This window comes from Limanda limanda, chromosome 14, assembly GCF_963576545.1.
Source record: "Limanda limanda chromosome 14, fLimLim1.1, whole genome shotgun sequence".
Lineage (NCBI taxonomy): Eukaryota > Metazoa > Chordata > Actinopteri > Pleuronectiformes > Pleuronectidae > Limanda > Limanda limanda.
In genome coordinates, this window is record NC_083649.1 from 23,767,938 (window position 1) to 23,831,748 (window position 63,811).

The window sequence follows — 63,811 nt, forward strand, 5'->3', positions numbered from 1 at the left end:
ATCACTCACAAGGACAATAAAATAACAGATACATGTGAGAGCAGCCATGTGTAACACAAACTGAAGACAAACCTTTTAATGTCAAACTTGAACTTAAAACTATATTACCACTATATATGCATACATATGGCAGTGAGCCAGGTGTAGATTCATGTTACATTGCAAAGATCAACAGTCACATCACATGTGCAACGATCATTACATACTGTTCTGTACTCCTGCCTCTGCCCTTAATTCATTCATTCATTCAGATGCACTGATACATATTTGATACGCTTACATGAATATTTTCCAACTGGAGCACATAGTGTTCATGTATTGAGAGGGCCATACCTATTTGCTTAGTAACAGCACCTGGATGACAAACTTTTTAATACTGTGGTGAAGGGCGGAAGTGAAGGACAAATGCCACGTTTTTTGTCTGATTGCTTTGCAATGCATGCATGAAGTGCATATCATGATCATTAGTGATCATTCGTTTAATTCAACCACTGATTGATCACCTCAAATTTGAAGCTACTCGATATTTGAAGGTGTCTAGCTTAATGTTGACTGGCACAGCACCACAGCAGCTACATTTGTTTAATACAGTAATTATGCAAGGTTAAGTTAATCAGATCCAATTTTGAAGCAGGTTTCGCTAAAGCTATGAGATATCTAGTCAAGTCTGAGATTGATAGAGAACTGACTCGATGAAATTGAATCAGGGTTCAGGGTGGGCGGAGGCTCCTGTTTGACAGGGTGCAGATGGACCAGCAAGCCTGCGATAATTATAGCCTCCCCGTGACAACACTATGTACAGTACATGTGACACTTGTGGCTTATCTTTCAATGGAGAAAGACCAGCACCAGTACTGCAACAAGCACTGCAACAAGAACACCAACCCAGGCCTGCATTGTTACATTATATTATAGAATAAAAAACTAATTTAGCCAATTTAACATAATCATCATTCAAAACTTTGGAGCGGTCATTCACGGTTTGAAAGGTTTGTGTCAGTAGATAAAACAAACTTTAAGGAAATAATATGGTTCCTTCAACTTTATATCTTGTGCATTTTCTGCATCTCCCAGCAACTTCTCTATGGACAGGTGTTGAATTTAATGTGGGGGAGAATATTTAAATAGTCTGCCATAAAGGTGTTATTTATAGAGGCTTACTACATCATTGTATGTGGTTGCCAAGCACATAGTGTTACTTTTCCAATCACTGAAATGGCTCCAAATGGATGGAACAGCTGATATGTCTCACTACTCCAGGAAGAGGTAGTGCAATTGCATATTTCCACTTAACTGACCCATAATTTGCTCTGACCCAATACTCAGGGTATTTTGGCACACAGCTGCAGCTTGACACTGTGCTATTCTAACACAGGTCAGTGCAGTTGGCATGAATTCCTTTCCAAGGGTCAGGTTTTACATGTTTCAAGAGAGTGTTCCGAGACGGGAAAACTCCACCAGCACTTGTAGTCCTCATAGTAAACATATTTTTTGACACATGTGCATAGATGGGTTGGGGAAGAAATTATGCTGCTCCATCTTATGACAAAAATACATTAGAACTACCGTCATTCAGTAAATGTCCAAGCTGTGCCAGGTGAATGTTTCTGTGGCCTGAATGTTTCAGCGTTGTGCGACGCTAGAGGAACTATGTGGGTGACATTGGCGAAAAGCGCATGCATCATATTACTGCCCTGTTGCATAAATGTTCCAGACTGGCCTTATTTAATTGCCCTGGGTGAAATGTCAGAAGGTAAGGCTACAATATCTGGTGACATATTTGTAGGTGATAGAACTTCCTTATAGAGACTAAAAGTTAGCCAAATTATTGTTAATTACAAACAGTAGTTTATATATCAGAAATATACTATAAGAAAAATAGTCTCTTCCCATGCAAATTAAAGGTATTTGCAGTAATCACTTCATTTGTATAATTGTGATATAAAACGCTGCATGGTTTAAAGGGCAAGACTGATTTATGGAGAGTTGGAAACTTGCACCGATAAAAAAAATTATATTGTAGGATTTACTGCCAACTGTTGAGTTCTGTCTTTCATAGTTTTTGTAAATTTTTCTTCAGTATATAGAATTTGTCAAGGAGAAAATTAAAGGGAGAAAGAAAGAAACCTGAAAACACGCACAGAACCTAATTTGGATAAAACTCCCCCTCGCAGGACATGGCAGAAGACAGCTGGGTAACATGAGACGGGGTTTCAATTCAAGGCAAGGGCACAGTGACCCGCTGACTCTGCTCACCTCTACGTTCTGAACACTGGCTTTCAGCTGCAAAGCAGAAAAGGAGAGCACATGGGAAAGTACAACACAAGAGTTATAGAACATTTATGCATAGAAAGCAGATGGTCTTGCGTGTACAGAGGTTTGTGAAAGGGATACGAGTGTGGTTGTACTTGCTGGATGACAGTGGGTGTTAATGATACAGAGGACTGGAAGGAGCAGGTGTGAGCCAGTCAGAGTTGGATGGGACGTCCCATAGACGGGGACGCCCCCACCAACCCCAACCCCTATTGGTACAGTGCCTGTGATAACGTCCCTGTTGAACGGTTGATGCACCTTTACTCTTTCGTCTTAACATACTTAAAATGTGTGGGGTGATGTAGCTTGTACAGCAACAGTGGGCACACACAGTGTGGAGAACAACCTTCTCACCTCATCTGACAGAGAGAACTAGCTGTTTGACTTTATTTTTTGTCTTCATTCATTTGATTTTTTTTAAACAACACAAATATATATTTAATTCAGATATAAAAAAGCAAATGTAGTCAGAATGATGACAATAAACATTTTGGGTCTTTTGTCAATTTGGCATGATTGGAAATACAGGGAATTTGTATCAATAAACATCACTGTAGTACACTGTACATTTAGTTCTTTTTTGTTTCTGTTAAAGACCTGTCAATCAATTTGAGAGGGATGGCTGGTTCCAAACTTGGGTTTTGAGTTTTTGTGGAGGGGGATTTCATGTAATTACATTAAATGGATGATATATTGAGAATTTAAAATAATTAGGCTCGTCTTGACTGGAAACCATTTTAATTCTTCTAGGGAAAACTTAATTAATATAGTGTACAGAGCAGCTGCATTGCATAAGCACAGGTAATAAATATAGTGTAAAAAATTTGTAACATAACCGTGTCAAAGACGGGTGCTAATGAAGCTAATGTCAAACATGGCATCATCTTTCATCCTCAACGTTCCATCTGACTGTCAGTATTCCCATCGAAGATTCAATTTCTTATAAGCGGCATATCAATCAGAACTGAACTGAGTCATGGCTGGTTTGACGTTCCTTCCTCTGCAAGTTGGATGAGGTCAACATCAGCACAAACACAGCATTAAGATCTGCATAACCTCATGGATCCAAAAACCCTGCAAACACTTATGAAGTTGTGGGTGTTCTGTTTTTGTTGAACCCAAAGTGAGCTGGAGCTGGACCAGTAATGGGTAGTTTTGTGGAGGTTTTGAGTGGGTGCACTTGAGAACTGGAACATTCGGTTGCATTTGGACCAAGTGACCATGAAGCCCTGGGACAGTTTAGGTTGTGTTGAGGATGGGATAAAGGGGTATGCTGCCTTTTCTAGGAGGATCATGATAAACTGAAGTTTGGTCCTGTTCAAGTAAACACATAAAATGAGTTGATGAATTAATAACGCATATTAAATACTGGCATATATGAAGGATTTCCTTATCCAATTTGACGGTCGGGTTGACGCACAACACAAACAGCAGTGGGTGTTTCTCCACAAAAGTGCATATCTGTGGTTGCGCAGTATCTCAAATCGTGGAGGCGGCAGCTTGTAGAGGCACGTCCGGTGGCAACAGAAACTGCCACTGATTTGTAGAGGCAGTTGCTGTGATTCCAGGCAGCTGTCAGTTGCCCAGGCTGTTCGAGGGCAACTACCGCTGTTTGTGACTTATTCCCTGAGACCTTCACGTAGTTTATTAATGTTTATGAGCGTGTTGCTGTTCTGAGCACCAAGAATGATTGATCTGTATTTCTTCACTTGTATTGTGAAACATGCTTGTTTATTGTTTATTGTCATATTTGTACTGATTCTCCTTAAATGCTGTTAATGCTTTGCCTATGTTTTATTTCATTGAACGGGTGCTGCCAGGCTGCATTAGGGCACCTGCCGCAGCAGCTCAAACCTTTGTTTTGAGGCATCTGCTGCCTCTGTTGCCACACTGTTTTGAGGCAGCTGCTGCTCTGTCGCCCTTTTTAAGGTTTCATTATAACCATCACTGACACAATATGTCATTAAAATAGACAATACTATATCTTAATGCTCTAATTAGTTATAATGATCTTCATTTGCACAAATAACATAAACTTAGGAAAATAAAATGCAATTATTTACACATTATGAATGGTCTATCTGTCATCAGACAGATAGACCATTCAAAGTTGTACTTGGTAACCTTGGTGGAGATGTGTTTGAAATTACTGGTTAGCCAGGAAAGTATGTATAACAGTTTGCTTCAATATCATTACATTTCACTTTATTATAACAAAACAAGCCAGCCTGTATCAATATTGCTGTCCCTGGAGCATTGTCAGTTACCTGAATTCATAGAAATACTGAAGACATGAGAATAAAACCCGGTTAAAAAGTAGTAGGTTAGTAGCTGTTTGTTGTGTACAGCTTGTTTGTCATTTGTCAAGTATATGCACTGATGCTTTTACACCACGGAAGTTCATAACTCGTCAAAATATTTTGAAGTTGAAAGAGTAACAATAAGTATTTTTTAAATGTTGTTATGGATGTAAGTGTATCTAACTAAGAGTCCTTGGCGAAGGCCTATGAGATATCGTCATATGGAAAACATCTCGGCCAAAGTCAACTTGTAAAAGTAAACAAAACTGTAAATGGTTTTATATGCATTTGGAAAGTAACATGTTGTGAGTCTCTTTTTGGAGAGACGACTACAAACACTTGTGGCAACTGTGACAGCTGCCTCCACACAGTGTGGCAACAAAGGCAGCTGCCTATAGCAGTCTGGCATCAAAGGCAACTGCCTCTACATATGTGGCAGTTTCTGTTGACAGCAGAAACTGCCTCTACGAGCTACCATTGCCACAATTTGAGATTGCCCTTACTGTTTTTCCTTTGTCCATTGACAGCTAACTGCTACTTGGTGAGCATATTAAATTAACTGCCTTTTCTACCTTGTAATGTGAAAAAACGTCTAACACATCTCATTTCGAGTCTACCTTAAATGTTGTTATGGATGTTAATGTATTTAACTAAGACTCCTTGGCGAAGGCCTATAAGATATCATCATATGGAAAACATTTGGGCCAAAGTCAACTTGTGATAGTAAACACAACTTTAAATGGTTTTATATGCAATTGGAAAGCAACATTTTGTGAGTCTCTCTTTGGAGTGACGACTGCAAACACTTGTGGCAACTTTGACAGCTTCCTCCAAATAGTGTGGCAACAAAGGCAGCTGCCTAAAAACAGTGTTAGAACGAGGCAGCAGCTGCCTAAAAACAGTGTGGCAACAGAGGCAGCTGCCTCCAAATAGTGTGGCAACAGAGGCAGCTGCCTAAAAGCAGCAGCTAGCTAAACCTAACCCAAATTGAGGTCTAGGGTGAGAAGTAATAATGGTTTGAGCCCTTATGAGATTATCTTCGCACGACCAATGGAGACAGGAATTGGTCTTTTTAAAAGGCAGCTTCCCCAGACCAGTCATTGTGAAGATGAAACGTTGCGATATTTTGTAAATCTGTCCTCTTGATATCCACAGACAGGTGAAGGACGCCCTACCAAAATCCATAGACGGGGAACTGCATGATCCGAAACAAGAAGACTGGATTGTGGTGAAGGACCTGAGGAGGAAAAACTGGAGAGCACGTCGGTGGAACAGGCCCTATCCAGTTCTTCTCAGCACACAGACGGCAGTGAAGGTCGCAGAAAGGGCAACCTGGATACATGCAAGCCATTGCAAGAGGGTACCCGAGCCAGGAGTGGATTCTACAGGACAGAACATGTGTTGATGTCAGCAAGTGTGCTTTCAGCCTTCGATTGTTTCGTGCCCGCAAGTAAGGGGGTGTGGAAACCTTTAGAGCCACACCTCTCTAAACTCAAAGAGAGGTGACACACTGATTAAGGGGTTGGCAAGGAGGACACTGCTGATACTCAATGGCGCCGATGGACGAACAGTGGCATCTGACAGGACGGCTGGTGTGCGGTTGGAAGGAAGGGAAGTGCTCCCTGTTCTTGCTGACTGTCATCTTCGTTCTATCACTGCTGCTGTGGAAAAAAAGCCAAGACAAACCGAGCATAAAAGAAATAACAAGAATAGAACTTTTGGTTGACCTCTGTGATGAACAGATAAAGCCTGAAAATAATGCATGGTATGTGGCCATGAAGGTAATTGCTAGGAAGATCACTAATGAGAGCTGCTATATCTGTGCACAACTTCCTCATGGTGTGGGTACTACTCTCCCACTTAAGACCATCCCACTAAACACCTCAGAGACATTAGGAGTACTGATAGCTTTCACTCTGGGGGTTTCACTAAAAAATAGGACTGTGCAAGACATGACTAGTGAACTTAAACTACTGAATATCAGTACAGTTAATTATGGGGGTTCCATAGCCCGATTCTGGGATATGTCTTTGGTGGCAGATCAGGAAATTCACCAACCTGTGATGACAATAAACCCCACCGCACAGTTAGGCACTGTTTGTTTCACTAGACAATGTTTTATGGCTGAGGATCACTATCTGGGAACTTCACTATGTAAGCAAAAGGTTATAGCTACCTGTGGTTTGATATGGGATCGGGGAGCAACAGCAACATGCAAATATAACGTGCCATTTGCTGCTCAGTTAAATTTAACTAATACCATCAGTTTACATAGACCAGGTCATGACAACCCGGTTGTTAGTATGCCTTCCAGTGATGGGTATGGGTCTCTGAGGGAACATGTGTGGGTGTGTGGGAAATATGTTTACCAGTCACTCCGACCGGGATGGTGTGGGACTTGTTATTTTGCCAAACTACTACCCTCTGTTACCTTGTTCTATAACCTCATCCACTTCCATACAGATTATACTTACTATTATGTACCATCCAGACATAAGCGTTCCAGAGTAAAAGTGTCTCCAGAAGAGAAAGGATTTGGAGGGCTCTTACCCTGATGGGGAACTGTGAACAATGAACAAGATAGATAAGATTGCTCTGGAACAGGAACATTTAACAGCCTTAGGCAGCGCAGGTTTTTTATCTTTTTCTCCCAGTATTCAAGGCATCACAAATGTGGCTCTGCAGAATAGGGTGGCTTTGGATTTGATGCTCGCAAGTCCAGACGGTGTTTGCCACATTATCGGGACAGATTGCTGCACATACATACCGGACATTTCTGATGATACGACGCATATAGTTTCCCATCTAAATGACCTATTGTTCGAGGAGAAGAACAAGGACTCCCAAATTCCTGGAGGATGGAATTGGGGGTCATGGGTAACTCTAACGGGTTGGGAAAATGTATTGTTGAAATTTTTGACGCCTATTCTGATTTCCTTTTGTGTATTAGTGTTGTTTGCATGTTTTATTGTTCCTTGTGTGAAGACGATGGTTACTTCCCTAATCAAGTCTATGATTGGACAATATGTTCAACTTCCTGAAACTCATCTAATCTGGACTCTTTCCTTCCAGGGTGATGAGATGGTTTAAAGATGTGTAGAGGATGTTGAGCCTTTAAGGCTCAAAGGGAGGTTTGTGATAGAAATTTCTGCATTTGGGTAATGATTAATAGAATAAACAAACAAGATGTGTAGAAAGCTGAACAAATGGGTTCCTGTGGGTTTCAGGGTGTTGCTCAAGGAACTGATGTTTATGGCTTCCTCTCCTACAGTGTCACTTAACAAAAGGTTCACTGGACGAGGGTCTTGTAAATTGTAAACGTAGATAAGAGATCTCTGAGACAGATGTTTCAGAAGTCAATCCAGGGGTCTGGGGACAGAGATGGAGACAGGATGCCTGGCCACCCTGATCATATACCTAAGAGGCTGATTGATAACCTTTAATACTCTTTAGGAGGAGCTTGTAATGTATAAAAGTGTTGTTTCTCCTATATGTCTTTGCTCATTGTATAATATCCTTCTGTGATTTGTACGGTGGGCCCATCTGCAGATGCAAATTAAACTTACAGAAAGACAATTGTAATGACTTTGTGCTTGACTTTACATAAATTACCATGACAAGAGGCATCTGCCTCCACACAGTGTGGCAACAGAGGCAGCAACTACCTTCAAATAGTTTGAATTATTCTTTTTCTAATTTCTGTGCTCGTGGTTATTGTATTTTAATATGGTCGAATTCCCAAATAAATATTTTCTCCGCTTTATTTTCAATGAGTTACATAAGCAGACTCAAATTTGTTAGGACTTTACTCCTCTGTCTGAAATGATGATGGTGAGTAGCTGTTATTGATCAATCATTAGCCAATTGCTGTTGGTGCCTTGTGAACTTTAAATATTTTTTCATATTAAAGCCATATTAAACACTTTAACCCAGTCCTTACAACAATACCTTTGCTATCTTTGACACATGTAAAACAACCTGTTTGTGTTTGTTATTGCAGCTCTGTCACCCTTTTAAAGTTCTATTATTACAATCACTGACACAATATGACATCATAATAGACAATGCTATATTTTAATGTTCTAATTAGTTAAAATGATCGCACAAATTACCTAAACATAGAAAAATAAAAGGCTATTATTTACATGGTAACCTTGGTGGAGATGTTTTGAAATTACTGGTTAGCCAGTAAAGTATATATAACAGTTTGCGTCAATATCATTAAATTTCACTTTATTATGACAGGACAAGCCAGCCTGTATCAATATTGATGTCCCTGGAGCATTGTCAGTTACCTGAATCCATATAAATACTGAAGACATGAGAATAAAACCTGGTAAAAAAAAGTAGTAGGTCAGTAGCTGTTTGTTGTGTACAGCTTGTTTGTCATTTGTCCAGTATATGTACTGATGCCTTTACACCATGAAAGTTCATATGTCTATTTTAAATGTTGTTATGGATGTTAGTGTATTTAACTAAGAGTCCTTGGCGAAGGCCTATACGTTATCGTCATATGGAAACAGCTGACAGCTTCCTCCAAATAGTGTGGCAACAAAGCCAGCTGCCTAAAATCAGTGTGAGAACGAGGCGGAAACTACCTAAAAACAGTGTGGAAACAGAGGCAACTGCCTCCACACAGTGTGGCAACAGAGGCAGCAACTACCTTCAAATAGTTTGAATTATTCTTTTTCTAATTTCTGTGCTCGTGGTTATTGTATTTTAATATGGTCGAATTCCCAAATAAATATTTTCTCCGCTTTATTTTCAATGAGTTACATAAGCAGACTCAAATTTGTTAGGACTTTACTCCTCTGTCTGAAATGATGATGGTGAGTAGCTGTTATTGATCAATCATTAGCCAATTGCTGTTGGTGCCTTGTGAACTTTAAATATTTTTTCATATTAAAGCCATATTAAACACTTTAACCCAGTCCTTACAACAATACCTTTGCTATCTTTGACACATGTAAAACAACCTGTTTGTGTTTGTTATTGCAGCTCTGTCACCCTTTTAAAGTTCTATTATTACAATCACTGACACAATATGACATCATAATAGACAATGCTATATTTTAATGTTCTAATTAGTTAAAATGATCGCACAAATTACCTAAACATAGAAAAATAAAAGGCTATTATTTACATGGTAACCTTGGTGGAGATGTTTTGAAATTACTGGTTAGCCAGTAAAGTATATATATAACAGTTTGCGTCAATATCATTAAATTTCACTTTATTATGACAGGACAAGCCAGCCTGTATCAATATTGATGTCCCTGGAGCATTGTCAGTTACCTGAATCCATATAAATACTGAAGACATGAGAATAAAACCTGGTAAAAAAAAGTAGTAGGTCAGTAGCTGTTTGTTGTGTACAGCTTGTTTGTCATTTGTCCAGTATATGTACTGATGCCTTTACACCATGAAAGTTCATATGTCTATTTTAAATGTTGTTATGGATGTTAGTGTATTTAACTAAGAGTCCTTGGCGAAGGCCTATACGTTATCGTCATATGGAAACAGCTGACAGCTTCCTCCAAATAGTGTGGCAACAAAGCCAGCTGCCTAAAATCAGTGTGAGAACGAGGCGGAAACTACCTAAAAACAGTGTGGAAACAGAGGCAACTGCCTCCACACAGTGTGGCAACAGAGGCAGCAACTGCCTCCAAATAGTCTGGCAACAGAGGCAGCTACCTAAAAGCAGTGGTGACAAAGACAGCTGCCTTTAGCAGTCTGGCATCAAAGGCAACTGCCTCTACATATGTGGCAGTTTCTGTTGACAGGGGAAAGTGCCTCTACGAGCTACCATTGCCACAATTTGTAGATTGCCCTTACGGTTTTTCCTTTGTCCATTGGCAGCTAACTGCTACTTGGTGAGCATATTATATGAACTGCCTTATCTACCTTGTAATGTGAAAAAACGTCTAACACATCTCATTTCGATATATTGTATCAAAGTCACTTTAATCCAGTCCTTACACCAATATCTTTGCTATCTTTGACACATGTAGAACATATTGTTTGTGTCTGTTATTCAAAGAACAAGAATTTTTTTTATTGTACCTGGTAACCTAAATATACCTTCAATATCAGAACATTTCACTTCCTTATAACAGGATAAGCCAGCCTGTATCAATATTGTTGTCCATGGAGCCATTGTCAGTTATCTGAATTCATATAAATACTGAAGATATGAGACCAAAACTTTAAAAAGTAGGTCAGTAGCTGTTTGTTGTGTACAGCTGGGTTTGTCATTTGTCTAGTTATATGCACTGATGCTTTTACACCATGGAAGTTCATGACTCGTACAAAGATTTTAAAGTTGAAGGAGTAACGATAAGTCTATTTTAGATGTTGTTCTGGATGTTAGTGTATATAACTAAGACTCCTTGGCGAAGGCCTATGAGATATCTTCATATGGAAAACATTTGGGCCAAAGTCAACTTACGATAGTAAACAAAACTATAAATGGTTTTGTATGCAATTGGAAAGTAACTTTTTGTGAGTCTCTTTTTGGAGTGACAACTGCAAACACTTGTGCAAATGAGACAGCTTCCTCCAAATAGTGTGGCAACAAAGGCAGCTGACTAAAAACAGTGTGAGAACGAGGCAGCAGCTGCCTAAAAACAGTGTGGCAACAGAGGCAGCTGAGGCAGCTACCTAAAAGCAGTGGCGACCAAGACAGCTGCCTTCAGCAGTCTCGTATCAAAGGCAACTGCCTTTAAACAGTGTGGAAACAAATGCAGTTGCCTGTCAACAGTCTGGCATTAAAGGCAGTTTCTGTTGACACCGAAACACCTATGAGCTACCACTGCCACGATTTCAGATTTCCCTTTCTGCATTTCCTTTGTCCATTGACAGCTAACGGCTACTGAGGTGAGCATGTTATATTATGTTGTGTGAACAGAAAGATAAATGACAGAATGTGGATATATCCATGTCACCATTTGTTTTTTATAGATGAAAAGTCCAAATGATAGTTATTAAGTAAGTAATCAACTAAAACATACCGCACCATAATTAAATTTGGCTGTCTTCGCTATGCATGAGCAAACATAGGAGATGATGTTACCTAGAATTTAACCCTTACCCTTTTTTTTAATCAAACTCAAAGATAACCTTTATCCTAAACAATTGGGGCATCTTAGTCTTTGCTTCTTCTGTTTTTTTCAGTAAATATAGAATGGTTAAATACAACCTTTTTAAATCAAACAAACAACCAAACTTTACACAATTAATATGAATGTGAAATCTGAATCTGAGCCCATCTGTAGAAGCAGTGTTGAGCCAGTTCACAAGAAGGATTTCCAAGTTCAGTTCATACAGATGAAAATAAACTAGTTCAGGGTCATAGTTAATTTTTTATTGGGATGATTTAGGTGACAAACGTACGGTTTGGTAATGAATCTGCTTGTCGCTCTGCTCATTTGAACACTGACTCCTGACTGTCAGCGGCACGTCTTGTGTTGTCCTGAGCACAACATGTGGATGAGTCATTTTCATGATGTTTAAATGCAGCCTCATAGAATCTGGAGCAAATCAAGCAGCGTGAATGTGCTGATCAGGTCCTGATAACTATGATGAGTGTTTATTAGTTCAAGTGAGAGCAGAGTGGAGGGGGACACAGAAACTCCAGCTCGGTACAAAGCAGCTTTAGCTTCTGCTCTGATCATGACGCAGCGGTGCTGATCACTGAGCAGCTGTGACCAGAGAATCTCTGTGTTTCACTGTTCTTCTACAAAGTCACTGACCGGCTGCGGGTATGGGTACATGGAGCGGGTCATTCTGTACATGCGTTAATTTAGATATATTGTTCACAATAAGTAAACAAAAACCACATTTAGTCCGATTCAAAGCTAGAATAGCCAATTAGCTCTTTTGAACCTATTTGAACTCAGTACAATGACATTTTTAGCTCAGTAGTATAATTGAACCTACCACTGGATTACCTGGACTGGAATTTATTGCGCCTCCTGAAAGGAAAGGTAGTGTCAGTGGTTAAGTGTAAACTTAAAATAGTTGTGGAACATTATAGTTGCTCTCAGACAGTGTGGCGACAGTGACAACCGCCCCCAAACACGTATGGCAACAGAGGCAGATGCCTCTAAACAGTGCAGCATCAGGCAGCATGCCTCTAAACAGTGTTGCATCATAGGCAGCTGCCTCTAAACAGTGTAGCATCATAGGCAGCTGCCTCTAAACAGTGTGGTATCATAGGCAGCTGCCTCTAAATAGTGTGGCAACAAAGGCAGAAGTAGTGCCTTTACAAGCTACTGCTGCCACAATTTCAGCTTGTCCTTACTGCTTTTCCTTTGTCCATTGACAGCTGACTGCTACTGAGGTGAGCACTTTATATTATCAGCCTTTTCCATCATTTAATGTTGTGAATAACCAGTTAGCTAATTTAACCCATTTGAACCCAGTACAAAATTTTTAGCTATCTAGTATAATTTAACACTAGATTACCTAGACAGGTCTCCAGTGAATTTATGCGCCCAATCGAAATGAAAAGTAGGGTCAGTGGTTAAGTGTCAACTTAAAATAGATTATTTGGGCTTTTAGAGTGAAGTTCAGCAGCAGCTCTGACACAGCTTTTTTTTCTTTATCTCTAAATGACTATTTAACTCTGTAATTTGCATTATTGTTAAGAGTACAGGGCCCCAAGAAAAGTTAAATGACATATTAAATCAAATCGCTAACAGGAAAAGCAAGGAAATGGAAATGCCCATGCAAAAGGAAGTTGCACTTTTAAATACCTGATTTAAATCAATTAAAATTAGTTCAGTTTGTGAATCCATTTATTCTTTGTAAATTAATTTTTAGTATGTCAAATTCAAAGACCAATATTTTATAAATTATTTTTATCGTTAATTTGTATTGGCCATTAACATATCAAGCAATTAATTAACTTGTAATAGATTCAAAGGGATTAGCAAACATTTCTGCATAGTTATTTATACTGTACAATTCACCAATTAATGAAATGCTTTCTTACTGTTTCTGTGAGTTTTGTTGTCTTTGTGGTTTTTGCAACATGACAACCCATATTATTTCTCTTATCAAGAAACAAGGGCAAAATACTGGATTTCTAAAATGCTTCATATAATCTAATGTTTAAAGCATTTCCTTTATTTAGAAAGTTGTCAGAAAAAGTTCTGTCAACCACCTAATGGGTAAACTGCATCTTTGGTCATCATTTCCACCTATGTGTGAAAGATCAAATCATTTCCAACCTTTATGTCTGACACTAAGACGCCTGATCTCCATAGCATGTTTGTCAAATTGGAAGCTCAGTTTTTTTCAGCTGCTTCAACTACCCCCAACACACCCCTCACCCACCTTTATGTCCCCCAACCACTTGGTCACTCCCACCGACCAACTTGTGCTATGTTTGGGCCAAGGGGGGGTGAGGCGCGGTGGGGATACAGCTGCAGTACCCGTCTTGGATGACTGAGATGTGAATGTGACACTTTCACAAACTGTTCAGAGTATCGTTGCAGAGGCTCTAGCCAATGAGGGCTCAGCAGGCACTAAAATGGCCTGACCAATGATAGAGCTTTGCCAGCTATATAAACAGGGAGCAGGGACCCCCAGATTTGGGTGCCCCTATATCTGCTGTGGTGAACAGGATCTGATCCCGAGGACTGTTACCTTTTGTTCTTGTCTGGTGTGAAGGTAAAGATTTATCACAGCGATGATTAGTTTGTGGAGTTGAAGGGGGTGGAGCAGATTTGGATTTGGAGAACCTTTGAAACACTTAGAATTGCATAAATAACTCCTTTTCTGAGAAGAAGAGTTTTGGACTTGCAGTCCTCAATGAAATCCAAAGATTATTACAAAACAATTCTGGGTTGTCTGAATGCATTCGATGCCTTCTCTAAAGAAAAGAGCCCTGCTGTGTATCAGATGTAATGGAACTTTGTCAGATTATTGTTAGCTAAGTGAAAACGGGGATGAGCATGTTGTTAGAGCAGAGCAGTAGCAGCACTTGTTAAATTGTATAACACATGCTGTTGCTCTCTGCAAATGCTTTTTCCTTTGGACAGCGATTCAACTGGACAGGTGGTTCTCAGCTTGACACGTGTAAGAGCGATTGCCTGAAGGCCCTGATTCTCCTATTACTGAATTCGGGCCATTAAGCACTCACACTTTAAAGCTTTAATCTAACAAAACCGTTCTGAGCAAAGTGATAACTGTTAAAATGTTAGCTCTACAAACCAATATGGCTTGTTGCCAAAATGTTATACTGTAGTTCAGCACTGATCAGATGTCATGTGATATAACTCGTTCATTCTATGGAAGCAAGACTGAAAGTGAAAAAGTATCATTGTGTAACTATAAATAGTTAGAAGTAAATTGATCTTGGTAGATGGGGGAAGCATCTGCAGCTTGTCAGTCAGAAGTTCAGCATAGTGACAACTTTAAGTGATGTAGTAATTGTTGGATCCTGTAGACTAAGTTTGATAGAATGAAGGTGATTGGTATGTGTAACTTGTTAACATGTGAACTGTGAAACTCAGCTTGTGTGCGTCATAATAATATAACTGCAACGTTTAAACGCTGGGGACATTTTAAGGACAGGGTTAAGAGTCACATGTTTTGGGGCTAAGAATACCCAGTCAACATGTACTCCACCCCCGATTCTATTTCAACCGGACATTTGAGCTTTTGAGAATCGAGTGACACTTGTTCCCAAGATTCCAACACCGACCCCACTCAAGCTCTGCAGCTGTCCTGAAGAATTTCTCACATCTTCCAATGCGAACGATTTTTTGCACATATTCCGACAACCCTCAGAGACACTTTTACATTTAGAGGCTTGGTTTCTAATAACTGTGAGTCTCAGCTTAAATTTTCTCATCCAATGTTTCTTTCTCTCTTCAGTGTAAGAAAGCAATCATGCCTTTCGGAAACACCCACAACAACTTCAAGCTCAACTACAAGGTTGAGGAGGAGTTCCCCGACCTGAGCCAGCACAACAACCATATGGCCAAGGTCCTGACCAAGGAGCTGTATGGCAAGATTAGGGACAGGCAGACACCCAGTGGCTACACTGTGGATGATGTCATCCAGACTGGTGTCGACAACCCTGGTAAGGCCCAGAGACACACTTCAAAACTAATAGATATTTTTATGATTCATAAAATCATTCTGCCCTATTTAGGGTTTAATTTTGCCTGTGAATAAACACCTAATTAAATAATCACACTGTACAGAAGCTTTTATCTTCGTTCCATCTTTTAATTCCTGCTTTCCTATTCTCTTCTGATGTTTAGGTCACCCCTTCATCATGACTGTTGGCTGCGTCGCTGGTGATGAGGAGTCCTATGAGGTCTTCAAGGAGCTTCTGGACCCCATCATCTCAGACCGTCATAATGGATACAAGCCTACTGACAAGCACAAGACCGACTTGAACTTCGAGAACCTGAAGGTACAGTACTTTTAGCCAAGAGCTGGCAGCACTTTGAAACTAAGAAATCACTAGAGAAAACATATCCATTGTATAAGACTTTCACTTTGTAATCAAACATGACCTTTTTTGTTTTTAGGGTGGTGACGACCTGGACCCCGCCTATGTTCTGTCCAGCCGTGTTCGTACTGGCCGTAGCGTCAGGGGATTCACCCTGCCCCCCCACAACAGTCGTGGCGAGCGCAGAGCTATTGAGAATCTGTCCGTTGAGGGTAAACTATGAATAAATTGAGTACATTAGTATACCATAGGCTTTTCACAAGACTGATAAATGCAACAATATTTCAATCTGCTAATTGATTTTATGTTAAATCAGTTTAAAAGTTCCTAAATGCAGAGTCCTAACAGTGCGTCTCTCTCTGCAGCTCTGGCCAGCCTGGATGGTGAGTTCAAGGGAAAGTACTACCCCCTGAAGTCTATGACTGATGCCGAGCAGGAGCAGCTGATCTCTGATCACTTCCTGTTTGACAAGCCTGTCTCTCCCCTGCTGACCTGCGCTGGAATGGCCCGTGACTGGCCTGATGGCAGAGGCATCTGGTTTGTACAACCCAGACTTATGTATGGATTTACACATTTATTTTGTATCTGTGGGCTTTATGTTAATGCTTTTCTGTTTTCATCCAGGCACAACGAGAACAAGTCCTTCCTGGTCTGGGTCAATGAGGAGGATCACCTGCGTGTCATCTCCATGGAGCAGGGTGGCAACATGAGGGAGGTCTTCAAGCGTTTCTGCGTTGGCCTGAAATCGGTAAATGTCCAAATAGCCTGATTTGATTTGGAGAAAGCAGTGCAGATTGCAGCTGGATGTTCCTCTGACTTATCCTCTTTCTTATTTAACAGATTGAGGATATCTTCAAGAAGCGCGGCCATTGCTTCATGTGGAACGAGCATCTCGGGTACGTCCTGACCTGCCCCTCCAACCTCGGCACTGGACTGCGTGGTGGTGTCCATGTCAAGCTGCCCAAGCTGAGCACACACGCCAAGTTTGACGAGATCCTCACCAGGCTGCGTCTGCAGAAGCGTGGCACAGGTATGCATGTGCACACTTTTAAAAATGTACATCTATGGATCAGCATGGCCGGTTCATGAAGATCTCTGCTGGGGGTCTCAGCACCCTGAGCTCTTATGTGTAATCTGTACCTGATCCCCTGTCCTTGATCCTCTTTAGGTGGTGTGGACACAGCCTCTGTGGGTGGTGTGTTCGACATCTCCAACGCTGACCGTCTGGGCTCCTCTGAGGTGGACCAGGTCCAGCTGGTGGTTGATGGTGTCAAACTGATGGTTGAGATGGAGAAGAAGCTGGAGAAGGGAGAGGCAGTCGACAGCATGATCCCTGCCCAGAAGTAGAGAGGAACAATCTCATCTTTTCCCATGACCATTCATTTATGTTCAACGGAGCCAGCTGATGGCTTTGCAGAGGAAACAGCTGCTCACCTAGAGACTCTTGACTCCGCTCCCCTTTTTTCTCCTCACAGCTTTTTCTTTCTTTTCTCTGTCATTTTTTTTTTTTCAAGTTCTCCTGTGTTGGTTGGTAACATCCTGGGATCAGCCTCCACTGAGCTGGGCTCGCCTAGCAGACGTGGCATCACCCAGTTTTTATAGTTAAGAGTAATGGTTATGGAAGGTGTTAATATTACTCAATAAAAGGTGCCCCGTGAAACAACTGAATGAAACATTGGTCTTTTTTGTTGCAGCATTGAGAAACTCGAAAAAACTATTTTGAGAACAAGAACAATCTTCACATGTTGATACTAATCATGATCCTCAGAAACTATCAACAAGTTAAGATTGTGTGTCACAACTGAAAACAAGACACCAAAATGAAGGAAAAAATGCCAACATCAGTGAATTTTATTAATCTTCAGCTCCATGTTCTCCTTAAATACCAGAATGACGCAATCTCACATTACAGTTTCTTTCTGAGGGGAGGAATTAAACAGTAGAGCAGTGTAAAATTACTCATTCAGGTAAAACTGTTATTGTCTTTTTTGCATATAACATCAACAGTTTCCATAATCAGTTTTGAAATGACAGTGAAGGTTAAATACTGAGCCCCCAGGGGTCTTAATACTGTACCATCCACCATCTGATCCAGACCAGTTACACATGGTCTCTAGCAGGTACACAAGCATTTACTCAACACTCAGGTCAACAAAAAAAACTCAACTCTTTAAGAATTTTCACAGTAGATTTCACCTTAAGACAATGTTCATCTGTCTTATGCTAAGACTGACTGAGTTGTTTTACACAAAGTCATTTGCTTTTTAGCCTGTTTAATGTCAACAATTTCCACAGAATTGCTTTGCAAACAACCTGATTAATATTTGCAATCAGGAGACATTTCTATGGCTTGAATGCAACCCAGGGCTGTCAACGTGTAAGGGACTTTACCTTAACCTCTGTAATTTCAAGTCAAGTAGCAATTGGCAATAAAAATTGCAAAATGTATTCCCTATGTCCCTATTGCGATTTATTTGAATTACACACTGTATATTGTGGTACATTTCATGGCCTATCTAAATACTTCGAAGACCTCAGAAGCCCTCATGAATGTACTTAACCTATCTTTTATCCAACACGGTGAAGTCATTGTGCCTCACCCACACCGTCCGGTTTGTTTTTGTGAAAGGGGGGAATGACCTGGTGCTACGTCTAGCACCATTTTCTTTGTATCAATTCATTTCTTGAAAACTGACTGTGTCTGCATCTCACAAAGCTTCTGATTCTAGGTGTGCATCATGTTTCATTTTTTACCCTAAAACCCAAACTCTGAAGTCATGCAGGATTGCAGGTTGATTTTGTTCCCCATTGTCACTGACAGAAACTGCTTTAAACTAGAATTACTCCCCTTGCTCTAGCTATAAATAAACCTTGAGCTCTAAGATATATACTATATTCATATATTTTATATACAGCCATCAACTGACTGATATAAATCCTGTTTTTTTAATGATATTATTCTAAAAAATAAATAAAGTACCTGTGCAAATATCCACAAATTGAAGTGTTTCACATTTAAGACATTGGCGCCCTCCAGTGGCTAGTTCTGGGTATTACCTATACAGGTACACTGGAAGGAGCAGATTCAAGTCAAAGCAAAGTGCATTGAGGTCTATATTACCTAATGCTAATATACACCACAATGAGAAACGTCCAGGGAGAGGACAACAACAGACTCCTAGCGCCCATATTGGTTTCTGCTTCTCACCATGAGGAGGAGGACGGGTCAACACCACCCTCCCCACTTGTCGGGCTCCAGGAAACAGCACGCACCAAACAGGACTGAGAAGATGCCATACATGGGTCTTAAAATGTGAGAGTGTAGATGATGATAGTGCTCCCCTGTGAGATAAACCTCCAACAAAGAGCAGAGGTAAGCCATATGCTCATTGTGCCGACAGAAAGAAGTAGGTGGTACATATGCGTGTGGACAGCTGAGCCTGTTAAATTTAAAGTTTAACATCAGTGGGGAAGGGACTGGGATCTGTCTTGGGTCACTGTGAGCAAAGCCACAACTGAGAGAGTATCAACAGTAAATTAGTAGCCAAACAACATGATCCGTAGCCTACAGAAATATCACAGTATTTTTTTCACTAAAATAAAACGGGGAGAATAGAAAGCTGTTTTTTTTTGTTTCTTGATTTTTTTTTTACATTAAATATGCACTGTATGAAGGCGCTAGGGGTTGTTCACTTTAAAGGCAACGGACTGAACAGAAGAAAGTACCGTCCACACTGCCTCCATCATTTCCAAATTCAGAAGACGCCCCCTCCCTGATACCCACAGCCATCAACAATGCACACACCAGTTTATACACTGTGCCACAAAAACAGGAGGGTGGAAACTTGGACGTGTGTGTGTGTTTTCATTGCTTGGCTGATCCACTTTTGGGGGTTTCCCATCGACATACTGACATGATGACTGAGGCGAGTTCACATGGCACAAAACCATAGAATTGCATTGCACTGAAAATACATCAGACTTAAAGAGTGTATTATTTTGAGACGACTGACTGCTTTCACAGGGACAGGTCTGCATGACGTTAGGAGCTCACGCTGACTTTAAACAACTCGCACAGTTTTTAAAAGTCTAGGGTTGCGGATTAGGGACATTTTTTCTCAGGTTTGTGTCACTGCTGTTGTGTCTTCAGAGCGATGCTTTTGAGGAATGGTAAAGAATGAGGTGGGAGTTACTGTCATTGACCAGCACTGACAGGCATGAATAGCCAATCAGGGAGCAGCATGTATTGTGCACGTTGTCTTTCTGAGCGCCAGTATAGATGAAAGTTGTAAGTTATTTAACTAAATCAATTTTGATATTAATGCAACAAAAATCTAGAATTCAACATGACTTTTCCAAATTTATGAGGGTCTTTTTCACAGTAAAGTATCTACATTTGTATTTTCTGTAATTGAGAGATGATGAGAACTCCACTGGATAATCAAGCTCAACATGTCACTGGTTCATTAGTGTCAGAGTCAGCCTCTGATTGGCTGTTCCAAAGGCCTGTCAACCCTGCTCCCACTGACCTTAATCCAGTGCAGTCATCACTGCTCTGTGTGCACCAATCAATGCGATGCAACCCTCTGCTGCTGCTCATCTTCTCACCAAATATGACCCCCTCCACATTTGTGCATGTTATTGTCCCCAGGTGATGAAACATCAGCAGGTAATCATTGTGAGGAGAAACAAATTAACAGTGTACATAAACATATAAAAGAAGAGTTTAAAAAAAAGGACTGGCTTGTCAATGACGTCCACTACACAATGGTGTTTTTCCTGTAGTGGTGATAGTGACAGTGGGTAAAAACAATTATCAGAGCAATAAATAACAAATTAAGAGTCATTATGGCTAGAGTAGCAATAAAAAATATTCAACTAGATTCCATCTGATCCAGGTCCAGTTGGTGCAGCAGCTCAGAGAAGAAGTTGGCTGAGCTGGGTGGGGTGATAGGGTGAAGTCTGGGTGCATCAGTCTACGTGACTTTACGGGTCAGGCGTGTGTGTTTGTGTGTAGGTGTATGTGTGTGTCTATGTGTGTGTGTGTGTGTGTGTATGTGTGTGTGTGAATGTGCAAGGGGGGTTGTAATGAAAGAAACAGAAGGAGAAGTCTTTTCTCTCGGGTCCAGCCCCTCACCCCTTGTCTGCTTTTTTTTTTCTTCAACTATTTCCACCCCTTTGAAATTGCACAAGCACACACGCATCAACACTCACACAAAAAAAGCACAAGCCTACGCAAACACACCCTTTGTTCAAAGTTCAAGGTCCTTAGAGATTTGGGTGGCAATGTCCCGAAAAGCTAGCGGTGCCCCCCAGAGTCGCGTGTAGCGCACCCCGTTAGAAGTCTCGGAGTTGCCCGTGGAAAGATGGCACACCTCGGCCTCGAAAGCCACGCGGCCCCCTGCCACGCCGTGGGTACAGGAGAGCAGAAAGGGGCCGGCGTGGTGGACCTGGCAGCCACATCCGAGCGCTGCCTCCCGCAGAGCCAGTACCACCTCCGCAGGGTCCCGCCGCCCCCCGCCTCTCAGATCCCAGCCACGTCCGACGGCCCGGGGCTCGGACGCTTTTTGATACCCAGGTAAATGGCAACTAAAGGCAGGAAAAACAAAAGAAAATACTGCATTGGTCTCATAATAGAATAGTTGCAGTCAATGCAGTAGGAACATGTACTGACCTTGTGACCGCAAATCTCCTGATTCCCTCAGATTCATTTGTGACCCTGTAAGACAAACAGGATCAGTAAGATGTAGTCCACTGCAGTACAGTACCACCAGGCCACAACTCTCAGATGAGAAGGTATTCAGCAGTGGATATAATACAGTGAGACCGAGCAAGCATCAACAAGAAGCATGAGATGTGTAGAACAGTTTCTCCCTCTCCTGCACTCACAGGGATGTCCTCTTCTCTCACTCACAGCATGCAGAATCATTGTTGTGTATGGTACTGCACATTCCCATCCACTGTTTCCAACAACATATTGAATAAACATTCAGTGGGTTTCATCCCAACAACCACAAATACTTAATGAAAACATAAAACAACTTTTCTAAGGGTTTATCTAGGATGATCATGGGGTAAAGGCCAATGTCTTCCTGAAACTTTATTGCAACCATGCTTGAAAAACAAATGTGTAAGACTTTGACAGCATAAAGATGACGAACAAGTGCATGCAGACAAGCAATAATTCATAGATAGAAGTATAAGAAAGTCAGGCAGGCAGTCATGGACCGGAGCAACGTTCCGTATGACGAGGCAGACAGATGGGGCGGCACAGGTAGACAAGAAAGAAGCGTGACACATGGGAACTTACTAACTGTTTTTGATCCTTGTGGAAGAGTACAACCCGAGACTGATTTGTTTGAGCCCTGGCGCTTGGACGGGTCAAGGTTGACCCTGATGCCATTACAGGGGGAAAACAGAACAAGAGAGAAAGAGGGAGTACAGGGTGAGAGCAGGGGGTTGGGTAGGGGGTAAGAGAGAAGATAAATGAATCACAGGAGAGCAAGTGGTGAAAAAGAGCGCAGCGCAGCAGCTGATTGGCAAGGATAAAGCTGAGGTTTGATAAGATTAGACATGTGTGATTATGACGACTGGGAAGGAGAAGGGAGTGGAGGATAATCCAGGGCCACACAAGGGCTTGCCAAAAAGCCTGGGTGAATAAAATGCTCTGATAAGCATGGATCCATAGTCGGGCTGCCTCCACGCTGAAAGGCAGAAGCTGACAACAACAATGCTTCATGGTTTAATTTCACATATATAAATGTATTTAATAAGAATAACGGATTCTTATTATAACTCTAAACAAGCCTTAACCACTAACTAAACGGCAACAGCATGTGGGGACAAGATATACAATAAAAACCACCCAGTCTAGAGAGTAAGGGAGGTTTGTAGCAACTGATAATGCAACCACAGCTTTATCTTGTCTAAATCAAAAAACATTGAGAGTTGTACTAAATCCCCTCTACATATTCTGATTTGAAATAAAAAATGCTAACATATAACCTTAATCCAACTGAAGTACCTACAGAATTACTAAAAACATTTTACCAAATATGTGTAGTTTAGGGAATAGTTTAAACACCTTTGAAAATGTGCCCATTCACTAGATAATTAGATAAGAAAATCAGTGACTGTTTTCCCACATGCAATTTTTGGTGCAATTAAATCGCAATTCAACTTCTTGAGCATTCGCATGCTCCTCGGAGGGTTTCCCAGTTGGGAAGTTGTTGTTCTGACTTTTGTGCGTTCAAGTGCTTTGAAGTTGGAGTGGGGATCAAACATAGACTGTAAATGAACACACAATTTATTTCCCTCCTCGGTGTAATTCCTTTGTGCAGGTGTGACATTCATCACATTAGGGTGTGGACCAAACTAACCACACCTTAACCCTCAAGAGGAGATGGTCTTGGTTTGGTACCAAAACAACTAGTTTGTGGTGAGAATGGGATTGGACCAGTTTTACTCTGTGAGCGTGAGCTATTCAGCTCCTTTAGCCAATGTTGCTTTGCTTCCTGGGAAGAGGCAGTCTATGTAGTAGGCTAACAGTAGCAATGTTCCTTTCACAGAAGTATTACCACTGACAGTACTGGACCTTCTTTCAGTACATGCTCCTGTCCCTGACACAATCTAACCAAGTTTATAAGTTTGTCGGGAATTTTTCTTGTGTGAAAAGAAACAGAACCAAGTGTAAAATGCTGCAAGTCAACTGATTTGGAACAGATCAAACAGACTCGAGTTTAAATATGAAGCTACGAGAATGTTAGCTTAGCTTAGTTTAGCTCAATGGTTTTCAGCAGAGAGGAACAGCTTGTCTAGCACAGACATAAACGTGCTATTGATCTTCCCATTTGAGATATTGTCTGAATGAGACAAACTACATAGCGGGGGGGAAATCGTAGTAAAAAGTATATTCGAATATGAATAATAAGTTCAGTAAGAGGTGACTGCTAGCTTAGCTCAAACTAGCGACAGGGGTAACGTTAGCCTGGGGCTGATGTTTCAAAATAGACCAACAAACATCTTAAACACAAAACTCATTTTTTAAACTTTAAACACATTACATCTCATCAGACTTACTATTGCTAACTATGCTTTTATAAATAGTCCAGCAAAAAGACCCTAGTTTCTTTATGGCTTCAAATACGTATGACGTGCAACTGATAGGATTTAAAGGTGTTTGGACGGTGTATTTTCAACATTTGATTACGTAGTTTTCCCCCATGCCTCTAGTTTCTATGAAGTGACGGCAGGACAGGTTGTCCTCCATAACTCCAGCTTCATATGAATTGAACAAATATATCTTCTCAATAGGCACATTCCCACAAGTTCAAAATTAACTTTACAATGTTAACCTTTTTAAAGTAAATATTTAATTTTCATCATCATCATCATCATCTATAAAATTCTACATTTAATATATTAACAGTGACTGAGGAGTGTGATTACGTCTATTACACCCAATTAGATGTAAACTGCATCAAAAACTGGTGTCCTTCTTGTGTTTGGAGGCCTAGGACAGTTAAGTGCTCTGATGCTCCTGTGGAAGTACCTGCGAGTGAGTTTCGAGGTCAGCTTGCTGAAGAGGTTGGAGGTCGCCCTGGTGCGGGCGTGGGGCAGGGGGCTAGCGTCATGGTGAGACAGGGTAGGTGAAGTGGGTGGGGCAGAATAAACCGGAGGCCCGCGGTCCCTCAGCTGTCCCCCGTGAAAGGTGCTGCGAATTGTGGAGCCTCGGGTCAGGCGGCATCGGTCCGAAGAGGAAGAGGAGGAGGCTGCCCCCGCCCCAGAGATGCTGAGCGTGGAGGGAGACGCTGCAGGCAAGCGGTGGCTCAAAGAGCTGCAAGAAAGAGAGAGGAACAGGAGAAATTATTTAATAATTGATGTCTTGAGGAAAATCAGTACTATCAATCATTTATTCAAGAAAACACCTTCTGCATTGGTTGGGTCAGAAGATTACAAGTTTGAAAAGTAGAAAATATCTGAGAGGGTAGAGTAAGGAAGGAGCGAACACCTAAGTAGCCTGCTGTTACTATAGCACACTCAGAACCTTTTTTTCCCCTATCTTTATTGGAGAGTGTGATCATTCAGTTTGAGAGCAGAACAATTTCACATTTTTCAGATTCTGTAATGCTTTCAATCAAAACCCTGCGCTCACACTCTAATAGCCCCTGCTTGTGAATAAATATGCTCTACTTGTGCTGAACCTGTACGCTCACACTCAGATAATTTGTTTGCAGATTTCCTCTTCTCCTCACTCTCAGATTTTTTCTTCTGAATTTGTTTGTGCAACAAATCTGTCAAATTTTATCCCTTTTTTGTCAACTGTTAGTCTGAAAATTATACATGAGTGTGATGCTAAGGCTGAGGTGGTAGGGTGGTTGTCCTTTAACCAGCAGGTCGGCGGTTTGATCCCAATCTTACCCTTCGGTATGCAGAAATACTGAACCCCGAATTGCTGCCCAGAGATGCACTGTATGCATATGTGTGTGAATGGGTGAATGGCGATAACCTGTACTGTAACAAGGTCAACAAGACTAGAAAAGCTCTATATAAATACAGACAATTTAAAGCAGAACTGTCTTAACAGTGTTTTATAATATTCACCACAGTAAAATGTCTGTAATTATAGATACATTTAAAACCTACATTAACCCATATTCAAGCAAACTCTTTTCCAAATTTATTCAGTGATAGAATTCTTCCATTTTCTTGCTCACAGTTGAACCCCAACTGTCCCCACAACACATTTGACATCCAACAGCTTCACACCAGCATACAGAAAAGCTACACTCCCTATTCAGCACAATATTTAGCCTGTGGCTGTGTGTATATTTTGGTTTGAAACAACTGACTGGCCGCCAAGTATATATTATTACTCTAAATGATAATAAACAGGCACCTATCTTACATTATTTTAGTCTTAGTGTGTGTTAATGACTGGTACCGATGCAGCTCCATCAAATAGTTGGTGCACTCACTTAAAAGTATCCCATGGTAGCTACTGTATAAAAACAGCAGCCACTGTGTGTTCAAATATTAAAACCTTCAGTAAAAAGGGGTACCTGTTGTCTTTGCCGTTCTGCAGGAGAGATTGTCGGTCAGCGCCCGAGCGGTCTGTGCACACGTATGTATTCCGGCGTGTCATGGCGCTTCCAGGGATGTTATTCTACACAGAGGGGAATAAATTATGATACAGATTAGATTAGACTACCCACGATAAGACGACTCTTACACAGCAAAGCTGCATCTGTGTCTATATCTACGTATTTCAGGAATATGGGTCTATAAAAGTAGTGGTCTTGGTTTTCATAAATTGTCTAGATCGCTCCATTTTCTCTGTTTATTCACTTTCTCCTACTAATTATGTCTCTGATACAAATACATGCACAAAAATATACAAAAGAGCAATCTTATGTTATAAATATCAAATAATGACTGTTATTCATCCAAAAGGAAATGATTGTGGGAAATAGAACTGGATGTTTTAACGGTGGAAAAATAGAAAACTTCCTTTGGTCTTGTCCCACCCCTCAATGAGAAAGGAGAGAAGTCTCTGTAAAGCTCTCCTGGGCCATCTTTTTTTTCATATTTGGAAAAATTTGTATCACACTGTACGGTGTGGAGAAGTGTGTCAGGGTTGGTGAGCGAAATGGTCCAAATTAAAGCAGGTTGGTAATCATGCTAGCAAGAGCATGCTACACTTTCAAAGAATGAATCCGATACACCCCGTCCCCTCCCTTCAGTTCTCTCGTCAAAGCTATGCCCCCAAAGGAGCAGTGGAAGAAGTCGACTTTTCCGTGACTTAATAACTCCTGACTGGCATCTCTGGTCATATGCAGTGAGAGCATGGGTAGGATAGTCGCAGGCAGGTAGGTCGGTTAATGACAGACAGGTATGGCACCCAATCATTTTATTTGGACCAAATGAAATGATTGGCCTAGTCTATTATAGTACTGTGGGGGCCACAGACACCAGCCTTTTAAAGTAGTTTCAAAGCTGCGGGCCCTTATGGCAAAAGCCTGGACCCCTTTTGTTTAATGCAAGTAGGACATCAATTCATAAGAAACTCTCCTCACTTGAGAAGCACTTACTGTGGTGGCAGTCATGTCTTTGCGGCGGTCTGGGATCTCAGACTTGTTGGGGTTGTTGGCACTGCTGACCATTGGGCTGGAGGGAGGGAGGCTGTGGCTCCCCATCACGCTGCAGCTGGTCTTACGTGAAGGCATTCGCCCCTCCCGTAGCTCCCGGTCCCCTGTGCTGGTTGGGCTCCGTTTGGGGTGCATGACGGGCATGGAAGGCCCACCTTTGTTGTGGAGGACAGCAGAGCACAGACACACAGAGACTCATATAAGGAGTATTCTGCAGTGAGTCTGCAAACAGCAAAACGCATAATCTCTTCAAGATGAAATCACCATGAATTCCGATGGAGTTATTCTCTTATCTTATTTTCTAACTGTAACACCTCATGAATTAGAAGGTTAGAGAAGAGACTCACAGAAGTCACTGTGCCGTCGCTGCCTGTGGTAAGTGGAGGCACTGCGCTGGGTCTTGCTGTGTGAGGAGGAGGTGGAGGAGGAAGAGGAACCAGTGGCTGAGGAGTGCTTGTTGGTCCCGTTGGTGATGGGGCTGGGTCGTACCCTTGCCAGGGACAGGCTACTGGCAGAGCGAGCCTCAGTGACCTCCTGTAATGTTGCAGTCACATTGGAGAGCGAAGCGTCAGAAAGTCTGAGCCGATATAACGTTAGGTATGCTTAGTATAACTTAGAGAAGGCTGAAAGGGTGATTGAACACACCAGTGTTTAGTCTTATTTCTTAATCACATTTTCTGAAAAAATGTTGCTGGGTTTTAAAACGTAGATACTTTTTGAGAATTGAACCACAGGTGACAGAAGCACTGAGTATCAAACACTGCTGTTGTATTGGATGTTTGTCTCATTCCCTGCAGCTCCTGAATGAGCACTCTGATGCTGGTCAGATAGCTCCATTGTCAATATATCAACACATGAAGCAGTTCCCTGAGAGAGCAAAGGAGAATATGGAGATTGCCGTACATTTAGAGGCAGATTCAATAAATCAATCAATCAATGAATCAATCAATCAGGCAAATTAAGTACATTTAGAGAGACAAAGCTTGTACTAAAGTCAAATTCAAGTCAGAATCATTATTCAATAACATTACATGTGGGGAGGAGGTTGAGAGCATTCAAAAAATGCTTAGATTTAGATTAAACAGATATTAAACAGTCGATATAACTTATAGAAAGGAAGAGTGGAGATACAGCGCATAGAAAGGTATCAATCAATCAACCAATTAATCAATCAAAACATTATTTGTATAGCTCATATTTACAAATTACAATAGTCTCATGGGGCTTAACAATGGGGGGGGGGGTGTAGAATACTCATAGAGATATGGGCAAAAGAAACTTGGTTATACTTTTCAAAGTAGAGTCTTAGGGTCACTTGAATGAGTTAAAAAAGGCACAATTTTACGATAGTAAGTGGTAATATTAGTAAAATAAAGTCATGATTTTAGGCTATGTGTCTTTTGACAGGGGGGATATCATAAGATCAGTCTATTGCCCATGTTAAAATGAGGAATTTGTAGAATCTGTATTCTAATTTGTATAAAAAATAATGAATTACTACTTTTGTCTTTTTTATACATCAGGACTTTGAAAAGATTGTGCAAGAAACTGAGTCTATTTCAAAGAAAGAACCACACACCCTTGAGATTGGTAGCCAATAAACAATTTGGATCCAGAAGTAGTGGAACTCTGGAGAGCCTGGATTCTCCTATTGCTGAATGAATACTGTATTAACCGGCATTATGTAGATCTATGTAACTCACGTCGCCTTTGCGGCCCAGCAGTAAGTAGGTGGCGGTGACCTCATTGTATTTCTGATTGAGCAGAGCATCCTTGATTTCCTCTGGAGTGAAGCCCATCCCCACCATCACCTCTGAGAAACACAAGCACAGGTAAGAATAAGACGGTGATACAATGAAACATCTTGAGTGTATCTTGACAACAATGATGTGTTTGTGTTGGCACGGCAGCTGTCTCACCTATGCGAGCTGCATCACTGTAGTCCTCAACAGGTTCTATGTGGGGCTTCAGATCCTCCCCATCATACCCTGAATTTATCCACTTATCCTTCATGACTTGCTGTAGAAACAGAAAAAAAATGCTTCAGCTGTGTTCAGATTTAAGGTTACATTTTGAATCCATAAGCGGTTTGGCACTCCTCACATCAAGGGTGCAGCGTTTGGAAGGGTTGAGCACCAGGAATCTGCGAAGGATCCCCTCGCAGTCTGTGGACATGTAGAATGGCACACGGTACTTTCCCCGCAGCACACGCTCCCTCAGCTCCTGTTGTCATATCAGAAGTATGTTACACGTAAAGCACATTTCAAATGCAACAAGCCATACACAAACCAGAGGCAACTTGAAACAAAAATATACAGATTATAAAGGAAGAGTTGATAACTTGATATTCTTTAATGTCAGGAAACAGTCAGAGTACAATTTAACTCCATGGAAGAAATTCTGACTTTCCCCTCTCACAACTGGTATTACTTACTGACAACATATCTAATAGTACATGAACGTATTTCATGATATTCTCTGAACATCATTTTTTAAGACCAATCAGTACAAATTATAATGAGTTGCATAAAAAGTGAATCCCCAGGTCCCTTGCTGTAGGCAGTATGCTGGGGTACAGTCACATGAGGGGTCAAATACACATTTGTCTCCACCCTCTGGCCGAGCTCTAGGGGGCCATTCATTGCCATCTGCTGGATTATAAGTAAAAATACTACTTTGACTTTTCTGTCCATCAGCAGGTTTTATTCCAGAGTGCAGTAACATTACTGAATACAAACAAAGAGAGAAAAGCATCATTCTTTAACACCTCAATTATTCATGGGGGCAACATCTGATAAAAGTTAATTATCAGGTACTATGAACATCTGTGATACTGAACAGCTGAACATTTTAAATGGCTCTACATTTTCCAGCTTTTAACGACTAACTAAAAATGTATGCAGAAAAATACTCTTTTATAGTGAGCAGGCTTTAAATTTAATCATCAACCTTTAACAGCAACTCTTCTACATGCTCAAAGGTGAAAATCATTTGAGGTTGCCACGGTCCACCTAGAGACACCGATACAAAACTGAATGAAAAAGTGTGAAGCCACAGTCACATTGTCCTCTTGTCCCATGTCAGGACCCATGATATTCATCAGTTTAGAGGTCACACATACTGAACAAACTGTTCATGCTGTAACGTGTTTCACACATCTATTGGCATCAGGACAGCAGAAATTCTACACATATTCTGCCGCAGGCTAAAGAAACAATCTCTTTCGACTACACCTTGGTTGAGGAGGATAGGAGGATGATGTCTAATAACCACTGTCAACTCTGGTTAAATGTAATTATTATTATTATTATTATTATTATTATTAATATGTTTAGTTGCATTTATATATTTGGCTTTTTGAAGCTAATGTATTTACATGACCCTAAATGAATGTTAAGGGTGATTTGTGTCTGCTTGATTTGTGTGAAATGCAAACATGTTCACTACATGTCAACTTTTTCTAGCAATAGGATGTTGGTGTTTACAGCTTCTTGTCCCCAAAAGGACAAAAAATGTAATTGATTTCGCAAATACCATTATCAGATTTGTATCAAAAATCCATTTCAGCCTTAAAATGTCAGTAAAGTTTCTTCCTTTTAAAATCTCAATTTCAACCACAATTTTACAGACAATATTTATAAAAATGCAATTCTATCTAAAAAAATCAACTAATTTGGCAGCTATTTAATGGACATCAAAATTGTGACCTACCATATCAAAAAAGATCATAAACAGAGACAAATGTCCTGCGTCACAATCAGGACCACAAAGCCATATCTACACATTGCAAGCTCAAGCCGCTTTTCCACGGGTCAAGAATACCCACTAACATCTGTTTTTTGTCTGCAATGGGAATGCACTCCCAAGTCAAACAACTCTGCACTAGACACAGTTTTTAATCAGCTCCAGCAGTGATAGAAACTAGGGATGCACCGAACCGATATTTGTATCGGTATCGGTACCGATATTGAAGAAATTTCTAGATCGGGTATCGGTGACAATGGGCCGATCCATATCGGCTGATCTATTCAGTGTAATTCTATGCTGTGCGCTGTGAGTGACGTCATACGCAAGCAACGTGCGGAGCCGACAGTGCCCGGCGCCTCTCCCCGCGGCCCCGGTGCGAGCCGAGCCGCCTCCACCGGGGCCGCGGGGCTCCCCGGAGCCGGGATGCCGGCTGCTGGTGCTGCTGCCCCGGGACCGGGACCGGGAGCCGGAACTTTGCCCACTCCGCCCGCCGCCGCCGCTAGCTTCCCCGGGGCGGCTGTGAACCCCGGTCCGGGTCCCGCTCCGGCTCCCGCTCCGGCTCCGGCTCCCGGTCCGGCTCCCGGTCCGGCTCCCGGTCCGGCTACCGGTCCCGGTCCCTCCGCCGGCCCGGTGCCGGACGGGTCCGGTGCCGGACGGGTCCCGGTCCGGATCTCCCGCCCTGCTCAGTTTGAACGGAACCGGCGGAGCTGCAAAGTTGGTGAACTCGCCCGCGGGTGACTTAGAACTGGTGCGGACCAGGGGAATCCGACTGTTTAATTAGTATCGGTATCGGCCGATACTAAACCTCAGATATCGGTATCGGTATCGGAGGTGAAAAAAGCGGATCGGTGCATCCCTAATAGAAACCTGACATGAGACTAGATGCTCCTATATTCCTGAACTTAATCCAGATTTTAGGCAAAGGTGTATCTGCACTTAGGGGCCACTTAAATAAATAAATAACATGACAACATTACAAGGACGTCTCACACAATTCTGGCAGATACATTTTGTATATCAGTTGTATACAAGACAAGTTAAAGACATGTGTGAATACTGTAAAGGCATATTTAATCAATCAATCGGTAAATCAATCAGTCAAATTTGATTTCTATAGCCAATATTCACAAATAGAAAACTGCCTCATATTACAAATGGTAAATGGTCTGTATTTATATAGAGCGTTTCTAGTCCTGATGTGACCACTCAAAGGACATTACAGTTTATCGCAATTCACCCGTTCATAGAGTACATCGATGTGCAGCACTTTGAGAAGCGGCAATTTTTTTGGCTCAGTATTTCACCCAAAGACACTTTGGCAGGCGCTGGAGCCCTGAGACCCTGCGCCACAGCCGCCTACAAGCTTTATATGTATGATGCACTCACATTCAAACCAGTAAAACCAAATAACACTCTGTGTCTCACCCTCTGTATCTAAACAGGCAACTTGCCTCAGATGTCAAAATTGACTTAGTCGGATGATGTTGGAAACTATGAACTTCAATAAAGTGACGTTACCATCACCCTGTGGGACCCACCAGCGGAGGATACCCACACAGACACAGACCCTCCTCCCATCCAACTTGCCTTCAGGTTCTGCCCGTCAAAGGGCAATGAGCCGCTGACCAATGTGTAGAGGATTACTCCCAAACTCCAGACGTCCACCTCAGGCCCGTCATACTTCTTGCCCTGGAAAAGCTCTGGGGCAGCATATGGCGGCGAGCCACAGAACGTGTCCAGCTTGTTGCCCAGTGTGAACTCGTTGCTGAAGCCGAAGTCTGCGATCTTGATGTTGGCATCGGCATCCAGCAGAAGGTTCTCCGCCTGAGTTATAAATACATTGATGCAGAGGAGAAGGAGGCAGGGATGGCCAGCCAGATAGAGTGAAGGAGAGCATAAACAAAACAACATATAGGAAGGGAAGGAAGGGGGGAGCAGTGGAGAAAATATTTGGATGGGGGAGGAGAAAGTGGGTGGACACAAAAACAGGAATTGTGATGAAGAAAAGAAAAAAGAGCACGAATGAGACAGATGGGGAGGAGGGGTGTTAGCGTGTTGTCCAACAACATAGATACTGGACATGACTCATACTTTATATATGTCACTGCATGTGATGAGAAATGTTTTAATCTATCACAAGAGGCAGACTGTGACTGCCTTACCATTCCCAACTTGGTAAAAAAAAGTGCTTCTCTACTCACCAGTGCTTCACATGCTAAAGGGCCCTTCTCAAAGGAAAAGATTAAGACCAGTCCAAGAAATTAACTTTCCGTTTAGTGTAATCTGTCAGCAAAATAAATGTCCCAATTTTTGGACTAGCCTTAATCCCTTGTCTCTGAATGCAGCCCAAAACATCTTCCGAACTTTTCTCACCTTCAAATCTCTGTGGACAATGTTCTTTGTGTGGCAGTAGTGGACAGCGGAAACAATCTGTGAACAGGAGGACACGGACAAACCTGAAAAACTGACAGTTAAACGTGAGGATTGGTCCAATGTGGGCATCGAAAGGTGTTTAATTCATACCTGTCGAAATTTGGCTCTGGCTTCGACCTCCTTCATTCTCCCATGAGACACGAGGTAGTCAAACACTTCACCTGGGAGTGAGCACAGGAAAAAAGGCTCAGTCAGATCAGATAATAAAGCCATTACAGTTAATGCCATTATACAATCATATATAACTGAAATACATATCAATTTTACATCAATTGAATTCTAAATATTTCTTAGGTACAAGTTTTCTCAAGGTGTCAATTTTAACATTATTCTCCTCAAGAGGAAAGACTTAAAGGTTCAGTGTGTAAGATTTAGTGACATCTAGTGGGGAGGTTGCATGTTGCAGCTGAATACCTCTAACCTCACCCTCCCCTTCCAAACATTCAAGAGAACCTGTGGTAGCCTTCAGTTGTGATAAAAACTCAAAAGGCGTTTAGTGTGTCTAGTCTGGGTGATGTAACCTTTTAGCCTCAGTAGACAGGCCCCTCACCTGATTTAAATATAAAGAATTTAAATATAAAGGCCCATTCTAGGGTAAAGAAAACAATAATTCCTACAATTTAGATGATCACACACTAGTGAAAACATCACTAGGATTATTATTTTCGGGAAATACGCTTATTAATTTTCCTGCCAATGGTTTGATGAGAAGATCGATATCACTCTTATATCTAACTATTCACTATGAAGCCGAGGCTAGTCAGTATAAACTTATCATGATCCACATATGTGCAAATCTTAAACTCACTATGCTTTGAATATTTGGAAGGAATAAATTGCCCCTTGTTCTTTATAAATTCACAAACAATAAAATGCATCCTTGCACAGTTCTCCGGGTGGTTTTGCTGTGACCACAAGCTTGTGGTGGCTAACGTTAGCAAAGATGCTAATTGGCTAATGTTAGCAAAGTTGCTAAGTAATTGACATACTGATGTTATGCCTCTTAGTAATGATCATTTTAATAATTATCACAGCTTTATTATGTAACTTTAATTGAAACAAAAAACGTAACATAATATTGTCTTTCTTTAATGTCAAATTGTCTCAAAATTAAAAAAATAGAAGGACATACTGTGAAATAAAACCAGTGTAAAAATTATCAAAAAACAGTATCAATCAACAACATGAAACTTTGAATACATGATAAATGTGCTCGCTGTTGGATTTAAGGGAGCCAACTGTTGTTGATATGATACTTAAAGATACATAGCACTTTTTGTTATTCACAGGCACACATCCCTATAGTCTTTTTATCTGTGACTTAAAAGTAATATGGAGCAGAGAAAAAGCCACATTTCAAACTGTCTCTATGACATTCTCCAAGGTCACGGTGAGCAAATGATATGGTCTGGGCCAGAACATAGAAAAAAAGGGATTGGTGACAAGAAAGCGACACAAATAGAAACATAAAAGAGACTAATGGAAAAGGAGACTTAAGATGCACCATGCTGGCTCTGCTCCTGAAACTGTTAAGAGTCTGTTTAAACAGCAGCAGCATTAAGGCACAGGGACTGCTCAGTTATTTATGCTGAGGTTCAACACTCTATTGAGTTTGAACGTTACACTGTACAAGACAGTCTGCAGTCATCTTTAATTTAAAGATACTGTCCTTCATATCAGATTAACAGGAAAAACGCTGACTGTACATGGCCTTTATACTGTACACGGCCTGGACGTCTCAGGATTACCAACCTCATGGGTTTAGATATAAAAGATAATAATGTAAATTTCACTTGTATAAATTCTCTAGAATAAGTGATTAAGGAAAAATAAAAAAGACCACTGTTGAAAAAAGTGATATATAAAGAAGTGGCAGGTTTAAGGCAATTCGGTTAGACTGTAAAAAATATGAAATTTCATTTTATATATGATATATAAATACAATCACTATTAATTTGTGTAAGTAGGATGAGCTTTATTGGTATATTCATATTATGGATGTATGGAATGGTTCTCCTTTTTATTATTTGAATTTCTGATATTAAAATGAGTGAAAGTTGTATTGCAGGTAATGATTTGTTTTCTGGCTTTTCACAGCATAGTATACTGTGACACTACATTATGTAAATAACTGTTATTACCTGCGCTGAGGAGGTGAAGTTTTCAAATATGTATATACCTGCATCCCTAGAATAATGTTGTGTGCAGTGCATATTGTCCCGTTCAAAAAGAAAGAACGATACCTTTGCACCAAGCTAAACTAGCTGTTTCCCACTGCTACCAGTCCAAGCCAATCAAACATTAGCTTTATATTTTGCAAACAGACATGGCAGTGATATCACTCAATATTTCCCTAAATGTCCAACTATTTCTTTAAACTGCTTTATAATTATGTTAAAAAAGAATACATCCTCAAATTTACCAGTAATGTTTTTTTGAGCCATTGTTCCTCACCATTATTCCAAATGCTAGAATTTAACTGCATAATAATCGAAAAACCAATCAAATACTCATCATTTCCTGTTGGAACTGAATTTAAAAAGGTGTACTTCAACCAAAGAGGTATACCCATAGAATTGCCTTGACATGACAGCCAATATACCCACCTCCACTGGCGTACTCCATGATTAGGTAAAGGGTCTTATCCGTCTCAATCACCTCGAACAGCTGCACTGTAGGCCCAAACAGAATCAGATTAAAATCAAATATATATAAGCAAATCCTTCTCACGTTATAAATAATAGCACAGCCGGCTGCCTGTCCGTCTTAATACGGAGGAACCCGCTGTTAATGCTGTGGGGGTTTTGATCCATATGACATTTCAGCTTTAGAAAATCCCAATCGTGACCTCTGTGTAAGGCCTGAGACATCGGCTGAGGGACTTCGGTCAATGAATGTTCTCAAGCTTATTCAAAGCATTAGACTTCCGTCTGGTCACATATGGAAAACAAATCTCTCTCTCTCTCTCACACACAAACACTTGCACTAACGCACAGGCCGACAAACAAAGATTCAGTCCATAGAGATGTATGTAACTGCCTTACCTATGTTAGGGTGATTTAAGCCTTTCATTATTCGTACCTCCCGAAAGAGCTGCAAAGGAGAAATGTCATTTTAATGTCATGAATATACTGGTCATAAATAAAATTAAATTAAATCCAATCACTGTCTTTCCACACTGCAGTAAATCTATGTAATACATTTTACAGATAAAGACTCAGTTGTTATCGTGTTCATCACAATACATTTACAACATAGAATCGTGTATGTTCTTCGATGATGATGAGTTTCTCATTCCACGTCTTTAAGTCCCAGAATTCTCATGATCCCAGAGAGCTGTCAGGTAGTCATGTAAAAAGGAGCATGACACACTTTTGTATTTTCACCAGCTGGAATCAGTCTGAAATGTCCAAAAAGCTTCAATATAAAATTTGATCCTCTTATAAACATAAAGTTTAAATGTCAGTCTGAATCTAATTTTTAACTCTTCATTTTCAGAAGTGGATCATCTCCAAAATCACTTAAAATACCAATCTGGCTTTTTAATTCAAATCTGATAAAAGTATAACATTTTAAGACAACATGCTGAGACAGCAACATAATGTTCCCAGGATTTCCCTGCCGTCTTAAAAAAAATAAAATAATAATAATTATTGAGCTTGTATGTCAACATGATTTAACAATGCTTCCACAGCACTTTAAAATATTGTTTTTGTTTTGGTGGCCTGTAGTTTGTGATTTCACTGTGTGTTGTAGCTCTACATCAACAATACAGGTATTAGCCAATTAGCCAATCGGGTTGCTCAGGTAATCCAGCTCCTCCAGTGTGGTTACATCCATACGTGCTGTAGCATTGCCAGAGTCCTACATAATGAACTCCAGCAGGCTACTGATGTTCATGTTTCAGACCAAACTGTCAGAAACAGACTCCATGAGGGCAGCATGAGGGCCCGACGTCCTCTAGTTGGACCTGTGCTCACAGCCCAGCACTGTGCAGCTCGGTTGGCACATGTGACCACTGGGAGAGAGTCTGGAGACACCGTTGTGAACGTTATGCTGCCTGTAACATCATCCAGCATGACCAGTATGGTAGTGGGTGAGTGATGGTTTGGGGAGTCATGTCCTTGGTGGGTTGCAAAGACCTCCATGTTATAGCCAACGGTACCCTGGCTGCTGTTAGGTACCAGGATGAAATCCTGAGCGATTATCAGACCTTACTCTGGAGCACAATGCATGGCCTCATGTGCCCAGAGGGTGTAGGCAGATCCTTGACGACCAAGACATTGATGCCATTGACTGGCCCTCACATTCCCCTGACCTAAATCCAACTAAGCACCTATGGGACGTTATGTATCATGTATCCGTTGCCGCCAAGTACCGCCACAGACTATTCAGGAGCTCACTGAGGCCCTGATCCAGGTCTGGAAGGAGAAGCACCAGGACACCATCTACAACTCATCAGGAGCATGACCAGACATTATCGGGAGTGGATACAGGCACATGTGGACCAAACACACTACTGAGTAACATTATGAGTTGGATCAACCTGTGATTTCAGTCTTTTACTTTTTTTTACAATTTTCGCTGTGTTTTGAATCTAGACCTCAATGGTTTGGTGATTTTGGTTTCCATTCTCTGTTATTCTCTCTACTATCAATGACAGGATCATGCATTTCAGAATGTAAGAAACCTAATTTTGCTCACAAATATGTAATGTTTCATTTTGACAAATTTTATAGCTGCAAAAAATAATTTCAATTGTTGGAGTCAGATTTGCACTATTGGTAAAGTAAAACCCAGGTTTTGGCAAAAATAAATTATTGATAATGATACTGTATATTTTAACTCCAACAATGTAATAGGAATACAAATACAGTAAAAATATTCTTGAGATTAGATTAGATCAGATAGATTAGTGAAGGAAATCTATGCTTTTATTAGCACACTCATGTACAAACAGACTTAAGACTCGGGAGGCTGACCAGTTTAAGCAGAATTCATACGTCTGTCCAAAAAAGTACAGTATCACTTTCTGTGTCTGATATTCATCCAAATGAAAATCTGCGAGGGGGGTGACAAAAACCAATAAAACCTCCTCACACACAGAAAATGGCCCACACACAAACGTGTGAAAAACAGAACCAACTTCCAGTCTGTCCAAACATGTCTCACTGCGTGTGATATGTTTACTCTGGGGGGACACATTTGTACAATTTGTCCGAGCAGAGCAGGGGATCAATTGTGAGGCAGCTCCCCTTTCATTTAAATAACAGTACACTCCATTGGTAAAAGGCCATCGCTGAAAACCAAAGACTCTCCTCCATGTCATCAACTCTATTGGGGAAAAAAAATTATGGTGCGATAAGCTTTTCTATCCTCTTTTCTCAATCCTCCCCCTCTCCTATTTTCCGACGTGTCTCCCCCATTCCCTCCTCCTTCATTCAACTGCTCCGGCAGTCTTCTCCTCTAGCAGCGCCCAGCGCCCCAACGTCACTGTTGCCATAGCAACCTAGGTATTAAGACCGGGCTCTTTCCCTGCTTCTCCAGCTGTGCTAGAGGGAATCTTGGGTAATGTAGTGCTCAAACCATCTCATCATCCTGGCCTTTCATTAATTCCTAGCTTGTCCTGTTAGAGCAGAGTGGCCAGATCTGTCAAAACAACACACGATCCCTCAGCTAAATGTTCGACCCGGTCATTGTTAATGACCGCAGATAAAATTACAAAAAACGACAATCAAGCAAGCACAAACGCTGTGGCAAAAAGGTTCCTGGCTTTATTAAAAAATCTGGCTGAAACAAATTGCTTTAAAACGTAAATTTCATCTTGGACAACAAAATGTGACAAAATCTCATTTCTGACACATATTTGCTTTCAGCTGTCTGTTCTCTCACAAAAATCCTTCTTCTTGAGGTAGGATATTTTTTCTTGAGATTTCCTTCCTTCCTCTCCCTCTTGTATCCACCGCTATACAATACATCTCCCTCTTTCCTTTCCCCCCTCTACATACATCACCCCCTAGTTATGCTAATATAGGCTCTTTCATGTCTTCAGTACTAAGGATTTTCACTAGCCCACGGGTATGTAAAGAAGCCTGTTATCATCATCAGCCAATTGTGGAGAATTTTCTCCGATCAGTGGCCAATCCTTCGCCCCTCTGCTAAAATGTTTCACCATCGTCTTTCAGAGCATCTAGTCCAGTCAAGGAGAAGCCTTAGACAGGAACAAGGCATGAGTTGAGTTTACAGTTCCTAAAAGAGTATCTGATTATTCAGGCTAGGTGAGGTAAAGAAAATCAATTCTCTGTCATAGTATCACCCGGGGCAGTATGATGAGTCAAAGTATCAGGATTACAGGAAGCCAGAGATCAAAATGGCAACGGACATCTGTGGGAAAAATAAAACAATTGGAACCTGCATTTATGGACTAAAGCCTTGATAATAGAACAACTACTCAAGGTCACTGCTACCACTGTTTGTCAATATAGAGATTTAGCAAAAGATTAGTTACAAAAAAGGAACTCAAATATTATCAGAAAGATTGATTTTTTTTGTAACATATTTGAGATGATTATGGGAGCACACAATATTTCCAGTGAAGGTAAGGGATCTTAGCAATGTTCTTTCAAGAGGTCCAGAAATCCTCTGCTACTTTCATTCTACATTTCACCTCATGGGCTGAAACACTGATGTTTTTACCATATGTAGCAGGACATGCAGACGTCTTCCAGTCAAACAGAATCACACGCACACTACGCACATATAAAGCACAATTATTTCATCCCTGATTTGATTCTTCTGGTCTGTTCACTTCTCGCCCGCAGGCAGAGGAGCTCAGGCAGGCCAAGCGAGGTAGAAAGAGATAAGAGGGAGGGAGGGCAGACTCTTTGGCCCGTATGTAGGGCCCTATGATTTCCGCGATAACGAAAATGCGGACGGAATCACGGAATCGGACAATAAAAACGGAATCTACTGTTAACACGGAATGCAGCGGAATTCGCCATTATTTTGGTGAAATTCAGTTTCGAGAGAAAGGGAAACAATGCAGGTGACATTAACCTCACTGAATGTTTAGCAGTCACTCCCAAAACAATGCTAAAAACACCCGGTCCACCACTCCAGCCTAGTTAGCGGGGATGCAAACAATAGGTCCCGCCCCCGCTCCTAACAAGAAGTTGAAGCGCCCGCGGCTGACCGCGGAAATGCCTAAAACTTCCAAAAAGCTTAATAATTCGGTTTTAACCCCAAAATTCAGAGCGGAACAATACCCGAAACAATTTTATCACTCAGGTAATCAGCTGTTTTGCCGAGTATGCCAACATACTATTGATTGGAAAAGAAAAGATACGTGCGATGACCACTTGAAGTCAAAAATCCATCTAAAAAACAGTGAAAGCCGTAGCCAGGGCACGGCCCTACAAACCACAATTACGTCTACAATCAGCTCAGCAGATTCAAGAGTGGAGTTTATTGGCTGTGTGCGCCGCATCTGACATCCCCCTTGAGAAGCTAAAAAAGTTACGCCCGTTTCTAGTCAAACACTGTAAACACGGAGGAGCGCTCCCCCAAAATGCCAGCAGCCTCCGCCAGACTCACCTGCCTCGAGTGTTTGATCAACACATGACTGCCGTTTTAAATTAAAATTATTGCAGGTTAAGGTTTAATTTAATTCTGCATTGTTTGTCCCCTGGTTTGATGTATTCTTCAAACAGTGCTTTGACTAAATGTTTTTATTCACAGTTATGATTTGTTAAAATGAAGGACAGGTTATAAGCACTTTTTATTGTTACAAAAAGGGTCCTCAAGTCCTCAGTTATGCATTTTTTACACTTTAAGGACACTGTGAAAAGTTTATAAGCACTTTATTATTTATGTAATGTTCTTATTTGAAGCACTGAAAACAGTGCAATGTTGTGATGTTTTAATAAATGTATTCGTTCGCACTTATTTGACACTCGTTCTGATGATTTAAATAGCTTAAAGTGTAAAAACGGAATTCATGAAAATGAAAACGGAAAAAACGGAATTTGGAAAAAAACAAAACGGATTTCATAGGGCCCTACGTATGTGTACATATAAGCAGCATTACCAGAAAATGTGGGTTGACTAAACTGTCCGTACCCTTTGTGTCTCTAAGCTTGTATTCACATGTATTCCTTCATCGCAGCTTAGATGTTCACCTGTGTGATCCAGCTGCATGAGGCACATGACAGAGCAGAAAAGGTTTGTATTCCTATTGTTGGGAGCTAAGATGTGAGACAAGTGAGCATGTGATCAGACCTCAATGCAGCCACGTTGTCTGGATATCTACCAATCTATTCTCCAGCTCTCAATTTGGTGGCTGCAACCATCGGAGGTTGCATTTGAAGACCGATTGTGTCACAGTGGCACGACTAGGCTGTCCCATTTCAAAGGCGTCCATCAATCCCAGTGAAACTCAGGCTCCTGGATCCTTCCCAGTCTCACCTATCCCAGAATTCATTGCGTTTCAGTGACAACCCCTTTTTCTTTCAAAGAGGTAATGGTGCAGGGAAGCAAGTCTCAGGCTTCAATTCAACTGAACGACTAATAGTGCACATGTTAAAAACCAAGGGGCATCTTTCTCGTCATGTTCAACTTCAGCTCCACTGGGAGTGCTGGGCAACAAGGCAAGAAGGGGGGACAAGCTGGTGATACTGATCATGGAAAGCCTCTCGAGAACATTTGTGTTCAGCAATCGCAGTCTAAACAGCCAACGAAGGCGGCAGCCTAAATGGGCTGGGTAGACCGCGTCCTACAGAAGGATGCAGCCCCTGAATTCATACACAGCTCACAACTCCCGCTTCTGCATCTGAGTCTAGTGTGTGAATGCACCACTCTGAGGTTTCCCTTGATAGTTGGTGAAGAGTCCACTGTTCCGTCTTTCTCTGACCTTCATGCACAACCAACCCCACTATACAGGCTCAACACTCAACCTGCTGACCAGCAGGAAAAAAGAAGCCAGCCCATCAAAACAAGCTTTTCCAAAGACACCTCTTAACCAAACATTCAACACAAAGAAATTACCACAGCATCTTTGTTATCCAAAGTAAGGTGTCGTTCGGAAGAATATTAACACACAAAAAACTGAATAGGTTAGGTGACCACAGCTTCCGACATGAGTCACCCCCCTCTCAGGGTAGCGATTACCCCAGAGACGAGAGATGATCTCCGGAGCAGGGGTCTCCTCTTGCTCCCATCCAATCCCTAGCACCTGCCAAACAGCATCACATCCAATTTGCCCCCTCTCCATGAGCCACTCTCTCCTTCCTGCCCCCTCTGAGAGGAAACAGCTGAGGATAAACCTTAACCTCTACAAATCCCCGATGGCAAATCAGTACTCGGGTGAATTACATCAACATAACCTAATCAACCGCGGTTTTTGATGCATTGCTGCTGTTGATGAAGGCAGATGGTGTTAAAAAGTGTAGAGTGTGTTTCATTTTGAACCTGAAGAAATGATGCACATATTCCACCATAAACAATCAGTAGGTGTAAAGAGGAAGAACTCACCTTTTGTAGGCTGGTTGGGTTCAACTGAGTTTTGTCAATGATTTTTATTGCAACCTGGAAGAGACAATGTGTACACATCAACATCATCATTTGCCTTTGCTAAGAATCACCTCCCTGCACAATACTCAGAAGCCTGCCCCACTGATGTCACTGATCCACATCCAACAATCATTTCTCAACATCCAAAAATGAAGATAAATGTAGTTTAGAGGAGATTATTCAATTGTTTACCAGAGCAGGTGAATGTGGGCTGAGGGCCGTGTATACAGTTATTTCAACAAGCTGTAGTAAAGCCATTTTGAGTGGGTTTTAATCCCCACTGACTTGCATTGGCACGACTAACCCAGGCTAATGATGGTTCCCTGCCAATTTCAGAAAAACAATAGAAAGACTGGTTTCAAAGTATTTCGGGCATCATGGAGACATGGACTAAAAAAACCTCTAAGTAAAAAACTCCATTATTTAATCTATTTTAGACAATAATGCCATACCCAGCTCAAAATATTAATATACAGTTTTGTGTACCACTTTCAGAGAAGGCCCCATTTATAAAAGGGGTTTATTCTGCAATTTAAGACAGTTAACTAAACATAATTAATGCCTTATAGATCAGATATATGCTCTATATAACAGCAAATACAGGATTTCCAGGGAGGTTGTAAGTTAATTTCACCAGTTCAGATCCTTTATATGTGGCGTAACAAATTTGACTAATCCATTAGGAAGGTAAGTGGTCATATGGTGCCATCAGTCAAAGAAATCTTTTACAGTGTGGCTTTCCAAAAGTTGTTCTTAATGGCTTATAACTGATCTATAAAGCTTCATTAAATTGCTTTAAAAAATCTATTATCTACTATAAACCTTTCATTATGACCACTTATTAGATAGTGATATGTATTTGTGTTATCAGTTTGTATTCAGCTTTTTAAAGTTGTCTGTAAGTAACTGGACAATGGACAAACATCGCTTCTATTGAAAGTTACGGTAGAAATTTGAACAGAAAAAATTTGAACGGAGAAATTCCCTCCTCCCACCCTGGACCCCCAGAGCCCCCTGTGTCTCACCTCCTTGCCCGTCAGAATGTGGCGGGCCAGCTTGACCTTGGCGAAGTTTCCCTTGCCGATGGTCTTGAGCAGACGGTAGTTGCCGATGTGTGGCTGCTCGTCGGAGCAGGAGGCGATGGAGTTCCTGCACCGGGCACCCAGCGAGCGGCTGGACTGACTGGTGGCCTTGTCTGAGCGGCTGGCCCCCAGCGACACATGCTGGAAGAAAAAGGGAGAGGGGGGGGGGGGGTTAAAGAGAGCAGCAGCAGTGAGCTGGCCAAGGACCTCCAGGAGGCTCGCCTGTACACTTGGAACACTGATGGTCCACAGTGGTAAAATCATGTGGGCGAGCCCCTTCTGTATCAGCTGGCTGGTTATACACACTGCACACTGAAGAATGTGGAAGTGTTTGGACATTGTTCCAGGGAACTTCATGTCACACTGTGTCACTGCTCACAGTTGCTGTTTTCACACATGACCTCCGGAGAATCGCAGCAAAACTGGGTCTGGACTTTCTCTGGAGGTTGCGTTTGCACATGAACAAGTCAGCAGGAGATTCTTCTCTCAGACCTGTGTCAGTGAAGAGTGTTCAGGTGAGGGTGGCACTTCAGGCAGCACCTACCTCCACTGCTGAGATCATGTGAGTTTGTTTACAGCACATCAACACCAGCTTCGACCATTATCCCCAAAAGCTCTTTTGACATCTTATTCAGGGTCCTCTAGGTTTATGGCACCACTTTTTCCGCCCTTCATCCTGTTTCAAATCTGTCCTGTGATAGAAGCGTCATTAACACGTCACTGGTGGTGGATCCTCTGGAGGATCTCCTGCCATGTTCTCACATGGGCTCATTCGGAAATTCTGCAGAGTATTTACTAGGGGGCTCACCGCAGAAACTCCTGAGAATGTTTGGGGATTTGCATTCTCCCTTACAGCCCCTCCGGAAACTGTCTGGACATTATCTGGAGTTCGGGTGTGTCTGAAATCAGCTACAGTATGTGCTGCATTTGTGGAAGTCACTGAGCAGCGACTGGTCTCGCAGGTGTGTGTGCATACCTGACATAAACCACCCTGGTAAACACAGTGACAGAAAGCAGCCCAGTGTCATATACAATACTATTTATTGAAAGACGGAGAAAGTAACACAGGACTATCACAGACAGGAGGGATGCTGATCTGAGTGAACACATGCCCTTCACTTCTTAGTTAACAGCTGTTGTCCAGCTCATGAACACTAGAACATAATGTTTCCATTTTGGGTTCCGCATCATCGTCTTCAGAGCTCGACCACTTGGCTGCTGGAGGATGTCTTCATGCAGTATGAGAGACTATAAAGGTGATGCTCTCACTGCAACATGAGGCAGCCCTGAAGCTTTCACTGCCCTGTAAACAGTCAGCTGCTCGACGCTGCTGGATTCTGGAGCCCAGTGCTTCACAGGATTGTTGTGCAGCGACGACAGAGTCCAGAGCTTGAGTCACAGCTAATTTTCAGCCAGGAAGCAGAGCAGAAGAGAAAAGGAGGACAACAATATGCATTTACACAAACAAAGCTCGATGTATTACAGTATGAAGCGGCTTCTTGTCATGTGACAAAACTGGGAAGAGGAGAAGAGAGAGAGGATAGATGGTGGGGGGAGGAAAATAACAGGAGATGGAGAAACCAGGATGTCTGATGGAAAGGGGGAAGAAAGGAAGGAGAGAAAAACAAATAGTGGAGAGAGGGATGTAGGAGGAGAGCAGAAAAAGAGAGCAGATGCTGGCACAGTGGTCCCTGGCCAGTCCCAAGCCCTGAGGCATTGCACTTCCATCCCCCCAGCATGTCATTTTGCCCTGAGCTTCCCACACACACACACATACACACAGACTCAGAAATGCAAACACAACCACGCAGCCCTGCGCCCCACCTTCAGACACTCCCTCTTTCCCAATCGCCCAGTCCTGCTCTCACGCCCCACCTCTGAGCCAATTTGGACTCTCTCTCCACAGTCCACTCGACTCACCGGCGAGTCCCAACCAAAAGCGTTGGAGGCTTTCGCAGCGTGCAGCCGAGTACATGAGTCCACCGCCTGCACGCTGCTGGAGAGAGAGAGAGGCCTCACCTGTGCCAACACGGCAGCACAATGGTTCAGCCGGTCAATTTACTCAGCTGTCATCATCGCTCGATTGTGGAGTGGTGACAGCGGATCCAGATGCATTCTCATGGAAGGAACGGATCTGCATTCATAATCAATCATGCACGTCGCAGATACTCACACACATATGCACATCACACACACACACACACACACACACACACACACACACACATACACACACACACTGTCTCTTGTTCATGACGTTTGTGGACATTGCACTGACTTGCAATCATTTCCTGCAGGATACCTTTTTTTAAAATAACTACTAGTTACTTAACACTAACCCTGGACCTAACCTTACCCTGCAACAATTGTTATTATGAGGAACACAATTCCCCATAATGTGACTGTGTAATGAGATTAGGGTCCCCACAACATGAGTAATATATGTAGACCACACACACAAACACACACACACACACACAAACACAAATCTACTGGCTTAACCATCCCTCTGTGCCGAAAGCTCTGCTAACAAACAGATGGGGGGAATCTTGCCAGAAGTGTTTAAGGCAGAGAAATGACATAATGCAACGTCAATCAGTCATGTCACCATTTTGATGCACATTAATGAAGAGATGTAGATAGATAGAAAGATAGATAGAAAGATAGATAGATAGATAGATAGATAGATAGATAGATAGATAGATAGATAGATAGATAGATAGATAGATAGATAGATAGATAGATAGTGCATGTGCGGACTCTGTTATTCTCTCTGCCTCACATGAATAAATCCTCCTGTCTCTCCTGCAGGCCGCTTCTGTTCTCCACTGTACTCAATGTACGGCTCTGTCTGACACCCACTGGCTCTGGGGTTGGGCGCTCGGAAGGCTGCGCAGCAACGGACTGCACATCATTTTACGCAGTAATCCCCTCGCCTCATGCGAACAACCCAGATATTCTCTATACATTTATTTTGGCCTTCTGTGCTCCTGTCCCACCCATCTAATTTCTAGAGGGGGGGGTGCACGCACACGCACGCACGCTCACACAGCAGCAGCAGTAGGGAGAAGCTCGAATGTGACATCACTCTCTCTCCACAGCCTTAGAATAAGAGGTGACGGCTGGTTTTCGGGGTTTCTGCGCATCCCCGCTGAGTGTTATCTCATGCGGGTGGACTGATCCCCGGCTGCTCGCCTGCCACCCGCTCTCCCCCTGCGCACACACTCAAGGTTAGCACATCCTGAACGACGTGGTGCTGCTGAAGCCTCCATCCGACCCAGCGTCCACAGCCCCTGCACCTACCGAGGAGGAGCAGCAGCATCTGTGACCCCGGTGTGCACCGCGAATCAAGCCAGCGAGCGCCAGAGGCCACATACATGAGGAGGGACGTGCACGGTTTATCTCGCCCGCGCGCACACGCACACACACGCAGGCTATAGGCTGTAATTGCACTTACATGGTCTCCGGTGCTCCTGTCGTTTCCAGACGGTAATGCAGATCGAGAAGACATGTTGCTTTCTTTCTCCCAGTCCCTGAGTGACAAGCACGGCGCGTGTGTGCGGATGGTATTTACAGCAGGCTCCACGCGCACAATAATAACATCCGCAGCTGAGACCCGCCGTCCCGAATCAATCCGCCTCTTCTCCTGCCGGCTGAGCCGCGGTCGAGAGGAGACCTCTGCCTGTCATGGCAGCAGCAACGGACATCTGGAGGGGGGGGGGGGGGTTGGGGGGTGTCCTCAGACGAGCTGCACTTCCACTGTGCACTTTGCAGAAAACACGATCAGCGGCGCAGCAGATGCGATGCAATGCGAGTCCCGAGCATCGGAGAAAACGCTAATATGCGGCGAGGTTTGGCCGGAGCCCAGCGTCTCTGTGGCGTCTCTCCACCCCCTGCCTCATCTCGCCATGCAAAACAAACAGGGCTGCTCCTGGATGAGGATGAGGACCGTCTGTCACAACACTGAGCGGCCGAGCAGCCTCCGCCTGCAGCCCGCGTCGGCAGCGAGGGCCAGCCGCTGCGCTCTGCTGCAGCTCCCGGGGAAACGCGGCTCTCGGTGCGGCGGGGAAAAGGCCGAGGTGTCCACGGATCTGCGTCCCGGTCGGTGAGATGCGCACCAGCGTCATCCACAGAGAAGCCACCGACACAGCACATCCGGTCAGGGCTTCGGAAGTAAAAGCCCTAATGGCTGCCGCGTCATTCATCTGTATAAAACATTTACAAAAAAACAATGATAAATACATAATAAATGTCACGCATATTTTTGCTTTTCAGTTATGTTTATTAACATATCTTAGTATTATTATTGTTATTATCATTTAATAAATATTAAATGTAATTATTCTTTGTCTACTTGCAGTGTCCTGAGTTGGTTTCACTTTTCATATATAAAACACGTGCCTCTGAAATAACAAGAATAATAATTCCAGCAGACAACAACAACAAAAATCATAATAATAATATTAATAATGACAATAATCATTATTATTATTATTTTTAGTAGTAGTACTAATATTGCTTTTGTCCTTTACTTTTATTCAATGACCTTAATCAGAGGATGTAGCATTAAATCTAAATAATAAAAAACACTGGACACTGGGAGTAAGATACATCAATAATCCTTTACAATATGCAATCAGTAACAAAAGCTCCTTAAAAAGAAGGTAAAAATCAAATGTGAAATGGATAAACGTCCCAATGCACAGTTTCTAGTGAATAAAAAGCTCCTCAGCTGAGCTCATTGATACTGTGTCTCACATGCGTTCTTCTTCCAGTCCTCTTGACATCCTACCCATCTCACTCTTAAAAGAGGTTGTTTTAGTCCCTGATCATTTTAAGAAAGCCAGCATTCAACCTTTACTGAAAAGCCAAATCTTGATCAATCACTCCCACATAATTATAGGCCCATTCCATAACCCCTGTTAATATCCCAATTTTTTGAAAAGGTGGTACTAACCAACTTTTAGCTATGTGTGACAACAATAAAATGTTCAATAAATTCCAGTCTGGCTTTCGCAAACGACCCCTTAAGATTACAAATGATCTATGATATCTGCTGATGCTGGTAATTGGTAATTGTCTTATTGCTCCTTGACCTCAGTGCCACATTTGACACCATCAATCCAAACATTCTCATTAAAAGACTTAAACAGTGTGTTGGTTTATCCAGAACTGCCCTTAGATGGTTTGAGTCTTATCTCTCAGACAGATAATTTTCTTTTTCTGTTGAAAACCATGTCTCATCTTCAGCTTCACTGATGTGCGGGTTGCATCAAGGGTCTATTCTTGGTATTATTATTGTCCCTGTACATTCTGCCATCAGGAAACGTCATCAGCCATTTTAACGGTGAATATAATTGCTATGCCGATGACACCAAATCTACCTGTCTTCTAAGCTAATAGAGTGGCTAATTGCCATTAAGGAATGGATGTCTTCCAAATCCTTAAGTTAAACTCAAACAAAACAGAAATAATAACCTTATGTCCTGATCAGCTAGTCAGCAAACTCCTATCGCCTCTCGTTCCCCTATAGCAACTAATATCAAAACAACAGCTAAAAATCTAGGTGTCACATTTGATTGCCAAAGAAATTTTAAAAGACATGTCAATGATATCATTAAATCCTGCTACTTCCATCTCTGAAATATATTCAAAACTAAGTCAGTTCTATCTATCCCTGACCTAGAAAAGCTAAATGGTAAATGGTTTTGTATTTATATAGCGCTTTTCTAGTCTTGATGACCACTCAAAGCGCTTTACAGTTCAGTTTTACATTCACCCATTCACACACACATTCATACAGTGCATATATTCGCAGCACTTTGTTATTCTATGGGGGGCCATTCAGGGTTCAGCATCTTGCCCAAGGACACTTCGGCATGCAGATGGGTCAGACTGGGGATCGAACTGCCGACCTTCATGTTGGAGGACAACCACTCTACTATGGCAACACGCTGTATACATGCCTTAGTCAAACCTTAATCACTCATTTGAAACTTGTTCAAAATGGTGCTGCTCATATTTAAATTAAAATAAACTGCAGGTCTCATATCACGCCAATCCTTGCATCCCTTCTCCTCTCTTCCCCATTTTACTCTACTCACCCCAACCAGGTGAGGCAGATGGCCGCCCACACTGAGTCTGGTTTTGCCAGAGGTTTCTTTCAGTTAATGAGGGAGTTTTTTCTCTCCAAAGTCGCCAAAGTGCTGATCATTGTGGGCAATGTTGGGTGTCTTAAGGTCTCAACCTTAATATGTTATGATTTGGTGCTTAAAATTAAACTGAATTGAACACATTGTTATTCATTCGTTTTTTTGCCATGTATTTTGTGAAGCTCTTTGTAGCCTTGTTTAGATAAGTGCTATACAAATAAAATTATTATTATTATTACTAATTATGTTGCATTTGCCCAGTTTTATTTCAGTTTCGTTGCCTTCCTCGTGTTACTACACATTGCAAAACAGAAAAGTGTTCAACAATCTCATGGTAACAAAAAAATGTTACATAAGAAAAAGAGAGCACTGGGCTGTTGGGACGAAGCATCAGCGTCCAGTTGGATAATCGGATCACAGTGGATCAACGCCCCAGTTTCACCAATATTAATGTTTTATTTTGGAAACCAAATCTTCATACTTCCGGTCTTATCCGTCTGTCCCCATGTCACTTGACGCAGTTGAGATGCGCCACATCAGAGATGTGCTGACATGTCCAACACAACACAGCCCACTGCCGGTTTTAGCAGCGCAGTTTTGTGCGTAAATTATAATAAACTCCCCAAAGATGGCCGAGGTACAGAGTTTCACCGGCCGGTCTCTGATTCATCCTAGTGTTTCTGCCTTTATAGGATCCGGTGCTCACGGTGGATTGGGAGGCACTGCTCTGCACTTAGAGTGTAGTCTGCACTGTGGGTGCCAAGGTGAAGCAAATTATTTAAAAAGACAGAGGTGTCCAATACAGAGTATCTCTGTAATCCAATCTACTGGAACATGACTTAAACCGTGAGAAAATGTTGAAATTAGTATAAGATGTAAGATATTATTGCAACTTTATCAGTTTAGAGCAAACACCCTCATCCTCTATGAGCTTTATACCCATCCTCTTGTCAACACACGGAAAACTGCATGTAGCCAATCCCCTCTTTTTCAACCTCTGACATTATGATATTTCTGTTGACCCTTTTATTTCCTAGCTGTCCAAGTATTTCTGCCTGGTGTGGACTCACAATGGCCAAGCTTGACACCAAGGGGTCAAGTCTGGGATTTGGGAGAGAGAAGAGAAATGGACATATACACACCTCAGGGTTCTGCTGTGATAGGTAATGGGTGGTTGGTTCCCATTGAACCATGAAGTTTTGAATTTTTAATATTGTATTACCTCCACTAAGGAAGAGGTGTGATTTTCCATGACAATTTCTTTGTTTGTCTGATTTCCATTACAATTTGGTGGAGGGATGCTACATGAACCAAGAAGAACCCATTCAAGTTTGGAGTGGATCTCAAATTAAACTGGCAGATCCAGGAATTATTGTTCTTTAGTGGATATGGACTCTCCAAACGCCCTTACTGTGTAAACTCAATCTTGGGGTTTTCTAATGTGATGATCAGAGGCTGAAGGTATACTCCTGATAATACCCCAACAACTGGCAATCTGTCTAAGCTGCTGTCAACCAAATTCTCCTTTAGGCTCCGGCTAACAGTTAAAATGGATTTTCTCTCTCCACAGTCTCCAAAGTGGTAGCTTGTTGTGGGAACTGTGGGGCTGTAATGTCTCCACCTTGTAAAGGGCCTTGAGATAATGTATGTTGTGATTTGGTGCTATACAAATATAATTGAATTGACAAATTAGTCATTCTAGTTTTCAGTGCATGGAAGCCTTCTTTTGATGCTCATAGACCTTAGATACATCTTGGTCTTCCTTTATGTGTTCTCCACGTTCACTCCCCCTCACATTCCCAAGAATCCCTTCTCTCTCATTTCCACTGCTCCTCTAATAAGTACTGTGATCTTCTGCTCAGTCTGTCTGGCAGATCCCTTCACACCCTCCTCCAGACTTCCTTTAGTTTAGGAGGCAGTCACACCACCTTGTCTGATTAGATGGTGTAGTCCAGCTCCAACCGGTGCTTTCTGTCATCACCAACAGTCCACATGAGCAGGAGTGTGCCAATGATAGCCTCAGACTGATAATGCTAGCTTGCTGATGTTGAGCTGGTATAATGTTTACAATGTTCACCTGGTTAGTTTTGCGTGTGAACAATTTCAAGCTGAGGCTGGTGAGAATGCCATTAGTTTTGCAGCATTGGAAAAAATAACAATTTTGTCCTAATGATGGTGCTAGAGGCCAAGAAAAGTTAAAGGATCTACAGCGTTGTAGATTTGACTAAAATAAATTAGGATCTGCTTATTTAATTATCAGGCAGCAGCATTGAATGCCTAAAATCATGCAGACATGTTGCTGGTGCCAGACGTGCTGGTTTGTGTTTTTCCTGAAACTGCTGATATCCTGGGATCTTCCAACACGCAGCCTCTGGAGTTTTTACCCAGAACGATGAGAAGAACTCACACTTTTCTGTGATGAGCTCACAGAAAAGCTTCGGTAACACAGAAAAAAACACTCTTCAAAAACATTGGTAAAATGAAAATCCTTGAAATGGATGATAGTAGAGCAGAGACCACGTCAGGTTCCTCCCCTGTCAGCCAAGAAGAGCAATATGAGGCTGCAGTGACACATACTCACCAACAGGGACAGATCCAATCCACGGACGCAACTTGTCTTGTGGCAACAGATCATATCACTCAGTCATGGCTTATACACATATTGTTGCTGACTATGTGAATCCCACAATTTGTCATCTTCAAATGGCTTCTTCAGGCAGGTTAATGCTCCATGTCACAAAGCAAACTGGTTCCATGAACATGACAGTGACCTTCAGTGACACCCTCAGTCACCGCATGAGAAGCCAGTAGAACCTTGGAATGTAATAGAACAGAAGACTGGCAGCATGAATATGCAGCTGACAAGTCTGCAGAAATGATGAGATGTAGTGATAATAGGATGTAACCTTTCCCAATAACCGTCGCTCCGACCACCATTTTGGTTCAGACCAAAATATTTCAACAATGATTCCCTGTTGGTTACAATGGGATGACCCTTTTTAACTTTCACTATATTTTATCAATGAGCTATGACTGAATAATAGAAAATAAGGAAAATGAGAAGTATCAACTTAGTTATCATATACATGAGTCATATTTGGTCTTGACCGTCATCAGTTATCAGTCATTGTGCATCCAACGGTGGAAACATCTGTGATGGAAATCTGAAAATACAAAAGGCTGGAAACACCAAATTTGTCTATGTGTATTTGATATGGGCTTTCTGCAGAAAGGATCAACACATAAAGTCACAAGGATCTCAGAGTGAAGATGCAGAGCAGTCAAATTCAAGGATCTTATATAGGAGGACTTAGGCTATCTCTCTGAACCAGTTCAGACTGGTTCTGTAGGCGCAGGTTGAGAGAGGAATCTAAACACAGAAAACTGATGAACATACGTTTCCTTTGGAGCTAAGTAAACATACATTCAGTTCTTTGGGGAGTAAATAAGTGATAAAAAGGCTCTGACAGTTTTCAGGTCATAAACAGATCAGATCATTAAACAGATCAGGTCATACATTATTTTTACATGTTGTATATGTATGTAGATATAGGTTATAAAACTTACTTTTCAACTACAACATAGGTTTCAACCATACTTAGTTAAATTTTCCATGACACATCTCAAGTAAAAACAAGAGTAGCCCAGATTATCAATTATCAACAAGGCCAAAGCTGAGCTGCTTTTTTATTTATTTAACATTGATTACCAAAGTTGTTGCAATCCATACAGTCTGTGTACAAAAGCTGTTGATATATTTAAATTGCACCTGTAGACAAACCAGGGAAACACCAAGGTCAGCAGGGTTCATCCTCTGGGGGATCAAATCTCACAACAAACTCAGTACAGTCCACAGCACTGTCTGGATCCAGATCAGCACCAAAATGTAACGGGTTCTTCCCTGACCCATACCACAATTTACCACCGAGTTTTGTGGTAATCTTTTCAGTTGCTTTGTGTAGCCTGGCTCACAAGCAAGCATACAAAACAACCAACAAACATATATAGAGGGGTGACAACTAGGGCTGCAAAGGGCCGGAAACTTTCCATGGGAAGTTAAGCTCGGGAATTTTGGGAATTAAAAAAAAAAAAAAAAACTACGCAAATTAGACGCTGAGCAATAAAAACATAATTCAAAACTCTATTTTAAAGATCTATGGAATGCAGCACAGGCTGCACGTTGAATTTCAACCCTCCACTGTGCATTCTTCCATCAACTGCTGGGATAATTCCCAGCATCCTGCATACTACAGCACTATTGAGGGCTGCTGTAGTGTGCAGGACTAGTCAGGTAAGATTCAATGATATTACGGGGTAAAATATATTAGCATGCTGTTTGAGGATTGTTCATCTGTTCATCTAACGTATTTCCATTGATTTATCCATCAATTGTAAAATATGAGTACAGATGATTCCAATTGTTTGGCTAACTATTTATATCTCTGGCATTGCATTAGTGTTTTTTTACAAACTTTGTTCTCATCTTATTCTACAGAACAATGCCACGTGCACTATCTCATGTGTGGAGGCATTTCACCCCATCCAATGTAGAAGGAAAGGCTGTGTACATTTGCAAATACTGTGCAAAGACCTATGTTAAGAATGACACAACGATGCAGAAGCATATAGTCAAGTGCCCAAAGTTTCCTCAGGACTCAAATCAGCCTATGACAAAACAAAATGTTTATATTTATGTCTGTATATGACAAGATAAACACAGTTTGTATAAATTACCCACAACATATCCAGTTTATTCCCGTGAATTCCCGTTAATTCCCGTTAATTCCCGTATATTCCCGTATATTCCTGTTAATTCCCGTTAATTCCCATGGAAAGTTTCCAACTTTGAATATTCCCGGAATTTTGCAACCCTAGTGACAACAAAACCTCCTTGATGAAGGTAACGGTAATTCAGTAAATGTTGAGATTAGTGTCCATCTGAACACTGTCATCCCTAAGGAAAGTAGCTAAAAATCATCACAGTGATGCAAAACTTCATGACAATACAGTATTTCCATCAATATTCTTGCTCATTCATTTGTAGCGTTCCATACAAAATCCTGGAACAGCCTCCTCTTCTACTGTTGAACCACACACTCCTTTGCCCGCCTCATGTGAAAAGACATGTCCAGTCCTCTGATGTGGAAATTCAGAGCTATCAATTGATCCATTATAAGGGCAATACAGTTTCATCAGCTGACCACTAGAAGAGTAGTCAAGGAATATAATTCTTTAAATTATTGATTTAACAGTTACCTGCCTAAACACTATAATAACACTGTTTGTCTCTGGAGTTTTTACTAAATTGTGACACATGGACAAAAAAGTGTTGACAAAAATAAGAGCTGGAGATGAGACCATTGAAAAAAAACTCTCTAGAGCTTCCCATTAAGTCTGAGCACTTATGTTATGTACGTTCATAACCTGAATCTTCCTGTCAGTGCAGCTTTGGTGTGAATAGATTGTGAAACACTTCATATGTGGCTGGAAGATTCATCATATAACCTAGTTTGCTGTAGAAGTGCTCAGCATCTGAGTGCATGTGCAAGTAGGAAGCCCTCAGGTTTATAAATGATGAACACAAACAACTTGGGCAGAGTTTACAACTTATTATGACAACTGAACTATACACGTATTTCACATTTAATTAATTTAATCAAATTCTAGTTCAATAAATATTTTTATTTTACACATTTCAACACATTCCTTGGCCTTTTGTAAAGGGCTATTCTGTTTGGAAGATGCTGTGTACATTTAAAAGTTGCCCTGCCTATTCACTTGAGTGTGTTTACAAGTGTGGTCATGTAATATTTCACAGAAACCACTAGATGGAAGCAATCTGCAACTAATGTCACTGACCATGAGTAAATATCCATGCAAATATATATATTTTTTTTTTCATAATCACAACATACATTATCCCAAGGTATGTTGACCAGTGTTGTTTCTGTGCTGTGATGGATTCTAAATCCTGATTTAAAGTATTAAACCTGATCTATGCAAATAATCACATTACTGGTTAGCAACAGCTTTTTCAAGGATTGATATGGGCCTATAATTAGCTAAAACATCTGGGTAAGCTTTTTCAGCAGATGTTTAATTACTCCAAGCCTGTGGTACATACATAGCCTAGCTCTTACTAGACATATATTAATCTGATTTAATACGAAACCGCTAAGTAATATTAAAACTTAATTTAAAGTCTAGTTGGAAAAGGACCTAATAGACGAGTTGATGAAGATACATATAAACAGACCGTGTAGTCTTGCTACGTTGTTATACTATAGCTCCGCAGGCCTCTATGTTTCAGTCATGCAGGTGCCACGATGATATTTGTGATGCACACCAGCCAGGGACCTGATGTGGAACACAAACAGGAAAAAGCACATAGAGCTCATGCAGTAAACTGAAGAACGTGAAAAAGATGAGTGGGTTCAAGTGTCAAAGGTGTGAGGGGGCAGGTCTGCAGAGCACCGTCAGCAGGAGGCCAGGGAGGATGTGGAGCCAAACTTGGATTCTCGAGGGGGGTTCACTGAAGGGTGACAGAGGCTGCTGAGGTCTAAGGTCATTTTCAAAACACATTTTTGTTGGTGGTCGCTTTTATTTCATTTAAACTCATTGGGGCCGCAAGAAGAATGGTAATATTGTTACAGTCAGATCACTAATCCCCTTTATTCCTTTCTGGTCGTATGAGGATGAAAAAAAAAAAGACAAGGATTTGATACCAGTCTCCCCCTTCCCCCCTGCCGAAGTGTCCTTAGACAAGACCATGAACCCCAAATTGCCCCTGACGGCAGTGAGGCTAGTGTGTGATTGATGTATGATAGAGAAAGTGCTGAACATATATATACTGAAAGAATGTGTGTGAATGGGGGAATGAAAAAATGATAATGAGAAGAAACTGTACTGTGAAGCGCTTTCAGTGGTAATCAGGACTAGAAAAGTGCTATATAAATACTGAAAATTGTTATGAACATTAAGGAGTAGACTGAAACTATTGTAAAATAAATATTGCATCAGAAATAGCAGAATGGCAGAAATAGCATTATTTTAATGTCTCCTAGCAAATCTTAGTTTTTCTCAAACTAACACAATCAGCTACGTCTGAGCAAGTGATGAAAAACCTTTGATGTCCATGTTTTAATTCCACATGGTAACTCATAATTACCACAATCTTTCTAACATCCTTTCTACAATCTGATTTAATGGAACGCAATAAGTCACTGAGGATCAGAGCTCCTTCCATTCCCCTCTAAGAATTTCAGTCCAATGCTCCTAAGAGCCAAAAGGGAAAAATAATCATTGATGAAAGTGAAGAATGAGACATGAGTGTATTTAGTGTTTTCTGTCCCTTAATGTGATCATAGACTTACACAGTGATTTTGGGATAACAAAAACCAAATGCATTTATATATATAATACCTGCCTGTAACAGTCTATATATGGATATATATATTTCATACATATTGCACAAGTACGGTTTACACCCTCATGCAATCATCCTGTGCCACTGTACATTAGTATGTTTCTCTACAAATATTTCCATCTGTAGAGAAATGTGTATATTATGCACATATTCTCTGTATTTTTATCTAATTTGATTCTTTCTTTATTTTAATCTATCTGATTCTGTAACAAGTGAATTTCCTCGGTGTGGGATCAATAATGTTTTTTCATTTGATCAAAAATGTCTAAATATAGAGAAGAGGTGATTGTATTCGTGTGCAGTTTAATATGCATCCATGATGATTCTGATAATTGGTATTTGGGAAATTTAACACAATAGACAGGTTGTCCTGCAGGTCAGCATAACCTCCAAACAATGTGGACCGGCAATCAAATCCAATGAAGTGAAGCTCTGGCTCCCTGTAGATTCTGGTGCAAGGGTCACACTTGTGTTTAGCCTTTCTCTGACCTCCCTCAGTGATCAGCTAAGTGCTCTTTTGGTGTCTAATGTTGTGAGTGTTACTCTAAATCCTACACCAGATTTGGGTTTCCTGCAACACCTCTTCCTGATGGGGTACAGAACACAACCTGCTTACGTAAAGAGGCCGAGGGGAGAAGGCACGAGGAGCCAAAGGTGAGACCCTGTAGCCATATTTCACAAGAGGAACCATTGTTCAACTGCAGACTTATTCCTTGCCATGCAAAGTAGTTTCCTCTCTCGCAAATGGCCTGAGCCAGTAAATTTGTTGTTCACAGTAGGGAACAGACAGCTTACTGGCAGGTAGGAGAGCTCATGACTAAAAAGAAAGTGGGAAAAAAAGATTCATGAACACCGGAAATGCTTTTGGTCAAGCAGTGCATCTCCTTTGTTCAGTGGCAGAAACACAGACACACACAAATATGTTGACACACACAAGGAACAATTTCAAGTGTAGCACGAGACACTGCACGTGATTTCACCAAATACAGTTAGATTTTTTATTTCCCTTCCCTTTGTCGGTGTCTACAATCATAAGGGACATTTTCTAAAAGTTAGTTTTTTTCTCATAGTCTGAGACGGAAATATACACTTCAGTATCTTCAACATGCACCAAACTTAGCATTTTTATTCAAATCTACATGCTGAAGGTTATTAAACAGAGGTTTGTTCATATATATGGTTACTACAAACATGGCAAAATGTCATTTTGTTTAATGCTGTTGACAGTATCCATTTTTAGAAGCTTCATACAATTTCCACCTCTATGTAAAGTATTGCATTTACAGCAGATAATGCCTCATTTACAAATTTAAAAGAAAATTCTGAAATCTTGTAAAAAAAAAAAATTGTGTCTTTATGACAACTGAAGGTATTTCATTCTTCAAAAATGTAGCATTCTACAGAAAGTAGCATTTTGCCCAAAGATAAGTAACTGATTGCTGTAATGATTGATTGACTCATGAATTTATTCCTAAAAACGTGCTAATAGATTTGTGCAAACGGCACAAGATGGATGATTCAAAGTTTAGTTTTTGACACCTGATGGCATGACCATACTCAGGTATATCAAAACAGCAGCTCCTGCATCGTCCTCCTCAGGAGCTGCACTGAGTGTGGTTGTGTTGGGGGTTAGAACAACAGAAATCCCTCCCAGTGAGTAAAGGTGAGGCCTCTAGGACACACCGTGGACTTCCCTCACAAACACTCAGCCTATGAGGATGTCCGTTTGTCCACCCTGTTTTTCCATGAAAAGATCTGACAGCACAGTCACTAACTGTCATCCCCACTCTCTTCTTTCTGTTGCCTCCCATCTATTTTTAGCTTCCTGTTTTTGTCAAGTTATTGTGGGACTTGCAGCGACTCTATGAGAACACATGACGCTCCACTGGCTCTCATCTACAGTGTTTGAATCTGCTGCTCATTTTGATAAAATAATATAATTGAATAACACAAAAATTCAAATAGTAAATTAAAAGTGGCTGTATATCATATTGCCAATGCAAACAACTATAAGAGGCAGCACTGATAAAGTCAACATAACAGTGTAAAGATTCTGATGCCTAAGTGGGTACAGTTTGGCAGGTTAACTACTTAGTGGTGCAACGTAACTACGTACATTTCATTTAAGTACTGTACTTATGTACAATATTGAGAATGATTTTTAATCAAGTTATTCTATTTACTTTATATCTCTTCTCTATATTTTTACCTCACTAGATATATTTGAAAGCTTTAGTCACTTTAACACACCCAAATTTCTGATTTTAAATACAGGTAATTACATTTTCATGTATTGTTTTAGATTCAACCAACCAGCAGTAAATAAAAAAAATACCAGATTCAAATCTTAGTGATACAAACATGTGCATCAATAATTATTATCAAGTAATAATATACATTAATATATTAAATATTATCTGAACATACATTATAGCGAAAGGAGCCATTCTTAATAATGAGTACTTTTACTTTTGGTACTTACATTTTATTTTGTGATCATAACCTTTACTTTTCTTATTGAATGCAAGACTTAGTGAAGGAGCCTTCTGCTCCCGCTCTGTAAACTGTGTGTATTTCCTGAGGATCTTCTCTTTCTGAGGAAACCTGCATGGAAGTTTGCATCTGTTTTGGACACAAAATGATATTATTATCATAGTTTTCATTATAATTCACCAAAAAGTATCCACTTGCTGTTGATACTAAATTTAACAGTGTCAGTTCTGTCAGGCTTCATGTCAGAGGATCAGCAGAGTCAGCAGCCTTCATCTACACAGACATATGAAATGACTGTGCACATACCATTGATTGACCAAGACTGACCATCACAGCCCTCAACATGACGTGTGCATGGCTAATGAGGCAAACTGATGGCTTTCTAAGAGCATCACGGTCTGGAGGTTTTCCATCTTGTTTACTGCTGTATCACTGTTTGATTGTCACTGACGCTGAGTGTTCTGCTGTAATAAGGCCAGGTCTGAGAGGCCAGGGGATGTCTTCAGATAAATACAGACATTCAGGAGCAACAAAGTCACCCCCTCTGTTTTTCTCACTATTATATAGATGTCAAAATAGTATAAACAAAGGAAAACAAATAACTCTGCAGGTTGGGATGTTTACAGTGTAAGTGGCATCAGGCCAGCACAGACCTGAGCAAAAATATTTATATCAGTGCATCCACCCACGACTGTTATCACAAATCAAATACATCAGAATTTAAGGGAATATAACCTGACGCGTGTGCATGTTTTGTTGGCCAATTTTAAGACAGAGAAATGATTCAAGATATTGTCAAAGTTTATTTTAGATTGCAGTCTCCTGTTTAAACAAAGGTGAACTTCCTCTGCTCTGTCTGTGGCCAAGGCCTGAGAACTCTGATTTAATGTCACGGCTGATAACAAACAGGGTGGCGTGTCTGCTCCATCTGACCCGGAGTGTGAGCGGGCACCAGCAGGCAGGGCCGTGCACCTCCTCATCGCTAAATAAAGATGCACTCGATGGATATGCTGGGATAACATAAATCAGGATATCCCATCAGGAGTGACAAAGAGCGCCATTGTTTTGGTTCAAGTGGGCAGTCATCCTGACAGACAGCGTACACTGGACATGGGAGAGGACAGGAGGTTCTCCCTGTTCACTCTTTCCCTGATCGGTCATGTCAGAACAGGCCGGTTATGTGTGGCTACGCAATGTGTTGATTGTCAAGACCACACCTCAACCTAACCCGGACAAAGTGTGAGAGGCCAAGCTGCCACCTCTCCGACCGACACACAGTTTGACAAAGTGATGTTTTCCACTGAATCAAGGTTAGGCTTCTAATGACATTTTCCGTCATGACTGTACATGATCCAGTTACTAGGCTATATCACCTTAGATGTCCCCTCAACACACACTGATGTTGCCAGAACAGGATGCACCTTTTAAATAAAATGAGCTGCAAACCTTCCCCTTTGTTAGAGCCATTTGTAAAATAGTTGTAAATGTTTGATGTGCTAAAGATAAATAGTTCCCTAACTAAATTGCAGTTTGTGGCTTTATTAGGACCAATTAGGACTGCAGACTACGCTGGCTTCTGATTGGTTGAATGTTATATAATATGATGCTTATACTTTTAGATAATTTAGGTGTAGCTACAGAGCTTGATACCCTTACTGTACTTACTATGCTTGTGAATTTTGAAATGAAGTACCTGGACTACAAAGTTTAGTGGACATTCTCAAGAAATAGACAGAGCCACACTAACACCCTTGATGATTAAAAATCTTCCTGTCATCCAATGTTTTTTTAATCTTTTTTTTTACTGTTTTGATTTAGTCCTTCGTGTGTTGCATGTATTTGCTGATTGTGAACGTCTCCTGTTCTCAGGTCTATCTTTTTATATCTAAATCAAACTGCCCGATTAAATGATGACTAAATAAATGTCATAGAAGAAGCTGAAGATGAAAGTCTGACCAGAGTCTCTGTTGCATAATTTCAGCACATTTGGATCATTTATTTGTTTCCTCAAAAGTCTGTTTCTATGTACAAATCGTCATTCCCTACTGAATAAAGTAAGTGATGAGAGTTCATTGTAACTGTGTGAAGGAGAATGACTGTAAAAAAAGTATGAATACAAATATAATGAGTAATGTATTTTGACAGTTTGTAGTTTGCTTCTTGACTAGACATATACCAGAGGATTAATGCCAACTTTGATTATAATATTTGTTTAATTTGTACAAGACGACAGCTTGTGGTTTGACGTGGGAATTACCTGTGTAGGAAAAACTTTTTTTCCCCACACACTTCCTGACAAACACACAGTGAAGGCAAAATTCTTCAGGAAGTCGCTGGGCTAGACCAAGAAATATTTTCAGCACATACCTCTCTCTTAGACTACAGGTTTTCATTGTTGCGTGACTTTTTGTTTACACATTAAATAGTTAGGCCGTACTAAGGTAATAAGGTTCTAGTAGGAAGAGGTTTGTCTCACCTTTGACCTGAGTCGGGATGTTTCCTCCTGTTTACCAGTCTTCATGGTAAGATGAATTTTGAATTTCTGCAGCTTCAGGTAACTTTACAGGTACAGAAATGATCGATGCCCTCGCGTGAGCTCATCTGCATGACAGCAAATAAGTGCCAGGTGTTTGCTGCTTGTTACCAGTTTCACCCCTTTCCATGTATTTCAGTTCAGAGCCACTTGCACCAAAGCTGCCCCTTGTAGATGCTAAAGCTTCTCCACTTCTTTGTGAGTGGTTTATGAGAATGTGCTAAATTTTCAGTGGAAGTTGTGTCCACACTACTGCCATGCAATGAATGAGGATAAAGAGCAGGAACCATTTTGAAAACTCACCTGGTGGTGCATTCGAGGATGCCGAGACATCCAAGCATTTAGAGTTTTCTACTGAAACAATTTAGTTAATTAATGAGAGGTAGGAGATGTGAAGTCAGTCAAACACAGCAGACAAGCAAAAGTATTGTCATTGCCATTAATGCTTCCACCTTTGCTATAAAGCTGGTGGAGCAGGTCGGCCGAGACTAAACAAAACCAAGGGCTTAAACCTGGTGTGTAAGAAATGCCCCTCTTAGCTACCACACAATGTCTTAATTGAGTACTTTTAAATATTCAACATTCTGTATGACGAGCAAACACCCCAAAGAGAGCAACCACGAAAAGTGCATGACAGTGTGAACAAAGACAGGGCTCGGCTTGCTTCCGAAAACAAACAGCGAATACAACCAGCTGGATTTTCCATTGCAGAGCTGTGTTAATGAGAGGAAGCAGGGGAGTGCTTCCCAGGGATTGCATTGTGATACTGTGGACGTTCCACCTTCAGCAGCTTGATCGAGGGAAACCTCCAGGAGTTTGGCCCTGGTTCCTACTTGCACTCCGCAGTCAGAGATGGTAATCCCCGCCTGGGAATACCTGGAAAACCGCCATTGCAGCAGCCGCCTCCAGCCTACTATATGAGAGGATGTTTGATAATCGTCTCCATGTACATATGACTCAGAGGCAACACTGCCAAACTTAATATTTACTCAATGCCAACTACACTCATTGGTCTTCCTGTTCTGTCTCACAAATTCGTGGAACTTACTGTTTTAAAAATAAAAACAAGAGCGCTGTGCACTCCCAGGTCAAAGATATCTGAGGGCTATTGTTGGTACCAGGTAAACAGATGAAGAAATACTGAAAAG

General features: G+C 41.3%; 2 protein-coding genes across 5 annotated transcripts; one reads left to right on the plus strand and one right to left on the minus strand.

Annotated features, from left to right (window-relative positions):
- Positions 1-13,002: 13,002 nt before the first annotated feature.
- ckma (creatine kinase, muscle a) lies at positions 13,003-17,430 on the plus strand. Of its 2 annotated transcripts, XM_061085619.1 has the most exons (8): positions 13,003-13,035; positions 15,558-15,705; positions 15,890-16,044; positions 16,163-16,295; positions 16,449-16,620; positions 16,708-16,831; positions 16,924-17,113; positions 17,252-17,430. In XM_061085619.1, the coding sequence occupies exons 2-8, from the start codon at positions 15,600-15,602 to the stop codon at positions 17,428-17,430; spliced, it is 1,059 nt and encodes a 352-aa protein (XP_060941602.1). In that variant the 5' UTR covers positions 13,003-13,035; positions 15,558-15,599. The 2 variants fall into 2 exon arrangements, with proteins under 2 accessions (XP_060941602.1, XP_060941601.1); XM_061085618.1 differs by lacking the exon at positions 13,003-13,035 and having other exon boundaries at positions 15,504-15,705.
- Positions 17,431-21,335: 3,905 nt separating this feature from the next.
- On the minus strand, positions 21,336-47,570 carry mark4a (MAP/microtubule affinity-regulating kinase 4a). Of its 3 annotated transcripts, none has more exons than XM_061085617.1 (18): positions 47,517-47,570; positions 44,003-44,200; positions 42,939-42,992; positions 36,455-36,503; positions 36,017-36,082; positions 33,501-33,571; positions 33,351-33,407; positions 32,565-32,801; positions 29,334-29,453; positions 29,150-29,249; positions 28,934-29,043; positions 27,578-27,761; positions 27,174-27,385; positions 26,145-26,248; positions 24,635-24,919; positions 22,394-22,476; positions 21,758-21,802; positions 21,608-21,672 (listed from the first exon to the last, which is right to left on the minus strand). In XM_061085617.1, the coding sequence occupies exons 1-18, from the start codon at positions 47,568-47,570 to the stop codon at positions 21,608-21,610; spliced, it is 2,094 nt and encodes a 697-aa protein (XP_060941600.1). The 3 variants fall into 3 exon arrangements, with proteins under 3 accessions (XP_060941598.1, XP_060941600.1, XP_060941599.1); XM_061085616.1 differs by having other exon boundaries at positions 27,578-27,764; XM_061085615.1 differs by lacking the exon at positions 22,394-22,476 and having other exon boundaries at positions 21,336-21,672; positions 27,578-27,764.
- Between the last annotated feature and the right edge of the window lie 16,241 nt (positions 47,571-63,811).

Excerpts from the sequence above, each read along its gene's own strand:
- mark4a (XM_061085615.1), bottom strand. The coding sequence starts at position 47,570 with ATGTCTTCTCGATCTGCATTACCGTCTGGAAACGACAGGAGCACCGGA. Across the intron at positions 32,802-33,350 it reads TTGTCCACAGAGATTTGAAG|GCGGAGAACCTTCTGCTGGA; the intron begins GTGAGAAAAGTT and ends TTTATAACTCAG. Across the intron at positions 21,673-21,757 it reads AGGAGATTTGCGGTCACAAG|TTGCCATTTACCTGGGTATC; the intron begins GTCAGTACATGT and ends TCCTGCCTTTAG.
- ckma (XM_061085618.1), top strand. The coding sequence starts at position 15,513 with ATGCCTTTCGGAAACACCCACAACAACTTCAAGCTCAACTACAAGGTT. Across the intron at positions 16,045-16,162 it reads TGAACTTCGAGAACCTGAAG|GGTGGTGACGACCTGGACCC; the intron begins GTACAGTACTTT and ends TTTTGTTTTTAG. Across the intron at positions 17,114-17,251 it reads TCTGCAGAAGCGTGGCACAG|GTGGTGTGGACACAGCCTCT; the intron begins GTATGCATGTGC and ends GATCCTCTTTAG.